Source organism: Tiliqua scincoides, chromosome 2 (genome assembly GCF_035046505.1).
Source record: "Tiliqua scincoides isolate rTilSci1 chromosome 2, rTilSci1.hap2, whole genome shotgun sequence".
NCBI classification, from domain to species: Eukaryota; Metazoa; Chordata; class Lepidosauria; order Squamata; family Scincidae; genus Tiliqua; species Tiliqua scincoides.
The window spans coordinates 42,389,779-42,456,275 of NC_089822.1; the positions used below are offsets into that span (position 1 = coordinate 42,389,779).

The 66,497-nt window shown below is 41.6% G+C and overlaps 1 protein-coding gene across 1 annotated transcript; it reads left to right on the forward strand.

The window, feature by feature from the left end:
- The first annotated feature begins 383 nt into the window (after positions 1-383).
- On the forward strand, positions 384-52,033 carry LNPEP (leucyl and cystinyl aminopeptidase). The gene is made up of 18 exons (XM_066614498.1): positions 384-574; positions 19,101-19,941; positions 20,939-21,077; positions 22,024-22,155; positions 24,207-24,327; positions 25,594-25,748; positions 26,704-26,817; positions 28,544-28,675; positions 34,705-34,836; positions 35,831-35,991; positions 37,812-37,897; positions 44,016-44,199; positions 44,991-45,147; positions 45,885-46,069; positions 47,274-47,435; positions 48,713-48,853; positions 49,694-49,775; positions 51,106-52,033. The coding sequence occupies exons 1-18, from the start codon at positions 553-555 to the stop codon at positions 51,235-51,237; spliced, it is 3,078 nt and encodes a 1,025-aa protein (XP_066470595.1). The 5' UTR covers positions 384-552; the 3' UTR covers positions 51,238-52,033.
- Positions 52,034-66,497: the final 14,464 nt, after the last annotated feature.

Sequence of the window (66,497 nt, forward strand, 5' to 3'; positions counted from 1 at the left end):
ATTAGACTGTGAGGCTGCAATCCTATGCACACTTTCCTGGGAGTAAGCCCCACTGAACCCCCTGGGGTTTACTTCCGCGGAGGCACGCCTAGGCTTGCGCTGCCTGAGCACAGCCAACGCAAGGAAGGAGGCTGCGCGGTGCGCTTTCTCCTGCTGGTTGTGGCGCAGCAGAGGCCGCTCCCCGGGCTCTGGCGTGTGCGCCAAGCTGCTCTTGCGGCCCCAGCTCTGCCCGAAGCGGCCCAGCCCCGGCAGGGGGAGGAGCTGCAGGAGCCCCAGCAGCGGAAAATGGTGGAGCGGGGCTGGTGGTGACGGGAAGAGGGCAGCGGCCACCCCCCCCCGCGCCCGTTGGAGGGACTGTTGTTGCCGGCAGCAGCAGCGCTCGCGCGGAGCTGAGCTACCACAGCCGGACCAGCTGAAGCCTCCTGCCGGGCAACATGCAGCCGCCTCAGAAGGAGGAGGGGAGAGGGAAGGTGTGAGGAGGAGCCTCCGCGGCGGCCAGTTCTGCTTCTCTGGGTGCTTCTCCTGCTCGCTCGCTCGACCCGCAGCAGGAAAATGGAGCCGTTCCCCAGCAGCGGTGAGTGGCGCGGCCGCCTCCTTGCAGCCAGGGCCCTCTTGGCAGCCGCCGCCGCTTAAGGCCGCGCAGCCTGAAGGTCAGGGGTGCCGCCCCTCCAGGCGCCCGCTGGAGAGGGAGGCTGCGTGCGCGGCTGGGGGCGGCTGCGCGGCCCGGGGGCTTCCTTCGCCTCCTTGCCCTCGGGGCGCCCAGCTCGAGGGGACCCACCCCAAAGGGGGAGGCTGCAGCGCGCGGCGGCCCCCTTGAGTCCTGAGAGGCCACCCAGGTCCGAGCTGGCGCCAGTTCCTCGGGCACAAAAGCACGTGCCAGCAGCGCGGAGTGAGGGACCCCCCCTTGCTCCACACTCCACATGGCCTTGTTTATTTCTCACCTCCCCCCCTCCCCCCAGGCTCTGGCTCAAGATCAGGTCGGAACCTGAGAGATGCTGATGCTCCTTCCAGCAGGCCAACCCGCGTCAAGTCTGCTTATGTTGAGGCGTTCCTAGGGGTTGTGTAGAAGTACAGGACTTATCCTGTGCATGTCTACTCAGAAGTAAGTCCCATTGTAGTCAGTGGGGCTTCCTCCCAAGACAATGTGGAGAGGATTGCAGCCTTAGAGCCCAATCTAGGCATGTCTACTCAGAAGTAAGCCCCCTCTTAGTCAGTGCAGCTTACTCCCAGGACAGTGTGGAGAGGATTGCAGCCTTAGAGTCCAATCCTATGCAAGTCTACTCAGAAGTAAGTCCCTTTTTAGTCACTTTTCCTTATTCCCAGGAAAGTGTGGAGAAGATTGTAGCCTTAGTATTTGGGACTAAAAGCTTCTTTACTCCTAACTGGGAGCTTAAACCAAATATTGTTACTGCTCTTTAGGTAACGTCAACAAATTGGCCCTCGTCTGAGCAGCAAGAACTAAGAGTTTTTCCAGAATCAACAGTTTTGATCAGTTTTTTAAAAATACAGGTTAAAGAAAAACTGGAGACTCAAGTGCAATCTTATGTATCTTCGGTCAGAAATAAATTGTAAACAATCTCATTGTATTCAGTGGGGCTTCCTCCCAGAAAAGTGTCTATAGCGCTGTTTCTCAAACTGTGGGTTGGGACCCACTAGGTGGGTCATGAGCCAATTTCAGGTGGGTCCCCATTCATTTCAGTATTTTTAGTATATTAGACTTGATGCCAACATAGTATGTGACTGCATTTGGAGAGATCTGTACTTTGAAGAGGCTACAATGCATATGCTTTTAACAATGATAATCAATGGGGCTTACTCCTGGGTAAGTGTGGATAGGATTGTTAAAATTTTTTCCTGCTTGATGATGTCACTTCCAGGTTAATAACATCACTTCCAGGGGGTCCTGACAGATTATAGCCCAAGACACCCTTTTTAGAATGATAAAGTTTGAGAACCACTGATCTATAGGATTACAACCTCAGTGTGGTAATAGCCAAATTAATAAATTTGTCTTTTCTGACATTTTACTTGAGTACACCAGGAACATTATTTTGTTATTATGTAAAAACTGCATTTCCTACTATAATTTTAACTACGACTACAGTAGAATGCATTAGATCAGTGTTTCTCAGACTGTGGGTTGGGATCCACCAGGTGGGTCATGAGCCAATTTCAGGTGGGTCCCTATTCATTTCAATATTTTATTTTTAATATATTAGACTTGATACTACCATGGTATGTGATCATTTGGGGAAATATTACAGATCTGTACTTATAACAGGCTACTATGTGTATGCTTTAATCAATGATAGTAAATGGGACTTACTCCTGGGTAAGTCAGTAGGATTACAACCTAGGATTGTTAAAAAGTTTTCTGATTGATGATGTCACTTCCAGTCATGACATCACTTCTGGTGGGTCCTAACAGATTCTTATTTCTAAAACGTGGGTTCTGGTGCTAAAAGTCTGAGAACCACTGCACTAGATGTTTTAAAGTGCCTAAATTACTTTAGTTGGTTTATATCCCCAGTGGTTTGGGGATGAAAACCAACTGATAGGTCAGGAAATCTGTTGGGCAGGATGTAAGATTAATACTGAAAATGAAACAGGCATGAAAGTGCTTACGAGTTAGTTTTAATACCCCAACTACCGTTCTCATTAAAAAGAGAAATGGCACTATGTTAAGTTTTGTTTTAGAAGGGAATAGATTGAAAGTTGAAATGGAAAATGTCTGACTGCCTGTGATTTTTTTATTCTTTCATGAGCTTTCTGTAATTATTATTATTATTATTATTATACTTGCACTTTGGGTGGAGAACTCTTGAGAAACAGAACATTCTCTTTACAAATTCATATTTGCAAAGATAATATTTATTTTATTAAAACTTTAGAAGGCATAAAACAAAGATAATATGCAAATATCATCAAATATCCCTCTCCCCTGCACAGTGTCTGTTCTAGGGTCTATTTGCTGGAGTTTCTTATGTATCTTTTTAGATTGTGAGCCTTTTTGGGTTGGGGAACCATTTATTAATTTGCCTTTTCTCTATAAAGTGCTTTATGAACTTTTTTTTGTTGAGAAGCAATATATAAATATTAATAATAATGGATTTGGGGGAATACTTGAGGACCTATGTTTGCTGGCTTCCAATTCTTCCTTGTAAGTGCCCCTGACTTAGTTTTTCCACCAACTGGGTTTACTTCAGGTTTCATAATCCAGCCAGGACAAAAATGATTTTGTATGTTGAGGGAACGCTTTTTAGGGGAGCAATATTAAGATGTATTGTGGGAGAAGAAGTGTTAAGCATCCCTGCCGGCTCATGAATTCCTTCCCGCAAATGACTCCCTCCCCTTTGTATTATTAGTGTTGCACAAACACTGGGGGTTCCTAGTAACTACTTGTGAGTGAATTACAGTTTTGCCTCTAGGATAATCCATATGGAGTTGCCAGTACATGAAATGCTCTCCTAAGGCAACTTGCTGAGACTTGTCACATTCTGTGGAACCTCTTAATGGCAGTCTTTGAACCACATGCAGGGTGCTTTCATCTCTGTGGCTGTGGTCTGTGAACCTAATAAAGAATCTTCAGTAAATTTTATGAAATGTCCATTAAGGAATTTATTTCTTTGTTTCTGTCCTTTATTTCTGTATTAGCCTACCATCTCTTTGATTTGGGGAAGAAAGAAATTTTGAAGGATACTAGTTTAGGCCTGTTCGTGTTAGTTGCCTTGAGACAACTTATTTAAAACCATTTATATTCCCTCTTTCTGTCTCCCAAGGAACCCCCCCCCCATTGCAGCTTGTAAATCTCAAGTTATGCTACAGTTGAACCATATGTTAGACAGCAGTCATTCAGGTGGTTGAGCATACTGTCACACTTCTTGCTTTGAATACAGTTTTAGTGATCTTCAATAATTGCTATCCTGAGAGAGGTACCTGTGATGAGCTCTGTGTTAAGATGAAATGGCACATAGTTAGAGTTAGCATCTGGTGGTCCACTGTGAGATACAGGAAGCTGGACTAGATGGGCCTATGGCCTGATCCAGCAGGGCTGTTCTTCTGTTCTTAGAGAAGGGAGGCATGGAACATTGCAAAGTAGTGTAGCTGGAGCATCTGGCACATGGGGCCGTGACGTCAGATATCACCCCCACCCGAAGTATTTATTTTTTATTTTATTTTATTTTAGGAAGTACCTAACAGGGAAGTAATTGTAGTGACTTGATGACATAACTGCCAATTACTTCTGGGTTTACGGTGCGCTCGGAGCGGTTGCGATCCGCTCTGAGTGGCTGACCACTTTTTTCTTGAAGAAAACCTTTTGGAATTGCTCAGCACCTGTGAGGGGGGTGCAGCAAAATGTAGTGAGATGGCGAGAAGTCCTTACTGCCTCAGTACCTTCTCTTGCACCTTCTGCGCTTTGGGATCTGCAGTCAGGAGTGTGGGCTGGAACCCTCTGAAGATGTGCAAAGTACACCCTGCCTCCTCTTAGCTATGCCACTGGTGCTGCATACTCCTGTGATTAGTTGACTTTGTTAGAACAGTACCCATGTGTTGGGAGTGCTCTCTCTTACTTATACGTACATATATATGAACACCAATTTTCCTTTTAGGACCTATTTAGGACCTGTTTCTTTCCCTTGACCACATTACTATATTTATCATGAATCTCTGGAAGCTGAGAGACTGCTGCCAGAAACTTCCTCACATTTTATTTTAAAAAGTGATATGGTTCAGCTAAACAAATGGCCTTGTAGAAATGCACTATTGAGAACTTACTGCAACTCTGATAAGAATCAAAGTAGCTCTAAACTATGTCTTAAAAACTTGACTACAGAAGTTTGGGAACTTTTGTGTAATTATGAGAGTTTGTATGTGTTAGTCTATACCAGTGATTTTCAATCTTTTTCATCTCGTGGCATACGGACCAAGTACTAAAATTGTCAAGGCACACCATCAGTTTTTGGACAATTGACAAGGCACACCACACTGACAGCAGGGGCTCACATTCCCCAGTGGCCCTACTAACAAATGATCCTCCCCCAAAGTCCGATGGCACACCTGCAGACCAAACGCGGCACACCAGTGTGCCATGGGACAGTGGTTGAAAATGGCTGGTCTATACTCCCTCCCCCAAATTTCGGATGACAGTAGAACCTGTTGATTTAAGATTTAACAAGTACTGTATATGAAATAGAAATGTAAGGTAATCAAGGGCCCAGTCCTATTGTTGGGCAGCACCTGGTAATGGCCGTTGCAAACATTCAGTGCATACAGTGATGGCTGGGAAAGGAAAGGCGTTGGCAGGGAGGCAAGTGTCAGTCGCACTGGGCCTTCATGCTGGTCAGTTCCCCACTGAGTGGTGGGAAGGCATTCTGGAGCACGGGAAGGATAGTGGGGGAAGCAGGGAGGGGGTGTTTCTGGGAGGAAGGGCAGCCTGGGGGTGGTTCAGACTAGGGAAGGGGTGGGATGGCATCCTATCCTCCCTTCCCCAGTCTTAGAGCCCTACACTGGGCTCCACTATTCTGTGCCAGCACTGGTGCAGATCTAAGTAGACCCATAGGGGCTGCTGGTGCTTACACCAAGTAGACTTCTGGCTGCTTTCTTGGCCCCACAGGATACAGTGGCGGCCGTTTCGGTGCTGTTATACCATGGGACAGCAGCCAGCATAGGATTGGGCTGTAAATTAATGATGAAACTAAACTTAGTGGGAAGAATCTGAAATAAATCTTCTAGGACTTTCTCAGTGGTGGCTCCCTGTCTGTAGAATTCCCTCCTCCTGGAATTGAGAACAGCTCCCTCTTTAGAGTCCTTTCGGCAGGGTCTTAGGGCCTTTTTATTCAGATAAACCTTTTTATGCAGATGCTGGGGGGCATGGTGCTTTTTTATGAACGTATTTTAATCCGGATCCAAATTTTATTGTGTTTTATTGTTTTTAAATGTCTATAAATCAATGTTTTTAGTATTGTCTTATTTGTAAGCCACTTTGAGTGCCCTTTGTGGGATAGAAAGGCAGAATATAAATTCTAGAAATAAACAAACAAACAAACCAGTGTTGCTACAGGATTGAGAGAAAGCAAGGTATATTGATGATGTCTGTTTCAGCCATTCTTGACTTCTGTAAACATATACAGTACTGCTGGTATATTTAGGTGAAATGGATTAAGAATGTTGAAGAGCATAATCCAAATCCCATTTGACAAGACTGCGCTCTACTCTACTGACATTTATATGCTATTCTGGTCTGGCTTTTCAGAATATGTGCTAGTATTAGCATCATGTCATTAAGGGCTGGTGGAATGAAGCCCCAAGTTACTCTACTGTCTGTGAACATTACACCATCTGCATTACAGAAACAATTCTGACATAATAGTTAGAGGCTGACAGAAGTGCTTTGGTCATCACTGATAAAACCTGGTTGCATAAAAGAAATTGGGGGGCAGCCACTGTCTTTGGACTGCACAGAGGAATGTTAGCAAGACCTTGATGACTTGCTGATGAAAACTGTAAAAGCTCTTGATCAGTTGTGTATTTAATTACATGCAACTTATAGAACTCACATATGACCAAAATTATTGTTTTGTGTGATGACACAGTGTGATGTGTCTAGTTTTCTGGAACATTGAAGCTGTGATATTTTTAGAATTATTTCAAAATAGGATCCTCTGGAGCAGGGGTGTTCAGACTTTTGGGCAGGAGGCCAAAATCTCTTTGGCACATCATCTCTCTGACACTGTGTCGGGGGGCCGGGAAAAAAGAATTAATTTACATTTTAAATTTGAATAAATTTACATAAATGAATATATTAGGGATGTAACTTATATGAATGAATGAAGGTCTTGCAATATCTCAAGGCCTATAAAAGGCCTGCCTTTCCTTTGCTGCCACTGCTGCATCGTAGACATGAAACAGCAAGCAGTGGAGGGAGCCCTTGTCGCACAGCTCACGCAAAAGGTCGAATAGTTGGTTTCATAGCCTCAGCGGCCTTTGCACACAGCACCAATTTTGCAGACAGCCCCTTACTTTTTGCACCCGGCACTACAGCCCTTTTGCAGTCGGCACTAAAATCCTCATGCTCAGCCCCTCCCAGCTCTGAAGGGCTTGTCTCTAAGGCAGTGTTTTTTCAAACTGTGAGTCCCGACCCACTAGGTGGATCCTGAGCAAATTTCAGGTGGGTCCCCATTCATTTCAATATTTTACTTTTAATATATTAGACTTGATCCTACCATGGTATGTAACTGCATTTGGGGAAATGTTACAGACCTGTACTTTTAACAAGCTACTATGTATGTTCTTTTAACAATGATAGCAAACGAGACTTATTCCTGGGTAAGTGTGGGTAGGATTGCAGCCTAGGAATGTTAAAAATGTTCCTGCTTGATGTTGTCACTTTAGGTCATGACATAACTTCCGATGGGTCCCAACAGATTCTCATCTAAAAAGTGGGACCCGGTGCTAAATGAGAACCACTGCTCTAAGGTCATATACAGTTCACTTTGCTCAGCAACAGTGAGCCTATTGGCTCAGACAAACTGTTGGCTCAGATACAGCACAGGCCACAAACAGCCAAATTATAGCACATACAACTGAGCCCAAGGTTTGCACATAATGGGAAAGAAAGGAAGTGCTGCTAAACATCGTACATAGTTCATGAACTTTATCACTTTAGGATGTGGTGATAGCTTTAAAAAGTCAATAATCTTGTCATTTATGAATTTTTCTATCAGTGGATGCTAATACAGGAAGCTGGACTAGATGGGCCTATGGCCTGATCCAGTGGGGCTGTTCTTATGTGCCTAAAGATTAATCACGAGACCCTGAAACGCTGCAGTGAAAGGGAAAAAAAGGTTAAATGTGTACTGTATTGTATTTCATTATTCAATTATATGGCAAAGATTTCTCTTGGTAGCAAAAGTGAGAGTTTTTTGCAGAACAAGTTATTCTTTGTGAATAACTTCAGCTAAAGGTGCCTGAAGGTTTTTTGCTGCAAATCTTATAAAAGGCATCACTGATTTCAGAAACTACTGCTGTGTAGTTAACATGTGGGCACTTTGTAGCTTTCCAGCTTTTATCCCTTCCAGACATTAATGAAATTTAGAATCGAGAAAAGAGCCAGAACACCCTCGCAGACATCTCTTGGTTGCATGTAACACAGATCAAAATTAAGTACAGCCTAAGAATTATCAGCCCAGGCACCCATTTACAGTATAGTGTTTTTCCCTTCAGCTTTATGCATGTTGCATGTCCACCTCTGCATAACCTCCCTAGGGAGGCGGGACGAACAGATTGAATAGCTCAGCATTATCCTATCCCTCAGGACACTGATTATATGTGTAGTCGCCTTTTTAAACAACTCCAAATAGTCCATCATACACTGTGTGTTAGCCCAGGGCAGGGGAGAGGAGTGAGGGGTGACACAACAATCAGACTATCAGCCGTCATAGACACAGATTGTGGCACAGCAGTCTCAGCAATAAGTGTGTTACCTGAGGGATGAATGTTTCAGGTACAAAACAGTCACTTCAGATGTTTGGAAAGCCTAACATTTTAATGCTACTTTTTTGTTTGTCTGTGTGTGTTTACAGAGAAACCCCCACCAATGGAAACAGTGCAGATTGCATGTGACAAATGTGCATGCAGATTGATAAGAGTGGGGAGGCCTTGGTGTGTTGCTTCTGTTCTTTGGCTTTAATGCCAGCATCTGCTCTCTGCCCTAGAAGTATAGCATGCAAAGTGTTGTGTTGCTAATGAAATTCTGAAAAATTGATATGGAGCAACATGGACCATTACAGATCTGGACACAGCTGCCTTTTTACTTGAGAAATGTCTGGACCTGTTCTTCCCCCCCTACCTTTTTTTTTTTTTTTTTTTTTTTAAATAAGCACCCTCTGAAAGCATGATCCTATACACATTTTCTTAGAATTAAGACCCACTGTGTTCAGGTAAATGTATAGGATTGCAGCCTGAAAGGCTTGAGAAACAAAGAACTGGGGACAGTAAACATACACTATAACTATTTATTCAAAAGCGGGTTTTCTACCTGAGAAATGTGTTGTTAAAATATTACAGGTGTCCCCCATATCTGAGCGGAATATGTTCCAGCTGCCCCAGTGGATACCGGAAACCATGGATAGCAGCAAATACCACAAGAAGCGGTTCAAAACACCACCACCTTGTCGCGCAAATGACTTATTTGGTGTCTAATTACAGCCCTCTTTTTGCTGTGTTTGTTTCTGTGTGAAATGTGTGGTTGCTAACTGGAAGTGCTACAGGGCGCTAAGCGTTGCATTGTTCTCAGCCCTCCAGCCTGCTTCCTGTTACCGTTTGCAGATAACACACAGAAACAACCAGAGACAGCAACAGTAGGTCTGTAATCAGAGACCAGATAAATCATTTGTGTGATGGGGGGGGGGGGTGAACCATGGATACAAAACTTGTAGATATGGGACTCCTGTACACAGCTTTTAAAAGCTGTACATAGCAGTAGCCTCTGAAACCAGCATTTCTTACTTTGTACAACATTTTAAATACTGTGATTCATGCCTAGTATTGGGTCTTGATTTTTGGAGTGTTCAAGTGCAGACAGGCCTCTGTATCCATGGAACCGGTATCTGTGGTTTTAAACTTGACTTAAACACTTTGTTTATTTCAGTAGGAAAGGATTTAAGCATATTCTTGAATCTTCCATTGATCTCAAAGTGCTTTACTTTAGCTGAGATTTTCATTTGTTCTTATTCATTGAGGTTTGTTAAACAGGAAGTTCCCCACATAACTCTCTGAGCACATTGACATAAAACTTAAATTATCAGCATAACATTATGTATTAGTTCCCCCGTCCACTATCGTATCCGTTTGCACCCTCATATGCTTTAATTGTGCTTGAAAGCTAATTTCCACGTGCCACTTCACAGAATACAGTTTTGTGTACTCAACTTCCATGAAGGAAATTAATATCAAGCATACTTTTTCAAATGTGACTTTCCAGTATAAACATAGATAGCGAACTAGACATACATGCATCTGTTGCATGACTAACTGTACACAAGGTTGCTTTTGTCTTCTGCATAAATTTATCTTCAGGCTGGGAGCTTTTAGGTGATTGGGAACTGAAATGGCAGCAGACTGCTGCCAGAAATTATATTTCTGATGGAAGATCTCACAAACTTCCTGCATCTCATTTGGGACTAAATACAATTGTATAAACACTTCCTTTTATCAGGCTAATTGTGCAGCTAAAAAGGAAATACCAATGTGTGCTGTAGCAAAAGTATTGGGGGGAGTTAAGGAATATTTTCAGTCATAAAGACTGTTGACAAAATGAGCATTGGTACACCTTATATCAGGGGTGCTCAAACCCCAACCCTGGGGCCACTTGCAGCCCTTGAAGCTTCTCAATGTGGCCCTCAGGGAGCCCCCAATCTCCAATGAGCCTCTGGCCCTCCAGAGATTTGTTGGAGTCCACACTGGCCCGATGCAACTGCTCTCAGTGTGAGGGCAACTGTTTGACCTCTTATGTGAGCTGTGGGATGAGGGCTCCCTCCACTGCATGTTGTTTCACGTCTGTGATGCAGTAGCAGCAGCAAAGGAAAGGCCAGCCTTGCTTTGTGCAAGGCCTTTTGTAGACCTTAAGCTATTGCAAGACCTTCATTCATTCATATAAGTTCATCTTTAATATATTCATTTGTGTAAACTTATGTAAATTTATTCAAGTTTTAAATGCAAATTAATTCTTACCCCCCCCCTGGCCCCTGACACAGTGTCAGAGAGGCAATGTGACCCTCCTGCCAAAAACTTTGGACACCCCTGCCTTATATGCACTGATCACCAAGTGATGTATATGAACTCATTCTCTTGTAGTTCATTTAAAGTGGAGGCCCACTTCAGTACTGAGTTAGTGTGCATGCTTGCTAACAGGGAAATCACTGTCACCTATAATCTTCCTGGTTTCCCAGTTGCCTTCTAGGAATGAGAGGAATTTAGCCCATTGGCTACCCTGTAGGCATAGAGTATGCTTTGTGTGTTGCACATGTACAATTCTTAGGCTGTTGTCTATAGTAAATCAAATTGTTTCATAAAGAGAAGGGGCAACATCTGAGTGTTGTGAATGCATATACAGTTTTGGTTTGCTGCTTAAATATACAGTAGTTAGGCATTCTTTAGCCCTTGAGCATTGACTGTGGTTCCTGCCTGCTGGATATATGTAGCACAGAATCTCATCCGTTAACTATGGTGAGTGAATGCATGGATGGCTAGTGTTCAAAGCACACATCAACATGGATTTTGGAAAATGATTTGTTACTACATATCTGGAAGGGTTTGTTCTGTAGCAAGTATCCTGGTAAGAGATTTCTTCTTGAGTAACTTCATATCTTGTACTGTGAACTTGGGCCTGGTTCAAATGTCACATTCTCAGTCTAACAAATGTCTGATCAGGGACAGGTTTAAGGGCTCCCCTTTTCTCCTCTTCTCATGTACCCAGCTTTGTGACAGAATTCTGCATCATTTTGCTTAACCACTGTTTGCTTTTGGCATCTAAACTGGGAAACTGGAGTTTCAGCTCTTTCTACAAATCAGGATTGAAAATTGCAATTTGACCCTGGCTTGGAATCCTGATTTATAGGGTGTGAATAAGGCTTGTCATTCATTCTTGATCCAACGCAAACCATGGGCTCTTTTGGACAGGAGATATAACATCTGAATCAGGTTTTGATGTATTGTAGAGGTCCTCCTTGGGCAGATTTGCTAGTTAAATGCTGACGTACAGTGGTCATGAACACTTAATTTGGGATATTATAATATTAACCACATGGTGATGGTTAACGAAAGTTTAGAATGTTTGGCAGGCTAAGTTTTTGCTTTGTTTGTATGTGACTCAATAGAGATACTGCTGTGTTTCATTTCCTGTCTCTCTTGTTTCAGAAATGTGAATCTTTCCAGTTTCTTTGTTTGTACTTTAGCTTGTCCAGATTTCATATTTATGTGATAAATGCTTTTATAATCTTCTGTCTACTTAGAGACTCCTTCACGCATGTCTGGCTCACAGAAGCTTGTTGCAATGTATTTGTTGCCCTTTTAAGGTGCTGCAGGATTCTTTGTTGCCTTTCTCTTGGTGTATTTTAGAAAGAAAGAAAAAAACTCTGCTGGGATTTAATTCATGTAAAACTGCAAAAAAAGCAGATTGGTTTTATGAAAGCCCAATCACATAGTTGTACATACTTTCTAGGAAGCCAGTTTTCTTATGTTACTGGAAGTATCTCTAGAGACTGGAAATTATGATTATACATTAATGAATCAATGAGGATATAGTAGGGTTGGAAAAGATGTAATCAATAGACTGATTCCTGTATATAGCTTCTGTTGCATCCAGCAATGCAGGACAAGCACATTGATTGTGTCCTGCGTGTACATGCCTGTGTAGATCTCTTTTTTAATTTAACTTTCAGGTTAAACATTTGTTGGCGTCTGTGGATGCTGTGCATGTTAGTAAAGCTTTACAAAGCACCGGCAATAATAGCAGTTGAACTGGTAATACATTGAATTTTGTCTTCCAGATGTTCGCATGGTTGTACTAATATCCATATGCATGTGTCCCAAAGTTTACGAGTATATAAAGAGAATGAAACATGGTAGCAGTTATGCACATTAAGCAACTTGAATACACTTAGAAGATTTATACTTCGCTTTTCCAAAAAAAGAGCAAAGCGAGATAGATGCAGAGTTCAGTTGCAGAGTTATATGTCTGCCTTAATTCTTCTGTGAGTTTGAGAATGATCCACACATGTGATGAAGAATCCTTGTATTCATATTATTCTTTGACTTATAGGAGAGGACTATTTTTGTGTCTCACCCTTATTCCAAAGAACTCAGGATTACAGTGCACCCTCTGTGTCCATGGGGCTTTGGTTCTGGGACCCTGTGCCGATGCCCAAATCCATGGAAGCCCAAATCAGTGTATGTCATGCTGAGAAAATTGTTCAAACTTGTGTTGAGTGCCTGAACTTAAGAAAAGAAGAGAGAGCTGTGAAATGGTAGGGTGCAAGGCAAATGTGGAGTGCTGCAGAGAGAGAGAGAGAGAGAGAGCTGTGAAATGACAGGAGACGGGTTCTGTGAACTTTTTTCCTTTGAATACATTTTTAGTCCATGGATGGCTAAATCCATGGGTGTGGAGTCTGTGGATATGGCGGGCCCACAATACGTCCTTGCAGCAGTCTTGCAAGATGGATTTAGTTGTGATAATAATGACTTCTGTAATGATATCCATGAGTGTTGCAGCTGAGCAGAAATTTGAACCCAAGGTTTTTCATAAGTAAAATGTTAAAATATTTATGGACTGCGCCACATTGGCTCACAGTGGGCATGGAAAAGTCCAGTGTTTTGACCATTTGAGCTCTTGTTCATGAGAAATACAATGTGCTTGTGTGTGCATGCATGTGTCTGTAATGAAATACATGTATTTTTCCTTTCAGCAGAGGATTTTCATAATGTATGCCTGCCTCTTCTAAAGTAAAATGGAAATTGGTTTTCTTCATGGAGAAACAGAAGTTTAATTAAATTCTAGTTCCTTAATTGGGATGGTACTGCATTCATTGTATATTGAACCTTCATTTAGGGATGCAAAATAATAGTGGGGGCTTATTTTGGTGTCTTTGTGAAAAGGTTGCATATTAAATACCCTCCTGGTGGTGAATAAATGCACCACCTGTAGGAGGAGGGGTTGATTTTTTTCTTCTCTGAATGTTTCTGAATTTTTTTCTGAGGAAAGTGGAGAAATGAACTTTTTTTTTCTAAACTTTTCCAGAGTGTTAGGGTCACCCCACTTTATGCACAAAGACAGCAAAGATAACTCTTTTAGGGATTTTGTGGCTCTTGAATTGTTTGCAGGTTATTCCCTCCTAATTAATAATGAAACTTTGGCATATTTTGTATGGTAAGAGACTACACTTTGTAATCCACTTTTATTGCAGCACTTCAGTTGCAGGTAGATATCTGTGATCAGCTGGTGATCATAATTCCTCCTGATTTAAGCTGTAGTAGGGTAAGAGTTTGACACAATCATTTGCTCCAGGGGTGCTGGTGAAACAGCATGTGATTCTTTGGTTGTGCCCCAGCATCCTTGGCAACATTGCAGAGGTTCTTGGAATACATCTCTAAGATCTCTCAATGCAAACACTGGCAGAAACAAAATGTCTTGCAGCAGCTGTTGGGGCATGTTTGGATTCTGGAATACTAATGTTATCTGTACTAGGCTCTGTACTAGTACACCTTGGAATAATCACAAGACTGAAGAACTTTAAGACTGAAGGCTTTAAGTAAGAGTTATGAAGCAGCAGCTGAACCCTGACACACTGAATGTAGGCCCTTGCACTTGTCTACTATGCAAATTGTCTCTGCCAACTGACGTACACAATATAGATAATTGTGCATTCTGCTTCCTGCCAGAGTTGGAGCAGGAGATCTGTTAATTTGGTTGTTGTCTGATTCTTGTTCCGTTATGGAATAATTGGATCCCAACAGTGTGTCTGCTGTCTTTTTTTTAAACAAGAATGAATTGTTCCAAGTGTAGCATTAGACTGCATTACTGTACTTGTGTGTGTTTCTGGAAAGAACATATATCAGCTGTGCAGTTTGCTTCTTGGCTAGAGCCTGTAGCAAACTATGTATGCCTCTGTAGCATGCATAGAACTGTGGATATATCCTCAGTAGTTCCATGCTTTGAAGACAGGTGAAGACATGCTTGGAAGACAAGTGACTTTTTCACTTAGATTTAATGAGCCATTGGCCCTTGAAGGCTTGCTGAGAGCTGTGTGCATGGGGCATCAATTAGCTTTTCAATGAGATTTTTAGCACAATTGGAATATGTTTGAAGTAGTTCTCATTGACCTCAAAGTACAATCCTTTGTAGGCACAAGAGTTCTTAATTTCAGTGAAAAGGTTGCATAAAGTGAGTTTTAAAGAATATTACTAGTTAAGAGATGAAGCATTCTATCTATTGCAAGATCATGGGTTTAAGTTTAGTAGTTGTAACATCCACTGAGGCCCTCAAAGCTATTTTTGTAAATGGACACTGGAAAGTCTCAAGGTCCGAAATATATTTTTTTCTTATAGCTTACATTCAGATTTGTCATACCCAGACATGCTTTATTTCCCTCTAGAAAGTCCCCCCCTCACCAGAAAAGTAATTGCATTTATGTTTCACACATGTGATACCTTGGCTGGACATACAGCTGATGTAGTGGATCTTTCAGCTTTTGCTGAAATGATTTGACTAGTCTTTAAAATGCTTCAAGCTTTTTTGTTTTGCTGAAGCAGACTAACACAACCCTTGTAAGTTGGCTCACCTAGAATTCTCTTTCTGTCTCTTCTTACATGTGAACCTACAGGCAGAATAGCAGATTAATTTTATAGTTCAATCATTCTTGAAATTGTAAGGATTGCTAGCCGGGATACCAGTCATACTGGCTACATAGTGCCAAAGTATGGCTCTAAACTGTGGATTGCAACTGGTTCCCAAATTTAGATAGGTCAGGTAGGCTGGCTTGGACTAATGACTGGTTAAGAGCTAAACTCAGCAGAGGGTTTTGACCAAGTGGCCTTTATTTCCTTGGCAATATTAGACAGGGTGCTTTTTTCTCACAATACATCCTAAGTAAAACTTCCCTTTGGCGTGTGCAGCAGAATATGGTCTGGTCAGAATAGCAATTACAGGCTGACTGAGCTAAGCCAACTTCATAGTATAGTCAAATTGCATCATACATGTATTTTACTTCCGCAAATTCAAGTATACATGAATTTGGTTAAAAACAATTTACTTAGTGCTGGTAGTTTAACCCACCATTCCAATTAATGAATGTATGCCCTGTAGTAAACCTGAGCCTAGAGGTAAATCTGTTCTGTTCTCAGTTGGTCTCACTTCCTGTGAACTTTTGTACTTTCTAAGGTACTTTTCAGATTTAAGGGATTTTCAAGGTAATTTTGAACATACGTGATTTTTGATTTATGAGTTGACTGCAGAACCTAACCTAACCTAATCAGGTAAGTGTGACCTGATACAAAGTTTGGGGCTTTTCGTTTAGGTGAAAGATGCCTGTTTGTTAGAGGATGTCTATGAAAATTTTCCACTTCAAAATATTACAGAAAATCCTGTTAATGGAACACTGTCACTTACTGATCTAGAACTCTGAGCACGTCTGAGTTGCTCTGGGTACTTCAGTAAGCAACAGTTCTGAAGGTGCCCATTTTAAAATGAATAGGATGCTGCCACCCTTATGACCAGGAAATCTCTGCAGGCACTTCAGACTCTTGGATCCATAAGAATTCACAAGATTCAGTGCTAGGCTCTATTGTGATAGTGGGGTTGGTTATCAAAAGCAGTGGAACTTTCCCATGGTGTTCATTTTTTATGCAGTGATAATACTTGTCTTACTGCAGGTTTACAGAAACTTTGTAGTTCAGAAATGCAAGGGAGGATGTAGATGTGGATTCTCACTTCCTGTTCTGCCAGAACTTTCAAGTACATTTTGTTAACTCATCTGCCTGTGAAGTCATAATATATAGTTAATGGTCTGGCTTTCTCTCTGAAATGCAACTTTGATTTATGGTTAATTTTGTGTTAGAATATCTTTAACTGTTTTCTTAAAAGAAATGTTTTGAAGTCAGATTATCTATTAAGAATAACAAAACCGTCTCTTCTGTATTGGAGGGAGTTCCTTTTTTTACTTCTCTGTAAGAACACTTGGGCTCAATTACAAGAATAAAATTGTTTCTTGTCTGAAATTACATTGTCTGCCTCTGCCCCATAGTTATGGCACCTGAATGATATTAAATGAACTAGCTAACGTTAAGCAAATCTTATCCTATTGATTTCAGCTGGAGAGCTCAGCTCCATCTCCAATTGAAAATGGAGGGATGTTCAGCAGTAGTGCTTAGTGCTGAAAGAATTGTAGCCATGATTCTGATGAACTAGAGTTCACTGTTGGAAACAGGGTGGAGGAGGTAAAGAGATAACAAGGCAAACTTTTTAAAATGGCTTTTTATACCTCTGGAATTTGATGCCTCTACTCGCTGCGGCTGTACTTAAATCATATCAGAAATAACTTTTATCCTGCCTTTCCATTCTTATGGCAGTTTACAATAATAAAAATACATTTTAAAAATACAAATAAAAGTAATTTTTAAAAATTATACATAGTAAGCATTAACTAGCAGCTGTCAAAACAAAGTTTAAAAGGGAAAAAAATAATCAGAAGCTAGGTTGTACAAAAACTGTCTTAAGTACCTTAGGGGAGGCCAGCAGGAGTCTAAGCTTCAGGAGGAGAAAGTTCCAAAGGCCAGGTACCACTGCAGGTACCAAAGCCCTGTTGTGGGCCACCACAAACGGAATATTAAAGATAATGGTGCCTTTAGCAAAGCCATCTGAGAATACTTCACAAAATGGGCATGCTATCCTAAGGGGAGTCAATCTGTCATGTAGCCAAGTCCCAAACTTTTTAGGGCGTTATAGATTTATGTTTATTGTGGTGTTTTGTATAGTGTTTAATAATTGTGTAAGCCACTTTGTGAATGGAAAATGGGATATATATTTAGCATCTTATCATGGAAGCTCCTTTAAAACATTCTGTTTGGTAAGGACTTGCATTTTTAATATGCTTTGATTTTTTTTCTGAATAACTTGGAATGCCCATGACAGACTGCTTGGTAAAGGTACATGTCTTGAAAAGCATAATGCGAGCAGACACCTTTACAGTTGCCTGCAGTGAAGTTGTCTGCTGCTGTTCTTGCTGTGGGGAAAACTCTGTATGTTTTTCTTAATTGGAATAGAAAAATTCACATTAAAAATGCATACTTGCAGAAGAGGAGCAGCAAGTGAACATAGGTACCCAATCATCCCAGTGTAATCCAGGTATCCAGTACACTCTTGGCAAAACTGAAATTATAGTCATAACTGGGAAAGCAAAGGGCTTCTGATGAGTATATTGCATACAATAATGCTCTCCATATTCAGTAGCTAGTAACAGAGCTCCAGAAATATATTGTGTGACACAAGTAGGACAAGTCTATCCTCCTATACTGCATGTTGGCTATAACTACAAACTTAGCAGGTTGGATACACGCAGGTTTGTACTGGTTATGTTGGCTTGGTGGTAGTCAAAGGACTTATCACATAGTGCCCAGGTGTCATACTGACTTCAACTCCCACTACTATTTTGTAATGTAGCCGCTATGTCACTCCTGGAAGTGGTGGATGTTGCTAGTGCAGCTGCATTGACATAGGTGTCTGTGTCAGTGCAGTATCCAAGATCTGCTCACCTTTTTCTTAAATTATACTTTTATTCACAACTTTTCAGAGTTTACGTCATTATAAAATCAATAACAGAAGTTTTTATGTGGCTAAATATGACAGAAGTCATATGCCTAAACTAGTGAATTTCATGGAGGTCAGTTTGTTGTGACCCTGACCTCCTCAGCTTTTCCTATGGGGGTAGTACAATGTTATAAGGGCCTGCAAAGGGAATGTTTAGGCCAAATGACGTCTACTCACCACTCTGGTTTCTGCCACCAAGTTGGTTTGTTTAGGTCCTCCTCTGATTCCAGAATATTTTCTGTGCTTTGCTGCTTGTACTTAAAAACAATGTATATGGGTCAGTTTCCATGTGGAAGGCTGCCAGAAGTGGTTGCTTCATGTAGCTGCCATACTGTGCAAGAGGCTCTCACCAAGTGTATGGCCTTGATCTCCACACTACCACTGAAATTCTCCAGTCCAGATATTCTGGGTCATCCACATAGTAAGCAGTTCTTGCCTACTGCAACCAGCATGCAGAGCTTAGCCACATACAAGCAATTCATATTTTGTAAACGCTCTGGGTGGCATTACACTTACATTCACAGTAGTGAACATCAGGTCTCTTGAAGAACAGAGGGAATGTTCCACTCATGCAGAAGTCTCTGAAAGGCTCATATTTAACAACATGCTTCTTCTGATCATGGAGTTTGTGTTCATGGAGGATACTTCTGTGAATAGAAGCATTACTCTGGATGTCACTCAAGTGGTGTATGTTTAAAAAAAATTATTTGATCCCCTGATAACTTTCCTTCATGTTTTTTAGATCGAATTCAATTACCTAGGAATATGATTGAAAACAGCATGTTTGAAGAAGAGCCTGATGTAGTTGACTTGGCTAAAGAGCCTAGTTTGCACCCCTTGGAACCTGATGAAGTGGAATATGAACCAAGGAGTTCTCGACTTCTGGTACGTGGTCTTGGGGAGCATGAAATGGACGAGGACGAAGAGGACTATGAGTCATCAGCCAAACTTCTGGGCATGTCTTTTATGAATAGAAGCACTGGCCTGCGCAATAACACTTCTGGCTATAGGCAGAGTTCAAATGGATCTTGTTCTGCACCATCTGTAAGGACCACAGTGATTTGTGCTGTTGTTCTTGTGATTGCTATCTCTGTGATAATGGCAATCTATCTTCTTCCTAAATGTACCTTTACCAAAGAAGGCTGTCATATGAAGAACCACACCATGAAACTAATATATCCTTTGGCAACAAATGGAAAGGTCTTTCCATGGGCAAATACTAGTCTTCCAAATGATGTTATACCTGTACATTATGATATTGTATTGCATCCAGACCTAACCACTATGAAGTTTTCAGGTTCTGTTCAGATAACTGTGAAAATCCTCCAGGGTACTTCGCATATCATACTTCACAGCTCCAAGCTTAATATTACCAAGGGAACCCTTGCTTCATCGAGTTCAAGCCAGCCAAAACCGATTGAACTTCTGGAATATCCATTGAATGACCAGATTGCAATTTTGGCCCCAGAAGCTCTCCTTGTGGGACAAGTCTATAATATCACAATGGAGTTTTCGTCTAATCTATCCAGCACATATTCTGGTTTTTACAAAATTGCCTACAAGGATCACAACTCAACAAAAAGGTAAACTTGTGAAATGATTTATTTTTGAATATATTCTTGTGTATATGTAATACATTAATTTAATGTTTGTGTTTTGAGTGAGGCAGTTACCATGGTTGAATGTTTTTCATTACTCAGTTAGCATCTAACCCCTAAAGGTACGTACCAAAATAGCTATTGTCCTAAGAAGAGATGGCACAACTCAATTGCAAATTACTGGTTTTGCATAGGTTAGTTTAATATTAAACAAATCTATACTATTGACTATTGGGGAATTCTAGTGTGAGAATAAAGTATTTTTGTTTGATAAATGCTTATTAAAACAAAAAAATCTTCTATGTGGTACAGTGTTTGGAACCTAGACCAAAATGGCCTGGATTCAAATGCCTGCTCAGCAGTGAACTTAACTGGGTGATCTTGAACCAGATCTTGTTATGATTGCCGCCAGTCATCTCCTCATCCATTATTATAACCTTTCTTTTTTTAACCTCTTTGTGACAAATTTTTGCCATTCTATTTATGTATTTAGAATTAGAGAAAATACCCTGTTCTGGTTTTTGTTTTCAGGCCTTGAGCAAAAAGCTGAATACCAGAAGCAGTCTAGTGTTTCTGTTTCCAAGAGTGCTCTCCTGTCTGAGGCAAAACTGAACTTTGCTTAATACTTCAGGGAAATAAGATGGGTGGCAAGGCACATAAAGGCAGGACACAATTGATTTTCATAGTAGACATAAGGGTAGCCCTGGAAAGCAATTTTAAGCATTATGGGATCCTGAAATAATATGAAGGGTGCTAACTATCTGGAACACTATTCCAGGGAGACTACTAAGGTTATTTCTGTGTGCCTATTTTCATAGTGATAAATCTAGTTAGCCTGGGACTGTGTAGCAGTATTCTTTTCTTGAACAAATAAACCAGTAGACCTAAGATTGCAGTTTTTTTCCCACCTATCTGCTTTGCACTTATTTATACTTTCATTTCTCAGTGCCCCAGTATGATGAATACTTCTGTTTTTTGCCAGGTGGCTTGCAGCAACGCAGTTTGAGCCCCTGTCAGCAAGGTCAGCTTTTCCCTGCTTTGATGAACCAGCATTCAAAGCCACTTTTCAAGTCACAGTCAAGAGAAAAAAGCAACTTTGTGCTCTATCAAATATGCCAAGGGTATGTCCTCATCTATGGGGTTGGGGTGGATGTATCCATGTGATGCTCTGATGTTTCTATAATCTTGGGTCCAACTTCAGTGAAAAGCAGAATTTTCCAATGATGCAGAAGTTGCTATCATGAGATTTTTTTTTCTGTTGCATTTTGAATGCAGAAAAAAGATTGAGAACATGTGCCCCTTGCCTGTTGAAATCTGCGTGGCCCTGCTGGACCACACTGAAGATCTGTCTAGTCTAGCATGCTGTTTGCCACAATGGCCAAGTGTCTGTTTCTAGGAAACCTGCAACCAGTGCACAAAGTCAGTAGCCTTCTTCTGTTGTTTTTCCCAGCAACTAGTTTAGCATTTTGTAACCAGCTCTGTGTTTTCCAGTGGCGCACCCAGTTAGGCATGGTGAATCTTGGGGCTCTGGTAGTGGGACCCCGGGCTCCTCTGTCCTTCTGTGGTCATTGAAGAAGGGCTTGTCATCAAGTATGTGGTGAGGCTTCTGTGTGTTGATCAGCTCCTTAGCTGCTATTTGCAGATCTTGCTGCTGTGCAATGAGGTGGATGAAATAAAAATTCTGCACAGAGAGAATGGAGTGTGGGGACAAGTTGTAGGTAGCCTGGCAGTCTGAGGAAGAGTTGCACAATGAAGAATAAGGCACTAGATGTTTTGGAACAAGTGATATATCTTGAAGCCTTTATATATCCTAAAGAACAGTGTGAGGGTTTTTTACTTAGCAATGAGTAGGGTGTGCTTTCTATTTTGCCTATCTGCATAATGCTGCTGGCAAGCTGGCGAATGTTCTAGGCCTAGGACACATCAATCTCCTAAATCTTACAGTTTTCATATTAATGACAACTTTAGTCTGGATATCTGTCTCAAGCTGTTTGGTTATCCTGAGTCCTCTAGGCTTTGGCATTTTTATTCTGTAAGTAGCTGAATTCTAATGTTTTGTGTTTTCAGCACAGAACCAAACCTCTGGATGATGAAACGGTTCAAGATGAGTTTCTTGTGAGTTTGAAAATGAGCACTTACCTGGTAGCTGTCGTTGTTGGGGACTTGAAAAATATCAGTAAGGAAACAAACGGGATTCTGGTATGTTTGACTTTCATCTTGTGCTCATAAATTGTCTCTTTGCTTTTTAATTTTTGCTAGGATAATGTTATAATGTACCAGTGGCATCACTAGGGTTTATGTCACTCAGTGCGGGAGGCCAGTGCATCTCTCCCACGTTGGACCTCATCCCGTGCAATGGGTGGAGCAGTAACCTGGGTGGTGGGCATGGTGATGCACCATTGCCCCTGCTGGTTTTTTGCCTATACCAGATATTTCAATGCAGTTTAAAAAAAAATTGCATTCTGCTGTAAATTACGCATTGAATGGTATATAACAGTGTTTCTCAAACAGTGGGTCAGGACCCACAAGGTGGGTCACGAGCTGATTTCAGGTGGGTCCCCATTCATTTCAATATTTTATTTTTGCTATATTAGACATGATTCTACCCTGGTAAGTGACTACATTTGGGAAAATGTTACAGGTTTGTACTTTGAACAGGCTACTCAGTATATGCTTTTAACAATGATAGTAAATGGGACTTACTCCTGGGTAAGTGTAGGTAGGATTGCAGCCTAGGATTGTTAAAAAAAAATCCAGTTCAGTGATGTCACATCTGGTCATGACATCACTTCCGGTGGGTCCTGATAGATTTTTATTCTAAAAAATGGGTCCCTAGTGTTAAAAGTTTGAGAACCACTGACTTAAGCTTTAAGAATGTATATTTTACAATCATCTCAGAAGGAGACGGGTATGAGAGGTATTATAATGGATCTTGTATAAGGATAGATGGATTCTTCCTTACCTCGTTTATGTTGGCATGGGCAGAAACTCAGTGCTGATCCAGACACTAAAGTGTTTGTGATGGCAGCAAACTTTGTTCAAGTTCTGATTTCTCGTGTGACCACCAAGTCATGCTTTCCTATGATGCTCCCCTTAGTTAGCTTTATTTAGAGTTTTTTTCAGCAAAATGTTCATGAAGTGGCATACACAGTGGAGAAAGAGGGGAAAAAATACTTTGAACCTCTTTGGGTCAGTGAGCCATCTTGTGGGGGAGGGGAGATGGCTGCGATGCTGGAATGAATAGGAGCAGTTGCTCTTGTTTTAGACAGTATAAGAGATGCACTATTTTTTAAAAGATGTCTCTTATCTGGGTAACAGAAGTAAACAGAATTAATAGAGTTTGACCCCATGTACTCTCAGCTTTGAGGGGCAAGGACCCATCAGCAGAAAGTCCTGCGCCTATCCAGCCTTGCTTAAATTGTGAAAAATGTGTGTTAAGAAAGTAGAACTGTTTCTTTGTCAGCCAGACATACGGCCAGATCCTGTGCTGACTTCCGCCAGCGGGACAGGCGCATGCACTGTCACAAACTTGCCATAAGGCACGTTACAGCAGTGCAGAGGGCACTGGTGGAAAGGTCTGCGCTGGCCTGCCAAAGCCACATGGAGACCAGCCAGAGCAGATAGGTGCTTTGCTGATAGGCGGGCGGGGGGGGGATTACAAGAAGGAGGCCGATCAGGCCCTGGAGGGGATGGGAATGGCGGAGGAGGCTTCTGCCGTATCCTCTTCCTCCTCCTACGCCTTTTCCTTTGACATGGGGCAGAATGGCGGAGGAGGCTTCTGCCATATCCTATTCCCCCTCCTAAGCCTTTTCCTTGGGGCATGCTCGGATCTGCACCACCAGTATTGCTGGCACAGATTTGAATAGCCCCATAGAGGCTTCCTGGGCTTTACTCAGGGTACGGGGATCCCAAGAAGACCACCAGCAGCCTCTAGTCCCACACTAGATGCAGTGGAGGCTGCACTGGCACTACTGCATTGCAGTGTGGAACTTTTGTTAGGATTGGGCTTTAATATTCTAAAATATTGTTTTGCACTTCGTAACATTCTCATCATTTTACCATGTAGTAAATGAATAAAGGATATCAAAAGCAGTCTTCTTAGTTGAAAAAAGGAGAAATTCTGTTTTGTAAGCAGTTTTACAAATGTTTTGTAGTCCAGATACAATTTTTTTTTGCAGTCTAAATAAACTTTCCAGATTCTCATAAGATTTTATGTCTTAATCCTTCTTCCCCTCCCCCCATTCTGACAGGTGTCCGTCTACACTATACCACAGAAGTCAGGACAGGCTAAATATGCCCTAGATACTGCAGTGAAGCTTCTGAAGTTCTATCAGGAGTATTTTGGCATACCATATCCCCTAGAAAAATTAGGTGAGAGATTTTTGCACACTCTTCTTATGTGATCGTCTTAACCCAAAAAGTCTATTACAATGGTCTTTGAAAATGCTACAGGAGGTGCAGTGGTTCTTTTCCTTTATCACCTTGGTGGTCAGATATAATTACATTCAGAATCTGATGTTGCCCAGAGAGCCTTGCCCTAAACTTTTTATTTAAGATATACTGTTTTATTTATTTAAAAGATTTATATACTACTTTCTGTTACTCGAAGCTTTTCTGTTACTTGAAGTTTACAACTTTTATCTTTTGTATGTTATTTCTAACATCTGAATAAAAATTAAATACAACAATTAATACAGTTAAATGGTAGAGCAGATTAAAGTATAAAACAACTGTAGCATAACAAAAACAGCAACAGGAATTGAAAGGGATACCTAAGAAGTTCCTCCCTCCTTCAGATGTTTTGTGCCTGTCATGACAAGTGCTTCTACAAAGTATTGTTGTACCTGTATTGCTTAAGCCCTGGACAATCATTGTGCAGTGTAACAGCTAAAGCAGGCTATTAAAGCAGCTATCAAAAGATGGGTATTACAGTGGAGATGAGGTAGTATTTTGCAGTATTTCCTAATGATCAGCATTAAATGCTGGGCAGACAAATTATCATCTCTGCAGTTTGCAAGACAATTTGGTACATGCAGGAAACACTTCCATAAGGGTAGCTGTGCTATGGTTGGCACAGCTGTACTCAAGTACAAAATGAATGCATGATCTCCACTCCACTCTCTTAAGGCTCTCCTACTAATGTGCATCCAGTGTATGAATGCATGTACACCCAGTCTTATGCTTGTATATATGGCGCACAGTACAAATAGGCATACGATATAAAGTATTCACATGGCTATAGGTAATGGGAATGTGCTGGGCAAAATAGCTGAGGCATGTGCAAAATTGTGTTGAGAAAATGTGTGGTCCAATTTTCTGCAAGAGAGAACCATCCACTGAAACATGGAAAGATTGCAGTACTAAAATTGTGGTGTGTGTTTCTTAGTATTTTGAGTTTGGAGCAGTTCATGCTTCCTGCGCTCCTTGCATTTAGATACTTTGTTTTTGCATTTGGAAAGGGGGGATGTTTTGATGAATCTTTAGAAAGTAGTGCCATGTGATCGGCAATAGCATACACTTAAAAGCTGAGTGTGTGAGTGTGCTTACACTTGGAGTGTTTGCTGTGTTTAGTAAATACTAGGCTTTAGCATTTCATGCTGCTGGATTATCTTTAAAGGATGGTTCCTCATTGTGCAGATTTGGTCGCCATTCCTGATTTTCAGGCTGGGGCTATGGAAAATTGGGGTTTGATCACTTTTCGAGAAACATCGCTCCTTTATGATGATGCAACCTCTTCAGCAATGGATAAAAAGAGAGTAACAACAGTGATTGCTCATGAGCTGGCACATCAGGTATGAAGTGTTTCCAAATTTCTCTGTATTGCAGGATTTTCTTTTCAGATTACTACTGTTACTGATTAATGCATACTGCTTGTTAGAGAACTCGCCTTTTGTCATTTTCTTATTCCTGTGTTCTCATAAAATTTTACAGCATCTAGTTTAATTTGGCAGATCTTTTGATGTACAAGACAAAGGTGATCTCCCTTTTTGCCTCCCTTCTTGAGTGAGAGTAGTGCACTTGTGTACTCAATGCAGTAATCAGAGCCAAGCTAGTATGAGAACCTTGAAGGGCAGTTATGCCTCATGCTGCAAATTTGTATGAACAATGAAATATGAGAACTGCAAGCTAGAAAAGGTGTGACTGTCTAGAGATGCTACCTTTTATGTAGAAGGTGCAATGGAATAAGATTGATGAGGCAAAGCTAGGACACTATACAATCGCCCTCTCTGAAATGTTGCAGTGATCTAAGCTGTCGAGATAATATGAGATGTCCAATCATATGCGTGTTGTTGCAGTTTAAATGTGTAACAACTAGCTGGAGCTCCTCTGCAACTGGCATTTATAGCATTTAAAGATAAATAGGTCTGTATACCAGTTTGTGATTGCGTGCTGTACAGGCGAGGTGCTTGATTTTTGTCAACTTAAAATGCACAGTAACCTTTCATAAGAGACACATTCTAGATACAAACATCTATGCATCTAGTAATTCTTGTTAGGTAAGGGGGTGAGGTGAAATGGGTCATACAGTCTTGGAAGTCAAAGCAGTTGGCTTCCTCCAGGGCAGCAGAAAACAGTGCACTCTGTTGCTTTCCTGTTGTTGAACTTTAATGTCTCTCTCCTATGTGGGTCTTTGAAACCAAGACATAAAGTAGCACTTTTGGAAAAGTTTTATTGTGTGTACCCTACGGCTTCAGCTTTTAACATGGTATCTAAAAATGGGAATGTGTGTTTCTTTTGCATTCTTAGTGGTTTGGTAATCTAGTTACAATGGAATGGTGGAATGACCTGTGGCTGAATGAAGGTTTTGCGACTTTTATGGAACATTTTGCCGTAAAGAAAATTTTTCCAGAATTATTTACAGTAAGTGTCTTTTGATGGGATGGGAGATGGAGAGTTGCTCTTGATTTGACTTGTATTCCACCTTGACTCTTGGGGTTTAAAGGAAACTATATATATCAAACATTTTAATATAAATGATTCATCATGGTAGACAAGTTCAGCATTCAGCTCTTTAAAGATCCTGTGAGAGTAGATTCTCCTTTACCTATTCAATGTGTCTTGGCCCCCAAAGAGAATCCACAACATTCTTCCTTGATCACCAGAAGGAGTGTGTGACGGACCTACTTCTATACCCACAAGACTATCCCCTGCCTAGCTCACCTTGTCTGCTGCTGGGAAAACCTGTTTCACATTGAAGACATTGTATTTCTTTCCCTCTCCCCAAGCATCAGAAATGGCTGTCATGCCTTAGGGTGATTGGTGTCCCTGATAAGTTATTGAGGAGGGGAAGGGTAGAGCTGGTGCTGCCTACTGCATCATAGGTGAGACCAAGCTAATGTTCTCTTCTTCTAGGTACATGTGACATACTAGTTAGGACAAATAAGTTAGAAAGTAAATATTCACTTTAAATTTTGAGTTCTTAAATCCCAGGTACATGTGTACTTTCCTGGTGCAGCTTGTTTTTGTCCAAGTGAAGAATAAAAGCTACAGTTTTCGATAGTATCTTGAGCAGTCAAAGTAAAGAAGTGGGGTGAACCTTCATTCTCTCTTGGGGGGGAAAAATGAGAGTGAGGACTGAGCTACATGAGCTCACAGCTGCTGTAATACTTCTGAGCAGCAGGACATTTCTGAGAAAAAATGATGATCTATTGGCCCTTCCTACACTTCAACAAATTGAGTAAATGCACATGACTTGTCTATTACGCACATGACTTGTCTATTAAAAGCTGCTTTTGTGAGTGTGTGTAAAAAATCAGAACAGGATGTTGGCCTTTATGTTTATCAAGTCAGAACTACACAAATAAAAATTTTAAACTGCACACGTGTTTCTGACCTGAAGAAATAAAACTTCACCACTTGGTGGTGCCAGATTTCTTTGTGAAAGTCCTTCAGCACCAGTGTTGCAGCTATCACAGTGGCAGAGTTGTAAGAATCAGCAGCCTTTGTTCTTTCTTGCCTGGCCTTCTTGCTGGGTGGGCAAGGAGGAAAGGAGGCCCCCATGCCGCCTTCCTCTTGCCTTCATCTCCAGTGCTGCCACCTCCTATTTGCTCTACCCAATCCTGTTTATCTCAAAAGGAGAGGTGGGGCACAAGATCACCTTGCTATGCCTCACCACCCTCTTTGGTCACCTGGCTAAGGAAGGTTTTGTGTTTGTTTTTCCCCTTTTTTTAAAGTGGGGTGCAGGGGTGGTGGGTCCTCTCCAAACACTCCTGGTTATGGTGTTAGGCCTATTTTTCCTGAATTGTACTTATTAAATTTGTCTATACATTTAGAAGAAGAAATGTTGACTTTTACTGTAATGAAGCCTTGTTTTTAAGATGCCAATCAAAGTTCTAGTTTGTCCAACTTCAGAAATGCTATGAGTCTTTTGATTAATGTTGTATTATAGCCTTATTACATATGACTGGAAAGTTGAAGGCATAAAGTCTTCAAAAGGCCACCGGACAGCTTTCTTTCACACATTCCCCCTTTTAGTTTTCTCTAGATTTAATTGTGATCCAGTATTTACTGATCAGTCACATTCCAAACATTAGTAATTGTGAAGATGAATGTACATTTAGATGAATTAACTTTCCCCTCTGTTCAGGATGAGGAGTTTCTTAATGAGCGATTTAGGACCATGATGAAGGATTCCATGAATTCATCTCACCCTATTTCCCTTGCTGTCCAGTCTTCAGAAGAGATTGAAGAAATGTTTGATGCAGTCTCCTATGGCAAGGTAAGCTCAAAAGTCTGGAAAATGTACTTTTAATAAAATTAAATGAACTTGCAAGGTTCAGAAAATATGTTTCAAATCACATTCTTCAGTGTGCACAGCAACAGGTCAGGAGCTAAACTTGGGGGGATGGGAGTGTTGGGTAGATTGGGGTGGTGGTGAAAGGATAATCTGATAGGAAAAAAAATACACATACCTATGTGAGCAATTCTTAACCTGAAATTATAACCAAACAAAAACTGGATGTTGGGAAAAAAATGATTTCATAAAAAAAAAAAACTGGGATAAACTCCTTGCTGCTATATTTTTACTAAAATAGCCACTTAAGCCCATTGCTTATTGTAATATTCAATGTATGTATTATATATATATATATAATATGTAATATTTCCCAAATTGTCTGTGTCAAGAAATGTGGAACATTCCATGGGTTCTCATGTGTCATACTGTTGACACATGTGCTCAGGGACATGTGCCTGATTGCATATACATATACCCAAACAGGTATTCTGTGAGTTTGGGGGTCATTGGCTTTTGGCACACTCTAGAGAAAATTGCGCTATCTGGCATGTCCTTCGTGAATGTCAAACACTGTAATATTTATTGGGAAAAGACAAATATGCAATAAGAGGGATGGAAACTGTGATAAATTGAGTAGTGATTTTCAAAATGCTTTTTATCTAAGACTGCAATCCCTTTGACGATATTGCGATTGAATTCTGAGTAGGATTGGGCGCATGCCCCAACCCCCAGAGCTGAGTCTCAGAGGCATCAGTTACTAGAGAAAATAAGCTAGTAAAGGGAAAAACCTAACATCATTGGTTTTTTTCCAACTTCTCGGTTCGAACACTTAAAACATAGGTTTAGTAACTCTGATTTCAGATGCTTTGAACTGAGATACATTTCATGAAGAGTAATATCCTCTATTGGCAGTACAATTCCATAATATGAATGCAACTATTTAATGGTAAGAGAACAATTTATTTTTAAAGTTTTATTAACAAAACACACCTGGAAAAAAGAAAGTGAAACAAGTGAAAGTGAATGCTTGGCATCGTGATTATTGAACCCCTCATTTAAACTGGTTTACACTTTTGCATTTGAGGGACTTGGTTCAGATTCAAGGAAACAGAGATTTTAGGGTCTGATTTCATGGAAATAGTCTCTGAACCATATTTTAGATTAGACTTCAAGTTCAATTGACTGTCTAGTATTAAGCTGGTTGAAGATACATTTCCAGATCCCCCACAGGTAGCAAAATCTGTCGTTTTTGGCCCACCTGGGCTCTCAGCACAACTGGAACCTTGCTCTGGTTGTACCTGGAGCCGTTCCGAGCCTTGGAGAGGCTGTGTGCGGCCTCTCTAAGACTTAGAATGCTGCCTGGAGCCTTTTAAACATGACTTCTGGTTTTTGGCAAAACTGGAAGTTGCATTAAAAAGTCTCCAGGTGGCATTCTGAACTTCAGAGAAGCTGCATGTGATGGTGTGTGGCCTCTCTGAGGCTCAGAACCTCCCACACATGCCTGGAATAAAGTTCCGGTTGTATCTAGGAGGCTTGCAGGAGGGAAAATCTAGAGGTTCAGCATCTGTGGTAAGGCAAATTTGTGGATGCTGAACCCACAGATAAAGAGGCCCACCAGTGTAATGGATCACCCTGATCCGTAGTGGAAATGGAGGGTGACTGGTTAAAAGATGGTGGAATGTTATATTTATACTGGAATGTAGAGAAAAGACTCTGGTCACCTGTTTGCTCTGATTTTTCCTTTTAAATGTTTAACATTTCTGATTCAAAGAAGAAATTCCTATTTTTAGTATAGTGTTTAAGTGAATACTTTAAAGTTCAGCCTGAATACAGGCACTATAGAAAATACAATGCACCACACATACCTGCCTATAAGTCGACCTCACGAGTAAGTCGAGGGCATGATTTGAGCCAAAAATCATGGAATTTTCTATGACCCACGGATAAGTCTGGGCCCTTGTTTTGAGTGATTTTACCTGAGGCCGGATCCTGAAAAATAACCTCCCAGTAATTGTTATCTAAGAACTATACAGTTTCGAATTTATTGAAAACATAGTAAGTATTAAAAACACAGTATACATACATAGTATATACAGTATGTATACTTAGCATAGCAAAAACCGTTTTTGTACAGTCTCTAATTCAGGAGTGCTCAATATGTCGATCACGATCTACCAGTCGATCGCGAGGCAAAATGAGTTGATCGCAGGCTTCTCTCCCGTCCACGCATCCCTGGGAGTGAGCCCCTGGCAGGCTTGTGAGCCCAGGGAGTGAGCCCAGGGAGCCTAGGGAGTGAGACCCTGGCAGGCTCCTCCCTGGGAGAGGAGCTGCTGGCAGGCTTCTCTCCACGCATCCCTGGGAGTGAGCCCCATTGACTCTTCTGGGGCTGACTCGTGAGTAGACCTGGAGAGGAGCCGCTGGCAGGCTCCTCCCTGGGAGAGGAGCCGCTGGCAGGCTTCTCTCCTGTCCACGCATCCCTGGGAGTGAGCCCCGTTGACTCTACTGGGGCTGACTCATGAGTAGACCTGGAGAGGAGCTGCTGGCAGGCTTCTCTCCCATCCACGCAACCCTGGGAGTGAGCCCCGTTGACTCTACTGGGACTGACTTACCTTTCCCCTGCTTTTGCACTGGTATGTATGGAGATCTGCCCCCCCCCAACTTCCATCTGTTGGTTCTGTGTGCAAGGGGTTTTGCACTGGTCTTGCTGTGATGTCTATACAGAGATCTTCCCTCCACCACACCTTTCCCCTGCTTTTGCACTGGTATGTATGGAGATCTGCCCCCCCCCCAACTTCCATCTGTTGGTTATGTGTGCAAGGGGTTTTGCACTGGTCTTGCTGTGATGTCTATACAGAGATCTTCCCTCCCCCACACCTTTCCCCTGTTTTTGCACTGGTCTGTATAGAGATCTGCTCCTCCCCCACTTGTATTGGAATCGAGGAAGATCTGGTGAGGAGGTAGATGTGGTGTCAGCAGTGGCCCCTTTAAGGGTAAGGCCTGGGCATCCAGCAGAGTGTGCTGCACAGCTGCAGTCACTTGAAGGCAGTAGGGTCCTCAGGGATATAAGAGCACCTGAGGCAGGAAGGGCTCCACTTATTTATGTGAGTCAGTCTTTTCCTACATGAAGATCATTAAGTCCAAGTACTGTTCCACCATGACAGTTCTTCCCAGACAGCTACTGTCCGGACTATGCATCCTTGGCTGATTCACTTCAGTGCAAGTCATCAAAGTAAACTCAAGTAATTACAAAAAATGTTTATATTTAATTATGTTGTGTTGTGCAATATTGGCTCATGAGGTTATGCAAGGTACACCAACATACATTGTACACATAAATGTTATGTGTTATGATGGCGTGAACATTGTAAAAAAAACTCTGGTAGATCTCCGGGCCTTGCTGGGTTTCAAAGTAGCTCTCGAGCCGAAAAAGTGTGAGCACCCCTGCTCTAATTTATTAAAAACTATGATCTATCTCATAGATTAGGTGTCTCCAAACTTTTTGGCAGAAGGGCCACATCATTACAGATTTTCTTCTTTGATAAAAACACATGGGAGTAAAAGAACTGGAAAGAACACCTCTTGCCCAGAGAAGAACACTGCACAGTGGGGAGATTTAGCTGCACATGGGATTTCATTTCATCAAGCAGGGAGTCAAATCTAGAAGGGGGGGGAGAAGAGGAATGAAAGAAACTGGAAAGAACACCTCTTGCCCAGGGAAGACACTGCACAGGGGGGAGATGTAGATGCACATGGGGTTTAAGAACATAAGAACAGCCCCACTGGTGCAACATTAAGGGGAATAATAAGGGTTTCATTTCATCAAGCAGGGAGTCAGATGGGGGGGTGGAAGGGGAGTGAAAGAAACTGGAAAGCAGCAGCGGATTTACTCAGATGTAGACCCTCTCCAGGAGGAGGTGCAGCAGCACCTCCTGGGGTGTGGGGTTTTGGGATTCCTGGCAGCCTCGCCTCCCGCCCAGTTGGTTCCCCCATTGCACAAGGAGCCCTGGAGGAGTCAGGGTGGTGGCAGGACAGCCTGCTGGCCCAGCGCTCCCCGCGCCTACTCAGAACTGCTGCAGACACTCACTTCTGCTGCCCGCAGAGGCAGGGAGCAGAGCGGGGGTGTCTTGGCTACTGCCGCCATCACCAGACTGAAGGAGGGCAGGGAGCAACCTGTGCTGCCTACTCCCAAGCGCACGGCTGTGTCTATGGTGGGCACGGAGGGAGGCACGCTGCCCCCGGCCAGGGAGCATCTGGTGGGGAGCAGGCAGCGCAGGACGCTCCTTGCACGCTCCCTGCCTTCCATCAGTCTGGTGACGACGGTGGCAGCCAGCATGCCCCTGCTCCGCTCCCTGCCTCCGCAGGCGGCAGGACTTAAGCAAGTTTGTGCAGCAGCTGCGCTGGGGAGCGCCGGGCCAGCAGGCTGTTCCCTCACCGCCCTGCCTCCTCCATGGCTCCTCCAGGTCCTTGCGCAATGGGGGGACTTGATGGGAGGCAAGGCTGCCAGGAATCCCACAACCCCACACAAGACCTCAAGAGGCACCGCTGCCCCTTCTTCTGCAGAGTCCCTCCCTGACCGAGGCAGGGTGCAGATGGCCCCCTCGCCCCCTCAGTCTGCCTGCGTGACTGCACAGATAAGACGAGGGGGGCGATTCACAAATTTATCGCCTTATAGGCTAGCATCTACGGTACTTAAAAATGCAAGGTGATAGTGACTTTGCACCCACCCTTGAATATTTGTAAACCTAGGAAGAAGGGAATTGGTATCTGAATAGATTTTGACTTTAGCACATATACATAATGGTTTAAATTCACATATAAATGTGTAGAAAACAGATGTATGTGAACTGATATTTTCTCCTTTGCTATTTCCAATCAGTCCCAATCATGTCTGGCCAAACCACATCTTGCTCAGATTAGAGGAATAGCTGAAAGCAGCTTTTACCCTTGCATCTGTTAGCATGGCCAGAGGTGAAATTTCCAGTGTATCCAGAGCTGTTGATATAGAGGAGAGGGGGCTTGTAATATGGGGACATATTATCCTTCTTAGGCTTTAGCTGTGTTATCTTCAGCCATCCCCAGCTGCTCACAATCTTTGGGGCCCTATCCAATTTACAAACATCTGGATGCACCAATAAATGCATAAGAAATGTATGAGGGAAACTGCTTTAAGTTGCTCCCTGTCTGCATGGTAAACCATGTCTGTGCCATGGCTAATCACATGGGATTTTTCTCCACACCATAGCCACCACACCACCAGCAGTGGTTTTCAAACTGGGGCGTTGCGATGCCCCAGCCTGAAGGCCCTGGCCTCTACCCCTTTAATGGGGCAGGGGCAGCAAGGAGGCAGGGACGTGATCCCCAGGATCAGATCGCTAACGGGGCTGCAGGGACTGGGCTGCACTCGCCAGTCCCTGCAGTAGCCATCCCGGGGTGCGGGGAGCCCTGTGAGAGCGTCTGCAGGGGCTCCCCAGCTCATCAAAAGTGAAAGCGGAATGATCGTGCTCCACTTTTGCAAAACCAGAAGTGGAGTATGATTGCTCCACTTTCACTTCTCACGAGCTGGGGAGCCCTGCAGATGCGTGCGCAGGGCTCCCCGCATTCCAGGATGGCTGCTGCAGGGACTGGTGAATGCATCCCATTCCCTGCAGCCCCCCTTAGTGACGCAATCCTGGGGATCACGTTGCTGCCTTCCCTCCTGCCCCCACCAAGCCTTACTACAGTTCAAAATCTTCCTGACAATTTGAAAACCACTGTTGGTGTCTTGACATAGTGAGTAGAAAGTATCCCAGTTTTGCATGTGAGCATCTTGCCATATGGAAGGAGCTGGTTCTGCCCCCCCCCCCAAATGAATTAAACTTCTGAAGCAAGTTAGCATTTTTCAAAGCAATCTAATACACTCTTCTGGTCCACACCTCTCCTCCCCAAAAGTATCTTCCTTAGACAAGAGAGTCTTTGCAAGAATCTGTTTGAATGCATTATATGTATCTCTATACAATTTTTTCAATATTTAGGGTGCTTCTCTCTTGTTCATGTTGAAAAACTTCCTCCATGAGGGTACCTTTCAAGAAGGCATTCAAATCTATTTGCGTGATCACAGCTATAAGTCTACCCGCAGTGACGATTTATGGGATAGCTTGAACAAGGTAAGTGTCTTGGGAAAGATTTGGGGAATGAGGAGATTACTTAAATCCTTGGTGACCAACTTTTCTAGCAAGTGTGCCATTGTTGAAATCCACCATCATTTTCAATGATGCTGTAATACCAGGCATGATACCATAGTAATATGGCAAATACTAACCAATAAGAATGTACTTTGGTTCTCAAACTTTTTAATAGACCCATAAGTTAAGTAAAATTTCAACCGTTTCCTTATTGCTGATTCCTTTTAATTGTCACTAGTATGTAGCATGCAAGATTCCAGCTAAACATGTATAATTTATTTGAAGGGAGCATATGTTTCTTGCTTTTATGTGTGAGGGTGTATAAAGAGAAATGGATTATGTATCTTATTCATGATACCTTGCCAATATTTTGTTTTGTATGAAGGAGTACTTGTTCTGTATTTCCAGTACTGGTCACCTTTTGTTGTTTTATCATCATTAGAAGGATACCACCTGTCTTTCCTTACATTCAAATCTATTGAAAACATTTAGAGGTATTTGAAAATGGCTTTATTTTACTCAAAAATAAGCCCATTGTGTTCAGTAGGACTCAGGCTGTAATCCTGTCTTACTCGCTGGAAACAAACACCTCTAATAATTATTTCTGTGGCCTCATGGGTATATATTCATTTCCAACAAGCTATAGTTTTAAAAAAAAACAACAATCGAAGCTGTGGTTACTTGGTGGGATTCTCTGTGCACATGTGCATACGCACAGAATTAGAGACCACGTGCATGCAGTATATGGGAATATCAGGCAAGTTAAGTTCTGTTCTCAGTTGGATTTCCTTTGTCTAAAAAGTAAGACTTGTGTTCTCAAATTACTGTTGACAAATTTGGCAGTTCAATATAGAATTCTGTTTAAAGACTTAACCCCTGGTCCCTCTTTGTGTAGTGAACCAAGAAAATATTGATAGTGTTGCTTAACATATTTCTTCCAAGAGTGTATTTTGTGTATGTGTGTTTTTTCTCCTAGGTGAAAAATGAAACTGTAGATGTAAAAAAACTTATGAGAACCTGGACTCTCCAAAAAGGCTTTCCCTTAGTGACCGTCAGAAAAAAGGGAAAACGGGTCAATCTGCAGCAGGAGAAATTTGTGCATAATACAGAATTGGAAAATCAGACTTTGCGTTCAAGGTTTATTTCTTTTCCTCTCATTTTTCATTTGGGTAGTTTTAACTCTGTCTGCAGACTACACTTTGGCTTCAGGAAGAGTTTAAATTCAAACTTGCTGTAAAAGCAAAGAATAATGTATAAATATCGAGATCTGTTTATTGTGTGTTGAAAAACATAGTTGGCCACATGTTGTTGCGGGTATTCCAAGATAGATCCCACTAGAAGGAGGCTGCACACTGGAACTCCTAGTGTCCCTGGCACAAGTGGTTTTAGAAACATTGCTTGTTATATATAGAATAAGAACAAAAATTATGTGCTAATTAAAGAACACTCATGGAGAAAATGAATCATTTTCTTCCAAACAGGTCTTTAATTGACTAGGGAAAGACCTGAACAGAATAGAAGTTCTGACAGAATGGATCTTCCACATAGGCAGCAGGGTTGGGAAAACCCAGTGTCGCTTGAGTTGCCAAGCCGCCACCACCCTCAGCTTGACTCAAAAATGGGTCATAACAGGGGCACTTTCTGTGTTGCTGAGTCACCCTTTAGTGACTCTAAAGGACTCAAGTTGAAGCGCCCCCCCCTCCCACTTTACAAAAACCAACTGTGGAAAAAACGGGACTGCTGCTGAGGGGGTTGTGTGTGTCAGAGTTATTTTTGAACACTCCCCTGATGTCCCTGCCTGTCTGTAAACAGGACGGGAGGGGGTGGGAGGGAGTGTGAGAGAGCGGGGAGAAAAGCAGCAAGAGGGATGAGGGTCGCGTGCAGCAGTTGTGAGGCTTACCAGGATGACCTGATCCTTTGCAGCCCTACTCAGAAGTAGTCCCACTTCAGGCAGTCATTCAATGAGAATTCCTTCTCCCTTTTCATGCAGTGCAAAGCTGATCACTATGAACTCTCCCCTCCCCTCCCTCGGTTTCTCAAGCTAATCATAAGGCAAGAACTCCCCCCCCCCTTTGGCTTCTTCTCCTGCTTTCCCTCAGCCAATGAAAATATCAGAATGCCCATCCTTTGTCCATTGATCATCTGTTCCTTCTTCTTATCAGAGACTTCTTCTTATCTTATCTTCTGGGAAAGGGAGCCCAGTCTCGCCTCCCCCCCCCTTCATTGCAGCATTAACCCTTTCCTGCCCCGCAAAGTTTTTCATGCCACAAAAACAGTGAGCAAGTGCACTCAGACGCAAGCAGATTTGAATCAGCATGCATGGGAACTAATGTCAAGTCGGGGGGGGGGGCTGACTCGAGTCTTTTTCCGTTTTCCATGTGTGTGAGTCAACCCTGGTATGTAGTGATCCTAGCTGAATTGTGGTGACAGTACATTTACATTGAGAATAAGGAGATAATGGCTATGGAAGAGAAATAAAAAGAAATGAACTGTTTGAGTGGTGAAGCATTGGAGTGAAGAGGAACAATCCTTTTCCTTGCCAAAAATGCAAAGTCATTGAAATTATTGTGTTGATCTTGGCAGCTGAGGTGGTGGTTGTTTCTGTTTAGGTTACTTTAAATGCTATACAAACAATTTTCTCTTCCAGTTTTGTGTGTTTGCATTCACTTGTAGTTGAAATTGGCTTGTGCATATGTACCATTTTGTAGTTATGTCGGTTACTGGAGTGATACAGTGTACCTTTATGTAAAACAGACTTGCGTCTACAAAACTTTCCCCCTCGCCATCTCATGAGTAAAGGCAAACTGCATGGTCAGCCAGTGAACCTGACCATGTGGCTGGAACTGACATTCCCATTCATTGCACCATTGACATAAGAAGTATTTAGCTGCTGCTGAATGTGTTGTGCTACAGTAGTACACAATCTTGACAGTAAACAAAACTCCTTCTCCTCTTAGGTATGTGTGGCAAATACCTCTTTCCTACACTATCAGCAATGGCAGCTTGCTCTCCACTTCTGAATACTTGCTGGACAAAAAGTCAGGTATGTTTTGTTTTTGATGACCTCTTCATTTTGCCATCAATTTGACAGCAAGTGCATATAGAAAGGTGTTCCTTATGACTTTCCCTTAATTGTGGAATAGTTTTTTCCTGGAAACTCTCTCAAACCCATCTGAGCATTTTTTGTAAGCATCAGTGCAGGCCTGTAGTTGCTGAGGTTATGGTAGAACCAAGGTGGAACTTCATTGCAAGTTAGGATTTAATTTCATCAGTTAGGATTTAATTGCACCTGCTCTGAGCCAAATCCAAGTTGACAAAGATCAGGTAAATTGTTAAACTTCACATTTAACTCTGCTACTTCCGAAAGAGATGTGCGTCATATACATAATACAGGCCAACACACATCTTAAAAGTTAGACCTGTTCCTGTGTATGTTTGGGAACTGATTCCAAAAATGGCATAAGTTTTGCCCTGTTGTGTCTAGTTTCAGAGATACTGCATAGCCTCGTTTCTTCGTAAGGAAACCTACACCTAAAAAATTAGGTTAAATGACAATAGTAAGTACTTACATTGGATAACATGGAGATAGTGGAGTGTGTTTAAAAATTATGTTGCTTGTACAGTTTTAATAAAATTTGCAGGAATTTTGTAAAGAATTCACACAACTGCATTTTTGTTAAGAGTGTACTCCTTAATGGGAAGGGCTGCTGCTAACGGTTTTTGTCTGATTCTAAGATATGTATAGTCAAAGACATCCTGAAGGAGACAGCTGCAAAATACAAAATATGTATTACACTATCAGAAAAAGCAGTTAAAAGAAGAAGAAAAATCCATCTGGGATCATAATGGTATCTGCAGCTGTATTGATGAAGACAAAGTAGCTGCAGTAACTGTTGTTCTTACTGCCCTTCATAGACCTTTTAGGATTATTTTAACATGAGTTTTCTTAGATTTAAATCCTTGATTTATTGTGTCCTTGTTTAAGACTGATTGTTGGTCTGCAGAATCTTTTGCGCCCAATAAAGGAAGGGAAACCCTTTAGAAGCTTGGAGAACTTGCATGTACAGTTTGCTGTGAAAGTTGCTATAAACCAGGATGTTTCACATTTATTGCAAGTACCACTGCTGCCTGCAGAATGGCCACTCTGCACAGGAGTGGGTAACTTGCTGAAGTCATACCTACAGTGAGGAAGAAACTTCTTGTTCCTGCCACCCAACTTCTCCTTCACTCTTCTTCTCTCCTTGTCCAATCTGCACTTCTCTTGAAGGTCAGGGCACTCCAGAGCCACACTTCTGCACATCAGCCCTCTCCATTTCTTGCTGGGTCAGGCTAGTCAGAGCAGTGCCATGCCAGTTACCGTGACAATAGGATTGAGTCCCATCTACTGTGTGCAGAATTGTCACCAACAACACTCATACCACTGGTTGAAAAGCACTGGTACAATCTCTGCAATAGTCTTGAACAATATTTGTTCAAGTTTGGCTCACTTGCAAAGTTCTCCAAGCCTCAGTTTGGCTGTACTTGTCGTAAGAGGCGACTAAACAGCCACCGGTTAGTTGGGGCTTGTTAGTCTGGGAAGGCAGCTCATCGGGGAGAAGGAAAACTCTGATCCCAAACCTCCACTGCCTCCACTGCCTTGTGGCTACATCCAGTTATGGAAAAGGCTTCAGAATTCAACCTTGAGGCAAAATCCGGAGTCGGAGTCCTTGAGGCAGTTCATGGCTGAACACAGTCATGTTCTGGCAACTCCTGCGACGCCGCTGGAACCAACCGTATTGGTTTCTGCCTTTCCATTGGAGCTTTTCAGTGACGTGGAGAGGGGGGATTTGCTGCATGGGTAACAGTCTATCCTCCATATCTACCTTACCCAGGCTTCGCACAGTGGAGAGGACACTGTTCCGGAACCACTATTCAGAGCGCGATACCATAGTCTTCTGAGACTGAAGGATGCCAAGGAATGCAACACAATTGAGAGTGTCAAAATATTTGAACATTCACAATGCAGTAGGCTTGCTGGACCAGTCTAAAGGTCCAGGATTTAGTTTCAACCATGGTCACCTACTCTTTCTGAGTGCCACAAGCAGGGTAGGGAAGTGAAGGCCTTTACCCGTTGTCATTGGCCCCTGTTACTCGAGGGAGTACTACCATAGGATTCTGTGCCTGGAGTACTCAATCTTTAGGGCTTCTAGTTGCAGTAAATGTTTGTAGGTTTAAAGAAAGGCTGAAATGCAGTGTATGGCTGTTTGGGGGCCATTGGCTGGATAGCGGAGGAAACAACCTAACCTAATTAGATTGCCTCGAATTAATAACCACAAGACCTTTTTTCCCCCAAAAGAATACTGATCTTATTAATTGATACAGGAAAGTAGAAAAAGGTATGATGTGCAATGCAAGACCAATTGCGCTGAAGTTTAAGTATTGTGGATGAAAGAATACTTGTAATGGCTCTGTTTGGACAGGCATGAATGAAATGAAGGGGAGAGAGAGACATAGGCTGCCAGTTGGGCTACGTTTCCTCCTCTGTAAGGAATAGGAATGTTTAGGGGGAGGCTAATAAAGGCACTAGTTGTAGGGGGGATGCTGTTTATTTACAGCAGTGGTGCCCAAAGTCTTTAGCATTGGCACCCACCTTCAAAAAGAAAAAAAAGCTTTACCAACCACTCAAACCTCAGTGGCTATAAAGAATATTTGGCCATAATGCTCCCCCAAAGTGGCATATTTTTTAACCTTGATGCATATAGTCTAACTGTCTAGTCATATTCTAGTCTAATTGTCAGTTTTGTGACCCACCAAAAATTGGACCGGGACCCACTGGTGGGCCATGGATCCACAATTCAGGAACAGCATTTTTACCCTGCCTTTTTCCTCACAGGGACCCAAGGTGGCTTACAAAAGTGTAGGGCTATTTACAAGGGTAAGAAAGAAAAAATATAAGTGACCTACACATAGTCTGCTGGAATACCAGGTCCTTTAGGAATACCTTGTCCTTCTGTTAACTGAGGTCAGGCTGCATAGCTTCAGATCTTTTGGGGGGGGGGGAACTCAACCGAACAGGTGTCTGTTGGAGTTCAGAGAAAGTAGCTATTCTGGAGGTAAGGGCAGCTACCAAGGCAAGAGGATCTCCCAGAGAGGAAAGAAAAGATCACAAAAGATGGGCAAAATAGAAGCCTCTGTTGGAGGGAGAGACTATCAAAATGGACAGCGTGACTGCCCTCAGTGGGGTAGCTAAAATTCTGCTCATAGAGCAGGGGTAATTATAGGACTTTGGATAAAGAATACAAAGACATTACTGGATGAATAATGCTTTCTGGAACATCTGGGTGTGCAGCAAGGTGTGTCCTTCCAGAAGGGCACAAAGGTTTAATTGCACCCCAGTTGGAGAGGTTCCTGAAGGGACAAAAGGTATGGCAGGGAGTGGGCTGGCATGAATTCGTATGTTGTCAGTTGGAGAGGCATCCTGGAGAAGGCACCTGAAGGTCTAGCAACTGGGTAGTTAAGCTTGATTTATTTTTCAGGAAATTTTGTGCAAATTAGATGATACCAAGGTGGAGACCCCAAATTTGTAAGACCTTGGAGGAAGATGACACATAGATGACTAGCAGTGCTACAGCTTTTCGTTCCAATCAACAGCTGTTTATCAGCATGACCTTGATTGGAGAGAGCCATCTTTTGTCTTCTCCAGGGCAAAATCATGGCTGACTCAGGACTATCAGCTAGGATCCAAGATGGAGTTAGCAGAGATTGTGCACAATTGGAAAAGTGAGGAATGTGCAGCATTGGTTCTCATGATGTCTCTTATGAATGTCCACACCCTTGAAAATTACAACTCTCAGCAGTCTTGTGTCTTGTATAAGCATTCTAGGGCTTAAACAGTTATAGGAGTGATTCTCCTTAATGCTGTTTGGGAGAGGTGGGGGGAAAGAAGTGGGGAAAGAAGGGAGAATTTGAGGGGCTAGGGCTCTGGAATCGCCAAGCATCCTCCATGTTTTCTATTAAAGTTCATGAGAAGGTTTGGAAACTGGAGACCTCATTAAGTTCCCCAATGACATTGAAAATAAAATGATGACCTGAATCTTGGAATGAGCCTAAGCTTTGAATGAACAAAACTGGATCTGCTCTGAATTGAACACAGGGAAACTTGCCCAGTTTTAGCTTACAAGTTATGTCATGCTAGTTTTAGCTAGTTTAGCTAGTTGTAAGCTAAAACTATCTAAGAGTTATGCCATGTAACTGTTCACTTAAATAGACTCATGGCTGCTTTTATTTTTAACTCTAAAAATCAAAAAGGGCCTGCTGTGACTTTCTTTTTCTAAGCTTAGTTAGTGAGCTGTTCACATTGTGTTTTCTCCCTCCCTCCTGTGTGTGTGTTTTAGATGAGCAGTTCCATGATTTTGTTTGATGTGCAGTCTAAATGTACCTTCTGTTTGCCTGAAGGTATATCCTTAAATACACCAACTCTGTTTCATAGTAGAAATGGGAATTAAGTTTGTAATGGATAGCTTTCTGTAACCTAGCCCCTCTAAAATATAAAAGGATGGGGCAATAGTGCCAACCACAGAGACGCAAGTAATTCACTTCTGGACAGATACATTTTTATAATTGAAAACTGGTTTCCAAAGAAGATGAAAGCAGTGTGTGTTAAAAATATACATATACTATTGCCAAAGTCTACGCTGCTGCATAGCTGAAATGTTAAATATGCTAATGAAAAGCAGTAAACCTATTTTAAGGACATAAATGCCACCCCCAACAGTTTCCTGGATAAATGCAGAAAGAGTGGGGTTTGATAGTTCTATCAAATGTTCTTCTCATAGGTAAGCTGACCATGAAATACGTCTTCGTAGTGGGATTAACTTTGGAAAGCCTTACACAGGGAGGGGATGTTTTTCATTTCATGTACTGTAAAGTGAAATGCAAGATTGGTTTCAGCACATTAATATGCCCATCAAATGGGATAAGCTTTCCAACATTGGCTTCTTTCTGGTCCACAAATCGGTTCACCAAATAAAGCTGAGCAAGTCTTTTTCCTTCTGTCTTTAGGTTGACAGAGACTCTGCTATAATTTAGAATTTATTTTAGCACTATCAACATGCTTGGTGCTTTCCAACAGAAAAGAAGATGGGTCCCTATCCCAGTATTACTGCTATAGCTATATCAGCACAGTACCAACTTTAGGAATTGGCTGCTTTCTTTGAAACATACAACTTTTCACAGTTCACACAGTTTATCTACCCTTTTCACATGGCTGGTGGGGATTACATATGGCAGGGCTAACTTGATAATTTGTGCAGTTGGTTTACCACTTTTGGAGTGAAAATGCCATGCAGAACAGACTCTTGTTTGGAGGAGGTCTGGTCTAGAGGGTAGAGCCTCCATTTGCCTGAAGATTAACATCCACAAGGTCGCCAGTTCGAGGCCACCGGCACCGTGCGACCTTGAAGCAGCTGGCAAGCTGCAGCTGAGCTGTTCCATCTGCTCGGAGCGTGGGAGGATGGAGGCCAGAATGTTAAACCAGATCGGAGTGTAACATCTTGAATGTGGTGGTTCTTGAAAGAGAGAACCTTCTTTCAATTTGTAAAAATCCCTGCGTGGATTTAATAAGCCTGCCTGTGTAAACCGCCTTGAATAAAGTCTTGAATAAAGACCAAGAAAGGCGGTATATAAATACTGTATATTATTATTGTTTATCAAAAGGATGCTTTCCATTCACTTTGGGTTGCATGCTTAAGTATCTTGTTAAAGCATGGACTCATGCTTAGTGGTGATGTCCTGTGATGCTGAAATGTGTAATCAAGCATGCTTGACATTCATTCTAACTAGGTTTGGGCAAGTTACATTAATTGTGTGTCTATCGGTGTGGTTCTTGACTGTGAACCAGTAGAAAAACACTTCTGTGTTTTTTTGGGGTCATTCACAACTTCGTTGTAAGTGTTTGCATGAGTTTTTGATGGAATTCTGGGCAACTTCAGTTGATTGTCTGCAAGCCACTGGTATCCAAGTGATACCCTGTTTTAAACATTGCTTGCAAATATTCCCAATCTTGTGAGGAAAAAGTGAGGGAGACAGATGGCTTCTTGAGTAGTGCTCATAAAGCAAAGATCATGAAGATTTGAAGTTAATTGATGCTTTATTTTGTCCCTCTCCTTTTTCTTCTTGCCTAGATGACATTGACCTTCCAGGTGAAGTGGCGTGGATGAAGTTCAATGTTGGCTCAAATGGTTACTATATTGTGCAATATGATGATGAGAACTGGAGCGCTTTAATTAAACTACTGAAGGAAGATCCCTTTACTCTGAGTTCCAGAGACCGGGCCTGTCTGATCCATAATATTTTCAATCTGGCTGGGTAATTCTTCAGAATTAAAAACTCAACTCTTCTCCCCTCCCCCAAACAAAATTACTTATGGGGCATTAGGGAGAACATGGCACAAATTCTATTTCAATATGTTAATAACTGTTGGTCTTTATTACTGCAACTTTTCACTTAGAGGCTTGTTCAGCATGACGGGCATGGAATAGCAAGTTTTAGGTTATAATTTCTTTTGTTCACAAAGGCAAAGGATGGAATCTGTGGCAAGAGTTGGGGATACAGGAATTTAGCGCAGAATAGATCCATAGATCTTAACATTGAACTGGGGGGGAGGGGGGGTTTCAGTGTAGTATTTTAGTCATTTCAGCTAACATACTATGGAGGTTTTGCTTCCAAATATCAAATATGATAGTATGGTTAAAGAAAGCAAAAACTATTACCTATACTCAGGTTGACCAGACTAGCATAAAAATATTCCCAAAAGTACTAAAAAATATAGCCCAAAATGTGTAACAATATAAGTAATCTTTATGGTGAAAGGTTTTAAGAATGGGCTAATCATTTTTCATTTGCATAGTCTCTATAACTTGCTTCCCAAAACATCATCTGCAAGCAATTCTCACCTTTATCCTTTGTAAGTATAGCAGCAGCGTATGTCTGCCACAGAAAGATATCAGTTAGAACAAGAAAAATATTTTTTATTTTGAGAATTGTCTATTAATAGAAATTTGCATACTCTGTCACAAGACAGCAGCACTCTAAGCCTATTAGGTGTGTTTAGGATTGGAATATAAATGTATGTGACTTATTTTCTGATGTCCATTTAGACTAGAACCAGTGTCAATGGTCAAGGCCTTTGATCTAATTGACTACCTAGTGAAAGAAAACAGCACTGTACCAATCACAGAAGCTTTGTACCAAATGAGCCGCATCTTCAACTTAGTCGAAAAAAGGGGAATGCAGGAACTTGCAGCCAAAGTACTGGTAAGTTCTTGGAAAGGAGGTGACTACAAACTCTGAAAGCTGGAGAGTACTTACTGTTTGGTAGAACAATTCTGAATTGGAGACTATATTTGTGGCCCCCATACCACTGGAATTTTTAATTAAATGTGTGTATAGTGATATTGAACTTAATAAACTTATCTTGTCACTTAGAAGAAGAAGAGGGGGTCCCCATACGTGGTTTCAGTTGACCACAGATCAGATGCGTGGAGCCCTTGCCTCTGGAGGGTCTTCTGAGGCCTGCAGAGGCCACATGCATCCTCAGAATGACTGTTGAAGACCTCAGAATGACTGTTAGATTGGGAGAAATTGCACCCCCTGCAGGGCTCCCTGATGCTTGGAATGTTGTGAAATAAGCGAGCGCAAAACATTTCCTTTTTGCATCGCAACGAGGAAGTGCTTTGCGCTCACTTATTTTGCAACGTTTCAAGCATCAGGGAGCCCTGTGAAGGGCTGTGCAGGGCTCCCTGCACCTCTTGAGCCTCCAGCAGCCCTATCTAAGTAATAAGTGAAAGCACTCTTCGTCACCACCCCATTAGCAGTGCAATCCTGGGGATTGCGCTGCTGCCTCTCCCCTTTTCCCTACCTCTTAAATGGGATGGGGGACCCTTTACACAAATTGGTGAGCTGCGACCCACCAGTTTGAGAACCACTGCTAAAGCAAGGGTATTATGGTTTCTGTTATTCACTGGTGGTTTTCCTTTGGTTTTTTTTTCTAGCATAAGATAGATAAACTATTTGGAGACAAGATTAAGCAGCAAACATGGACAAATGATGGAACCCTCTCAGAGCAAGAATTGAAGTCAAGTCTACTAACTTTTGCCTGTTCCCATAATTTGGGAAATTGCAGACAAAATGCATCTGAGCTGTTTGAGAAATGGAAAAACAGCAATGGCACAATAAGGTAAAACATAAAAATATGTCCTTGGTTTAAGTTACAGTGCATCAAAAGAGCAGGCATAAATAATGTACACCAAAGATCTTCTTTCACCAATGGTTTGGTAAAAAATGCAGTAAGAAATACTGAGCAATCCTAACAAATGTGTGCCTGTACCCAGCTTGTGGTGGATGAATGACTGCAATCTGTATTTTATGCACCAAGAGAGATCAAGAAAAGTGAATATATTCAGAGAAGGAAATCTTACTCTTTTACCCCATTCCTTTAAACTACAAAGGGAAATGAGGGGATTGGGGGCTAGGTACTGGAGAAGACAGTGAAGAAGCATAACGATAGTTACCATTCCTGGAGAAGACCTGCCAAGCCTGATGTGCTGGGATTCATGCAGCAATTTGAAGATCCAAAAATGATACAAAGTCACAGGTGGTATTTGCACTATCTTTGAATCATACTTGACTGGCTAAAGTGCCACAATTTATTGGAATTTGAGGTGCTACTTATGTATAGTGCTACAAGTGTTAAGCCTCTTACTCAAATCCTAATTAGGGGGTTCCCTCTTTTGTATTTTAATATGAGACTTGGTATGTGACTAGGATTAAAACAAGCACTGATATTGGTTTTCCTGACACACAGGGAGTACAGCCGAGATACACATTAGGCAGAAGTCGGATATCAACAGGAGATGGAAATTTTCACAATACAATGAAATAGGAATTTGCAGCCTCATTCCTTTCCTCTCAGTGTATGTGATCTGCATGACCTTGTAGTAAACAGAGGTTAACCCATTGGTGTACACATTTTATCACTGTTGCATATATGCAGCATTGGGCAGAAATGGCTTTTAAGATGGGGTTTTGAGAGTTTGACTAAGTTATAAAAGATGGTATCCATCATGGACACAGTGTCCATATTATGGTCCATTGATGTACAGGACTTAAGGAAAATACTCCAAAAATACAGTGCTGTTAACAGTTGATGTTGACAGGCAGAATTGACTTTGAGCTACACTGCCTGGCATGAGTTATGGGCATTTGAACACAAGATATGGGCAAAGAATAATATAAAACATCACTTGTAACAGTTGCTCTGCATGTTCTATCGAGTCTTCTATCAAGTTAAGGATTCTGGAATTGTTGTTCATAACATTTTAGCTAATGCTTTGATGTAACTGTTTTTAAAGTTTTGCATTCTTTTTTCTCTCTCTCTGTAGCCTGCCAACAGATATCATGAATATCATATTTACAGTTGGAGCAAAAACAGCAGATGATTGGGACTTCCTTTTAGGCGTGTATTCTTCTTTGGATTCTGAACCAGAAAAACTCAAAATCCTTGAAGCACTAGCCAGCACAGATGATGTTAGGAGGTTGATATGGTATGAAGTCCTACCACTCACTCATTCACCCCTCCCCCCCAAAAATCCCACGAACTGTCTTTGCCAGCTAACTACGCTTTTCTAATTATGATCATCTTTTTATGTTAATATGTTGTTAATTTTTGCAGATTTCTATGTATCATTGTGAAAGCTGATCAAAAATTATATAAAATGCTTAATAGGCTTTTCCATTCTTCTTTCTACTCAAAAGCAAGAAGCTAATTTATTGACTATTGGATTTGATGCAGATTTTGGTTTGTCTGCATCCATTTGGGGAGAATACTTTCTTTCCCCTTACTTATCGATGTGCTTTAATTGGCATAGGTTGCTTCAAGCTGAGGCTATAATAGGTTTCCTTATAACTGGAATAGCTAAGAATATGTTGTTGGTTGCAGTGTTACTAAGCAATTTTGGCTAAATATGTATATATTAGAAGAAATCTCTGCTCTGCTAAAATATGGGGGTACTGAATTCCTTAGAATTATTCCTAATCTTAACAAATGTGCAGGTGCTCTTTTCATGATCAAATGTACACATTTTGGGGTGAGGAGGAGGAAGATTGGATTTGCTGGTTTTGCTGCCTTACCGCATCCAGTCTTCGTGAGTTTGGGGCAAGGGAGGGTGTCTCAGTGTGCATACAACCCTAGTGCACATAGATTCCATATGTACAGTCTGTACCTTGGGGGGGAAAAAAGAGAATACAGAGCCTATCAACACAGACCCCTGTGCAGGCTTTCGTACATGGAGTTTGGATGAAGGGACAGAGCTAGCAGGTGTGATTCCAACACCTTCCTGCCTGTGAATACAGAAAGACCATCTGCATAGGACTAAAATGACCCTCTAAAATTGTCTGTCTTCCTATGCTTTTACTTTCCTTGGACATATTTTTTTCATATGTAAAAAGAAAATTGAACATGAAAACTCTAAATTTGGGGGAAATACAGTTTTGCAAAAGCATTTTAATTTGGTCGTTTTAGAACATGAAAAGTTTTGTGTTAATGTGCTTGTGTTTCATGCACCTTGTATGTAAAAACAGGCTTTTTATAAGAAATTGACTGTAGGTGATTAGTGCTACAAACTAGAACATAGCAGTGGAGGATGGTTCAGGGCTTCATGTACAATTTTTATCTAGTCCTCTGAATTCTGAGTTGTAAGTTCTCCATCCAGTAGAACGTTCCACTTTAAAGCTTGAAGTGTTATGCATTGCCCAACTCAGGTGACACATAATGCAAATCTGTCTGTCTGTCTAAGTTGGCTCCGTTTGCTTTCTCTCATAGGCTAATGCAAACGAGTCTGGAAGGAAACATCATCAGATCACAGGATCTTTTACATGTTATAAAAACAGTCAGTCAATATTTGCCTGGACACTTAGTGGCCTGGGACTTTGTCAAAGAGAATTGGAGTCAGCTTCTACAGAAGTAAGCCATTTTCTTGTTCGCATCATAAATGCTGAGTTTTATGTCATGTATATGTGCAAACTTGCTGTCCATGGGCTCCATAATGCAACTCAAATATTTTGATAAGTTGGGTCTAGTAAGCATTCGATTTAAGTATTGCACTTATTCTTGAATCTCCCAGCATTACGATCCTGTCTAGAATTAACATCTATTCCATGAAAGACATGAATTGCAGGGAGACTTGGTTGCTAAAGCTGTTGTTGGTGTAAAATATAGTGACTCGCACAGAGCACATTACAGTGGCACCCAAAAGTCTTTACTAAAGTTTTTTTCACAAATAATTCAAAACTTACAAATATGTTCTACAAAGCAGGTAAAAAATGGTTCTTATGGGGTACCCTCCAGTTTTGATACTCTTGGCCTTCTGGAGTCCTGGAAAGTACTGAATATGTTTGAGGCAGTCTCTCTCAAACAGTTTGTACTTTTGCAGTCAAGGATCAAACGAGTTGATTTGAACATTGCAAGCCAGGTTGGTGTAGTGGTTTGGGAATTGGACCTGAAAAATCCAGGTTCAAATTCAGCTCAGCTATGAAGCTTTTTGGGTGACCTTAAGTTAGTCATTGTCTGTCACCTCACCTACCACACAGGTTGTTGTGAGGACAAAAAGAGGGGAGTACACCATCCTGAGCTCCTTGGAGGCAGAGCAGTATTACAATGTGAAAAATAATATTGGACCTCTAGTTAAGAAACGTGATAAATGTTTTAATACATAACTAGCCTTCAAAACAAGTCAAGCTTGAATTGAAATAAATATGGTCTGAATAAACATTAATTGGCCTTGCTTCCCCCTCTTAATTTCAGATTTCACCGTGGATCATACACCATCCAAAGTATTGTGATTTCAACAACTTGTCAGTTCTCAACACAGGAACATCTGCTTGAGGTTTGTCTGATAAAGTATTCTAAAAACGATTACACTTGAAAAAGGGGCATTTTTTAAATGGTCTATGATTGTGATCTCACAGGAGTAAAGAGGAGGAGAATGGATACAAGGCATTCCCTTTATTACTTTGTTTCATATGGGTTGCATCCTAACTTTAGTTACGACTAACGGTCCAGTCCAAAGAGGGCCTGCACTGGCAGAATACACAAAAGTGCTGTAAATTACTTTGTGTCATGGGCCAGGTGCACCAGCAGAAAGGCCAGATCTTTCCCTCTGATGTCAATGGATTAATAGAGCTCCTGCCAGAACAGGTACATCCCACGCGGGGGCGGGATTGAACAAGGTGGGGTAAGGAATGGAGTAGCGATAAGGGGTGAGTAGATTGGGCTCAAGAAGGGGCAGGATCGGTGGCACTGCATGTGTTGTATCCAAAATCGCATCCCATGCCTGATCTGCCTTCATGGAGTATTGTGGTCTTGTGCCAGTGATATCACTGAGGCAGATCCATGTTGACCTGTTGTAGCTGCTGGGACTTACCCAGGGGCAAGGTGACAAATGTCCCCTTACCCTGAAGAAACCTCCAGCAACCAAAAATCACCCACAGGATGCAGTATAGCCTTTGTAAGTACATTGCAATGCTGGGGTTTAGGAGGATTGGGCTGATGGTTTCTTAGTCATCATAGCATAAACTTGGGATACCACCCTGTGTCTTTAAGAAAACAAATCGTTGTAAAACAGTACCTTCAGTGGTGTATCTCCCCTGGGGCAAAACAGGGCACACACTTACTCTACAACTGCTTCCTGACTAAGAAAGCAGTTGGAGTGCACACACCCTCTCATCAGTTGAGAGGCCAGACAGCTGCTGAGAGCACTCAAGAGAACCCCAAAAATGATCCTATGACACTGAGTGGCGTCATGACCTCACGGCGTTATTGTCATAGGCGCCAAAAGCCCTGGGTATGCCTCTGAATACCTTATAGGAAAGAAGATAATGCTACAGTTTCTATTCACTTGAATAGATGCACATTACTGTGTGGTTTGCCCCAGCAATTGCAAGACATTTCAATTGCAAGAATTGAAATGTGAAAGATACTGCTGATGAAGTCACATTATGTAATAGGCAGTTATTTCAGTTCTTATCCATTCTTGTCCTTAATTTATGTGTTTGTAAGCTGTGCATTAGTGTAATTTGCACATGTATAGTTTCATGCTAATTGTCAAAGCTTAACTGAAGGTATGTGTCCCCCCTTAAAACAGAACATCTGATTAGACCCAGAAAAAAAACCATTACTTTGCTCTGTCATGACTGACACATGTTTTACTTCTGTAGGTTAAGACATTCTTTGAGTCCAAATCAGAGGAGGTTGCTCAACTACGGTATGTCCAAGAGGCCATTGAGACAGTTCAGTTGAACATCCGGTGGATGGAGATGAACTTGGTGAACCTGGAGAAGCTGCTATAGTGATCCCAGTGCCAGAAGAGTTTGTATTCCCACATGGAATGCTGCAACTCTTGTTCTTTTGCTTTTGCAAACCCCAGGGTTGAAAATGGGCAATGCAACTTTCTTTGCACCATGAAAGAGTTCTGGTTAGCTCAGGGAATGTCTCTTCCTAAGCTGGTTCTCGTCAGCATGTTTATGAACTGGGCATAGTTGCTATTAAGGGAGTGATTCATTCATTGACCAAGCTTCCACAAAAAACATGGACAATAATTTTTAAAACTGAAGTGCAGTTCCTTTTCATTATTGGAAAAATCATGTTCCATTTTCTAAATATTAAAAAAAATTGGAGAACAAGAAGACAAGAACTCCCCTGCGAGCTGTTTTTCTTTGCAAAGTGCTCTTTTTCACCCTCTCATTGTCAGTAGCTTTCTGAGTTGTAAATATTGTACCTGTTGCGAAGCATGCTGGATTTTTTAAAATTGCCATTCTGCTAAACAGTTGCTAAGACGCACATAATGGAGGTGAGATGCTGAAGTTTAAAAAAATCAGGGAGGGAAGGTGCAAGAAATGATTTAGCAAAGTATTTTGTGGCAATTATACAAATATGAAAACATATTAACTGGTAGAAGTTTTATTTTTGTCTGTAACACAGCTGGGTGTTACTGATATCATTTACTGAACAAGTCAAATAGTCCTTGTTAAAACCAAAAGTTACCAGGACAGAGTTGGCCAAACTAATAACCTTAAGACAGAGAATTGGGTGCTTATGAAAACTCGGCTTCTTCAATTTTAATCTTGTTGGTTTTGCCAACACTTTCAAACAGTGTATAGACAGTTGTTCCAGCAAACATTACACTTTCACTACTGTTGATTTTCTGACTTAATTCACTTATTTCTTAAGATCATTCTCATTATGCCTGCTGTGGAATTTTGTTCATGTTCACTTTCCTATGCCACTGTACTCCAGTTCCTTAGAACCTCCAAAGAGAACTGACTTTGTTGTTGTTTTGTGACTGAAGAACAACATGAGAACAAAGCTGAAACTTAATTCTTGGTACATATGATCCAAAATAGGGAAGATTTCCCAAGGATGGTGAAAATATTTCTGTTTAGCTTTTCCCTGAGCTTCTTTTCCTGGCCATTTGTTTTATCTGTTACTGGTTTTCTGCTGTGTTTTACTGGTTGATTATGCTTGTATTTCTCAAATTTGATTGGATAGTTTTGTTGTGAATTTTAATCTGTAAACCACCTTGAATTCCTTAAATGAGACTGAGTAGCAGCATGGTAATCTTTCAGATGAGAAACACTTTTAGAACAATTTGGGTTGCTATGAAGAAAGAAGATGAAGAATAAACAGAGCAGAACTAAAATGTGGTTGCGTAACCATTAATTTATCTCCTTCTAAAATGCAACTGCTAAACCCCCTCACCTGTATTTTATCATGCTGATGATGCATATCTCCTTGTGTAATGATTCACAAACAAAAGTGACTTAATGTTGATAAAATTCTTAAAAATATTTTATATACTGCTGTTCAGCAACAAAGTTCACAAAACATCTTATATAGCAAAATAAAAGGTAAATAAACAACTTGGGGCCCAGTCCTAAAGTTGCCCAGCACTGGTGCTGGGTGTTGTAAAGCACATTTACAGCACCCAGTGAGTAAGGCGCTCAGGTGCTGGGTCCACACCAGTCAGGCACCAAGCCCATTGCTGGCAGGAATAGGACACACCACTGTCAGGGGTGTGACCGTCAGGCGGTGGTGTGACCTCTGGGTTGGGAGGGGAGGGAGGAACCAGGGTGGAAGGGAGGAACCAGGGCAGAAGGGGAATGGGACTGGTGGAGCTCTCCTCTGCCTGATCCTGAACCTGGTGTCCGGCTGGAAGGCCTGACAAAATAACTGGTGCAGACTTGAGAAGCCCCATTGCAGGGCTTGAGGCTTTCCCAGGGGAAGGGGATGAAAGTCTCCTTCCTCCAAGGAGACCTCCCAGTTGCTTCCCAGTGCCCGCTGGATAAAGTGGTAGCTGCTTTGGTGCCACTGTCAGTGGGTGCCGGCAATTTCAGGATTGGGCTGTTAGTCTCCAGGATACATGCTGGTTCTGTTCCAGAAGTTTGCTTGGAAGTCAGAAGGTTAAGCACAGCAACAGATGAACTGCACCTGCACAAAAACATTGACGCAGGTGTCCACAACTCAGGGACCCAGTATGGTACCTGATCAACCGTGTTGAAAATGGGGGGGGGGTGAGTGGGTTAAACATACACAAATGATTCAAAATCTGCAGTTCTGATTCAGATTGAAAACAAATTCTTCACAATCCCTAACCAGCTTTCTAAAACTAATTTGAATACTTCTTGATATAATCAAAAGGGAAAAGTGTCCCTTCTCCCTCTTTTGAATGACAGGTGAGCCCCTTCAGTTTCAAGATCAGTTTGTTAGGAGTATTATCAGAGCCACTGTTTGCTGGGGATTGTAGATTGCTTTAGTCTCTCTCTCTTGCTCTCTGTTTTCATAATCTGCACTACACTACTACAGCTTGTTCGCTGCACTGATCCTCTTTCCTCTGTTGTGTTTTTGTACCAGTACTGATGGGTAGCAATCTGCAAAATAGCAGCCCTCTTAATTCCCTTTTTAGGGTCACTTGACACTGTCCTATGATATAGATAGATGCGCTTTCTACTGGAAACGTGAACTGTACTTGAAAATATAGTGCACTTGTATTTTAGAATTAAGAATATAGTAGTTAAAGCACTGTTGCTTTAAGAATATTTTTTCATTATTTATCTTTTTTTTAGTATGGGTTTTGGATTCTGCAATGTTTGCTATTTAAGCAGTCTTTACGCATATTCAGGATTGTATACCCCTGTCTGGACCTGGGATCCAACCCCCAGTGTAGTCAAAGTGATCTCATTTACTTTCTTAAAATGCAAATGAGATGGAGCTTGAATTCTAACAAGCGCTGAGTACCTTATTCAGTTAACTAGGATTGGGAGAGATTGAAGTCCTTGGTTAGATTTTGGGGTTTGTTTGTGTTCTTGTGTCTTTTTTTTTCCATTGAAGCCATAAGTGACAGCTCACAGGTAGTGTGTCTTGTCTTAACCCATCTGTCCTGTAGTGTTCCTTTCAGGAGAAAAAAAAAATGCACTGTAGTTTGTATATGATGTCTTTTCTCGAATAATGGGGGTGACTTTTGGTGGGATAAATTTTTTTTCTATACTATTTAAGACAAATCTAGGACTAGTGTGGATTATTCAGTTATTTTCTCCTAATGGGGAAATTTCAGTTCTGATTAAAGTTTCTCAGGCTGCAGTCCTCTTCACGCTGCCTGGGAGTAAGCCCAACCGAACACCGAGGGACTTACGTCAGAGTAAGGATGCATAGGATTGCGCTTAGGAGAGAGACTGCCATTTTTAGCTAATGTACAAAGCTTTTGTGCTGCTGCTATATCTTACTCTGCAGTGTGTGTGTGTACATATGTTTTGCTGTGGTTGCATTGCTAAATTTTACATGTTAAATGTTTTGTCTAAGAGATAAAGTTGATCTATTAAATTGGTTTTTGGTTTTTTAATAATAACTCCCTTGTGCAGAAAAGTACTATAGAAGTTCACAAGCTTATTTTTTTTCTTAATCAGATTCTGAATTTGGTTTTAAACCTTTTTATGTTTTGTATGGAAGGAATATGAATGGGTTCAGTTGGTGGCTTTTTTAAGTCAGAAAGTTGCAATGATTCATGTGCCTTACAGAGTATATTATATAGAGATTGCAAAAGGAATATATTAATAGACAAAGGAAGTCTATATTTTTTAAGAGGCCTCCTTTCACATCAGTCTTCATACTTTTGGGGGCTACAGAGAGGTGTGTGGTTATATGCTTTCTCAGCAAATGGAAACTTAAACCAATCTACAAATCTGATTATCTGAATGTCTTGAAATAAGAGTAGGTTTTTGTCCTTTCAGACTATGATCCAAAGCTCTGTGATCTAATATGCACTCATAGACCTCTATACAAGCAAGGGCTTTGCTGTTTTTATCTCTGTGTCAGGAAATGTTTCATCATTAATGTGTATGTAGAATATTCATGTACATTAAAAATGAAGAAGCATTTGTTCTATAATGGTGTTGGATCCAGAGTATGTATGTATCCAAGCCCTGCTTCTGGGAAACTTTACCTAAATAAACTTCAGTCTGAATTGTCTGGTTTAGCCCATTTGTAGGTAGCAGTTTAAGTTTTTGGTCTCCACACAACTTTAACATTAAGCACAACTGTAGTATTCCAGTGTTAGGGTTTGAATGTTGTTTTTATCTAGAGTGTTAGCTGTCTGCATCTTGCATATGTGTAGCTACATAGCACACACACACACGCTGTGTTAACAATACACACATGCATGTTCTGTCCCATTTATTAAAAACAAAAGTTTGGCACACAGTGGTCCAGTTGCATTCAATATTTAATTTGCTTCTTTCATTCACATTAGAGGCAACTTCTTGAAAGCAGGTTCTTGTCTTTGAAGTGAGTGCATGATTCTGCCGGCAGGGAAGACAGTTGGTATAGAGCAGGGGTGCCCAAATCCCGGCCCTGGGGCCACTTGCAGCCTCTGAGGCTCCCAATCCGGCCCCTGGGGAGCCCCCAGTCTCCAGTGAGCCTCTGGAGACTTGCTGGAGCCCACGCTGGCCTGATGCAGCTGCTGTCAGCCAACTGTTCAACTTCTTGTGTGAGCTGTGGGACAAGGGTTCCCTCCACTGCTTGCTGTTTCATATCTGTGATGCAGCTGCAGCAGTGAAGGAAAGGCAGGCCTTGCTTTGTGCAAGGCCTTTTATAAGCCTTCAGCTGCTGCAAGACCTTCATTCATTCATATAAGTTCCATCTCTGATAAATTCATTTATGTACATTTTATTTAAATTTTTAATGTAAATTAATTTTTCCCCCCTGGCCCCCAACACAGTGTCATAGAGATGATGTGGTTCTCCTGCCAAAATGTTTGGACACCCCTGGTATAGAGTATGGATAGTACAGAACTCTTAAACGAAAGCTGGAGTTTGAAAGTCTCAAGCTGCACAGCACATCGGCTTTCCTTCTGGCACAGAATTGTACCCACAAAAATTGAATGGGACTGTCCCAAGGTACTTCTAAGTAACTTGAATGTAGTCTCTCTTTCATATTTCCAGCATCTGAGTGCCCTTCAGGGAATTTTAAAATTCTCTGCACCTTGAACTAGTTTCCTTTCTCCAGTCTTGTGAGTACTCTCCACCATTGGCAAAAGATAGGAGCTAACTTGCTGTGCAACAAAATTCCTTCAACAACACAGTAACCTGAAACATGTTTTGAGATGCAATACTTTAGCACCTTGAGACACTTCTTTGTTGGTGTAGAAGTGGAGTCTTTTCTGACTTGGTATTTTGATCTAGTTCCTTTTATTTTATATAATTTTACTTGAGCACATCAAGGTCTTGAGCACATAATGCAAGCAGACTACTAGAAATCACCTGTAGCTGATTGCATATCCCTCAGTGCACAGACACTTCTATCAGCCCCTGCTTTTAAAAGTTGCCTACTCCATTAGGTCTTGCCGTACACAAAATCAGGTATGCATTAAAAAGATAATACCCTAGAGAATGCGGTTGTGACCTTAATTATTTTTCTTAGCAGCGGCATGCTACAGGATGCTGGACCCTTGAGCTGAGTTGTATTATATGACTATGTATCTTTCACCTGTTCTCTATTAGATAGAACATTCTTCCTTCCAATAGATTGGCTTTCTTAAATCTCTTCTGGAAGATCTTATCTTTCATTGCACTCTGAACTTTTAATGTTGCCTCATTTAACCCATTTCTGTCCAGCTAACAGTGTACACATTTGATCCCTGTTGCGTATATGCAACACTGGGCAGAAATGGCTTAAGTGTACACTGTTGTAGTATTTCACAACACAGTGAGGCCTCTTATAACTGCTTAGAGCTATGTTCCTTAATTTTGTATTTCCGCTAATATTACTGAGATGCATAATAAATGTTGCTCCAACACATGCACCAAAAAAACCATGAGTAAGCTCTTTGCATTGTGTATGATTTACTGAAGACTCTTCATGACGTTATTAAATGTTACGATGTTTTATCATATATTTGATGAGATGCTTCATGTATTTTGTCACTAAGCTCTCAGGTTCTTGGCGTTCAAGAATTTGAACTTCCTTGATTTGCTGTGTTACTTAAACTTGCCATTGCAGTAGAAATACAGACCTTTACACATGACATCACTTTGATCAAAGCAATGGTCTGGCATCTTTTTTAAGTTAGTCATGGCACCATGTAGCAAATTACTGTAAAAATCTAAAATAGTTACCTTTTTAAAATGTGGAATGGTATGATGAGGTTGGAGAATGGATGATTGAAAGCCACTGAAGGCTTTTAATTTACAAAGGCTTTAGGAAAGGGTGGATTTGAGAGTAAATGTGCACCAGATATGTGGAGAGGTCTGTAGTTCTATTGATAATGAGAAATTGGCTTAAATAACATCAAAGTGATTCCAGAATATCAAATACTACAGGAATTTTGAAAAAAGATTACTTTTGTGTGATCTTCTAGAGATACCATGCAAAGTACAATCATATATAAAGCACCAGTGCTCCCAAATTGTACAATATTTGACTTGATGAGAATTGTATGTGCACACACATACAGAGGTTATATGCAAATCTTGGTTTTTCCTTAATTTGTGAAGGGGAATTAAAGCCTGTTCTTTATACTCCAAGTAAATGGTGTGCATATAACCAGCACTGATTTAAAGGGCATGTGTACTGCAAAACACGCAGTTTTGTGTCTTTCTGTTTGTTTTGTGAAATGAAAATAAAATGTTTAAATACAACTAGTGTGACTTTTTGTTAATTCCAGTTTCTCTGCCTTCTGCTGATGTTCACTTGTCAAATTGTTTTAATATTTATCTATTTGAAGGAGTTCCACCTGGTCTTCCCCGTTAATGGGACACCCAAGGTGGCTTACAATCTTCATTAAAATGGAAAGATAAAAAGACAAGAAGAAAATAAAAAGATCAAAAACAGAAGCCAGCATATATGTACATACTGTATATCAAAGGGAAAAAAACATAAATTATTGTGTTGCCCAAAGTGTTGTCATTACTATAGCTAGTGCGAGAGGCATTTTCAGGCACCCCAGATGGACCACCCTGTTCAGATTTCGAAATGATCTTTGCTATACGCTACCACCTTTGTTTTTGTCCTACTCCAGATCTGCGATTTTCAACTTTTCCTCTCACAGCACACTGACAAGGGACTAAAATTTTCAGGGCACACCATAAGTTTTTTGACATCAAGGCACATCACACTGCTGGTGGGGGTGGCTCACATCCCCCAATGGCCCTAATAATAAATGACCCTCCCCCAAACTCCCATGGCATAGTTGCAGACCATTTGTGGCACACCAATGTGCTATGATACACTGATTTAAAATTTCTGCTCTAGATATCAACATGGCATACTCTGTACCAATGTATTGAATGCCTCATCAAAGATAGGATCTCAAAACACATAGATGAACAGGCCTTGCTGAAGGAGAGTCAGCATGGCTTCTGTAAGGGTAAGTCTTGCCTCACGAACCTTATAGAATTCTTTGAAAAGGTCAACAGGCATGTGGATGTGGGAGAACCCATGGCCATATATCTGGACTTTCAGAAGGCGTTTGACACGGTCCCACACCAAAGGCTACTGAAAAAACTCCACAGTCAGGGAATTAGAGGACAGGTCCTCTCATGGATTGAGAACTGGTTGGAGGCCAGGAAGCAGAGAGTGGGTGTCAATGGGCAATTTTCACAATGGAGAGAGGTGAAAAGCGGTGTGCCCCAAGGATCTGTCCTGGGACCGGTGCTTTTCAACCTCTTCATAAATGACCTGGAGACAGGGTTGAGCAGTGAAGTGGCTAAGTTTACGGACGACACCAGTGGTGAAGACCAGAAGTGATTGTGAGGAGCTCCAGAAGGATCTCTCCAGACTGGCAGAATGGGTAGCAAAATGGCAGATGCGCTTCAATGTCAGTAAGTGTAAAGTCATGCACATTGGGGCAAAAAATCAAAACTTTAGATATAGGCTGATGGGTTCTGAGCTGTCTGTGACAGATCAGGAGAGAGATCTTGGGGTGGTGGTGGACAGGTCGATGAAAGTGTCGACCCAATGTGCGGTGGCAGTGAAGAAGGCCAATTCTATGCTTGGGATCATTAGGAAGGGTATTGAGAACAAAACGGCTAGTATAATGCCGTTGTACAAATCTATGGGAAGGCCACACCTGGAGTATTGTGTCCAGTTCTGGTCGCCACATCTCAAAAAGACATAGTGGAAATGGAAAAGGTGCAAAAGAGAGCGACTAAGATGATTACGGGGCTGGGGCACCTTCCTTATGAGGAAAGGCTATGGCATTTGGGCCTCTTCAGCCTAGAAAAGAGACACCTGAGGGGGGACATGATTGAGACATACAAAATTATGCAGGGAATGGACAGAGTGGATAGGGAGATGCTCTTTACACTCTCACATAACATGAGAACCAGGGGACATCCACTAAAATTGTGTGTTGGGAGAGTTAGGACAGACAAAAGAAAATATTTCTTTACTCAGCGTGTGGTTGGTCTGTGGAACTCTTTGCCACAGGATGTGGTGATGGCGACTGGCCTGGACGCCTTTAAAAGGGGATTGGACAAGTTTCTGGAGGAAAAATCCATTATGGGTTACAAGCCATGATGTGTATGCGCAACCTCCTGATTTTAGGAATGGGCTATGTCAGAATGCCAGATGCAAGGGAGGGCACCAGGATGAGGTCTCTTGTTATCTGGTGTGCTCCCTGGGGCATTTGGTGGGCCGCTGTGAGATACAGGAAGCTGGACTAGATGGGCCTATGGCCTGATCCAGTGGGGCTGTTCTTATGTATTGGATGGGAAGAAATATTCAATGCTTACAGGCGAGATGGATAGCCACATAGGGTAGTATTTATTTTCTTCCATCTTCTGGTTGTGTTTGTGTTCACAGCAGTGTGCAATGAGCCTTATTCAACAAACCCAGGCAGGAAGAGGGAGCGGCACGTAGTATTACAAGTAGCTTAGCAAGATAAGTCTGCCTGTTTAACCATGTAGATGTTCAAACTCCAGTTTGAATCTATTGGACTTTAAGTTTAAAACATCAGCCCGTTGGGGATAAATTGAAATGTTTCTGCCTTTTTGATCTTCTGAGCTCTTGGAAAGGGAGGGAATCGTTTTTCTATGCTCTTCCTTGCTGTAGTGTGACTACAAAGAAGTAGGGCTGGAGAAGGCATGCAATCCCATGTGAGCCACACAAGAAGAAAAACCACATTTTATAGCCTGTCCACCTACCAAGATCTGATGACTGGCTGTTTTAATTCTCAATATAAAATTCAAACTGAGAAGTCTGTCTTTTTTTTTTTACCTAAAAGTTCAAAAAAAACCCCACAGCACCCCCCCCCCCTCTCCAAGTGTTTCCACCTGGGGGTGATATTACTAGCCAAGCTGTCTTCTATTTTTTTGGAATGCTAATACACTAAGTAGAAGAGAGCTTGGCTAGCAATATCACCCCCAGGTGGGAACAGTTGGGGAGGGAATCTGTCTTTTGCATGTTAGCATCAGGAATAGATAATGTGTTCAAAACTGGATGACTGATTGGAAAACTTAAAACATGAAATGCTAACGCAGCTATCCTAGTAAATCAGAGATGTAAACAGATCTGTTTTCTGCAGCAGAGAGAGCCTCTTTCAGCTGTCTTAAATCTCCCAACTTATTATTCTCTTTCCTGTGTGTATGTGGTTTTCAAATACTACTCAAATGTCTGATTAGTTTGTACTGCAGTTAAGCTACTTGGCTTTCTCAAATTTACGCTGTCCCCTCCCCCCCAAGTTTTTGTAGTTTGCACAAGTATTAACATAGCATAATGCAAGGGGAAAGCAAGGGTAGAAAGTACAATTTTTTTAATCCACAGTGTTATTGAATGTGACTGAGAGATCAACTACAAATTGTTAACATCTGAATTTCAGCACTCTAAGCTTGAAATACTTTTTTTCAGTAGCGACATCAAAGTCTAACATCTTTCTTTCTCAGAGCTGGCTCTGCACTCTACCAACATGGGTTGACAGAGTTTGGTGACGCAATAAACGACAATTCTGAATCCCATGTCTTTCCATTTGAGAACTTGTATTACTATCTAACTTAGTGGGTTGCTTTGCTTGCCCTGCCAGTGGCAATACTCTTCCAGGCTGGTTTAGATGTTTCCTTGTGGTGAGTCATTGCTGTGTGATTGCTCATGGAGCAGGTGAGGCTCATTTGTGAAACTGAAAGTGATCTTGGTGCATAGAAAATTGCCCATGATCCATGGCAATCTGCCACCCAAAAATGGGGGACCATGGGTTGGATCCAAGGATGTCCTTTCAAGAATGTTTGAAGCTGTTGTGGGGTTGGAATAGGGGTTTCTCTCTCAAAAGGAAGAAGTCGAAGATTCCCCTGGGCCTGCCCAATCACATGTTTGGATGCAGGCTCATGGAACAACAGCTGCCCCATCAAGTGGCAATTCTTCATTAAAATCCTTCCATTTGAGAACTGTTATTTTTTTTCAAGCTTATATCTTATTCTTCCCCCTCCTCCCGGTCAGGGCTGGCCTCCTAATGAGGCAAGCTAAGGCGGTCACCTCAAGTGGACAGATGGTGACTGCCTCATCTCAACAGTAGGGCAAGGAACCACTTGGATGCCTATTTTTCCTAGGTGTACTGTATATGAAAAGTGGAACTGAAGATGTGTGAATTAGGCTAGAGTGCCTTCCTTACCAGGACTTGCTTTAAATCACCACTCTGCTCTCATTCTCTCAAGCCTCTTCCTTCACTTCATTCTTCTGTCTCCCCCCCCCCCCCCAGTATACTGTCTTAGGAGGAAGTGTAACAGCAACGCTTCATGCTGCTGTCTAGTGATGGGGTAGATGAGGCAGCATTGGGGCCTAACCCCAGATGCCCAAAAATCTTGGGCTACTTCCAGCATTCAGCCCTTAACACTGTATCCACTATACCAGTACTTCTGAATGTAGCTGTGGTAGTGGCCTTGTTGATTTCCCCCTCAATGTACTGAGGAGCAGCACCATAGATACACAAATTCACACAGTGTGTATCCAAAAATGTACACACAGTAATGAGCTCTAACTCATACATTCTTCATTGTAGAAAACCTACAACACTCAAAACACCTGAGGGAAGCAATTGAAGAGATGTGTGGAACTGTCCCAACACCCATGTTGGTGGATGTCTGCAGATCCCTTAGTCAACAGTGTCAGTTCTGTATAGATGCCAATGGTGAACCTTTTGAGCATTTGGTCTAATGCATTAATTAATTATAACTGGGTCAAGCAAATGTAATTATTCTCTGTATGCCATATACAGTATATGTGTACATTATAGCATAAAATATTATAAAGTGTGTACATTTTCTTGAGATGCACTGTATATATAAATTATGGGGGGGGGGCACATAACCTCACTTTGTTTCTCTCACTTCCCTCTTTCCCATTGTCTCGTAGCCTCTTGTGAGGCTTGGTGAGCATCCATGTCCCACAGCAGACCTCAGGAGACTTCACAGCTCCAATCTCTCCAGACACTCTAGAGGAAGCCAGACCCCATGGACAAAGAGAGCTATATTGAAACAGTACTCAAGGAAGCAGCATCAGTGTGGATATTGTTGTACTGAAAAGCATAAAAAAGTGATGTAATTCAATCCTACACGTTGACAACAAAAGATTCACTTGGTCTAAAATTCTGGAGAGGGGCGGGTCAGAGGCTTGTTTTGAAATATGCAAGGAGCAGTAGCATATCTTGAGCTGTTATCTGGCTTTTGCTAATCAAAATACCCTGCAAATATGTTGGCGTGTAACTAGAAGAAATGTAAGGGCAGCCATCCTAGCTTGTGATAAACTGTGGAAGTGACATAGTTCTGAACAACGTATGTAATAAAGCTGGTTAGTTCAAAACTGGAGTGAAGAGTGAATTGTGTGGTAGCCTTTTCACTGCTGCATGAATATGGTGATAACCTGAATTGCTATATATATGTCCTCCAGGAACTTTGAAGGTTGGCATTCTGCTCTATATGATTAGGCATCTTTTTGCTGGCTCTCATAAAACGAATTTTTTTCCTCTTTAGGTAGATTGGGGTAGATTGGGGTGGTTTTTATTGTCTTACTGATATTATCTTTCATTGCATTCTGACATATAAAGCAATGCTGCTCCATTTAACCATATACTCTTGTATGCATTTATGTCGCCGGATGTATATGTAAACGCCTTGGAGTTTCTTGATCATGTTTCACGTAGTCATTTTAATTCCACCACATGGTAAATGTTCCTGGTCCATGTTTGACAGTTGCACTATTATTATCTTAAAATAAAAATTGGATACATTTTTCAAACTACTATAGCATTATTCTAGTTTTGCACAGTCAAAAAAGTTGCTATATTTGGAAAAGAATGTTTGCCTGTATCTTAGGATTGCAATATGATGATCGCCAACTATATTTCATTTCAGATGAATTATCACCTTTTACAATATTAATGAAACTCTTGTAGGAGAAATGAAATAACTCATGTTTAATTTATTGTGTGTTAGAAAAGTTCTGTGTATGCTGATACTGCCAAAAAGTTTTTGTTTTAGTGCTAATGCTTACCAAGGTTGGGGAAGGAGGGCTTTAAAAGTACTTTTCCTTTGCATTTATCTAATAAAGAGATTTGAGTTTCTATGAAGGCTGCTGGAGTCTGATCTTAAGTTTAGTCTTGATTGTGGTTGTCTGTTAATAGTTGCTACTACTGTATTGGTCAACGTGGGCAGGCATTTCACAACAAATGGAAAGATGGAATATAATTTAGCACAGATTTCTAAATGTATAAGTGGGAGAAGGGAAGAACATGTACATTTTGCCCAGAAATATTAGTTTGCTTTTGGCTTTGGCTGGGTGGGAGCACTTTTTGATCAGATGGTTTCAACACCTGGATTGATTTCACAGGAGTGCAGCACCTGCCCTTTTGTTCATAATACCTTTTTGATGTGGAGCAGATGTCCACCAAATGCCAGTCCCCCACCCCAGGCTAGTCTGTACATGAAAAGTAAAGAACAAAACCAAACGTGTGCATTGGTTTGTCAAGCTTACAATCTAGAACAGTGACTTTCAACTTTTTTTCATCTCGTGGCACTCTTGAGAAAGTGCTAAAATTTTCAGGGCGCACCCTCAGTCTCTCAACAATTGACAAGGTACACTGCACTGCTGGCCAGGGATTCACATCTCTCAGTGGCCCCTCTAATACATGACCTTCCCCAAAACTCCTGTGGTGCGCTTGCAGAGCATCTGTGTTACGTGCAAATCCCCTTTTCCCTTCCAAGTTGTGATTTTTATATCTAGTTATGTATTTTGGACTAAAATGCAGGCCTAAAACTTCTCTTTCAGGCCACAAAAGGAGTCAAATCTTAAGCTCACTCATTTCTCATGTTGTTTGTCAGTCTGGGAAGACTCATTTCCTCTAGAGACACTAGAAATGTCTTTATTGTTTAAGTCAATCACTGAATATGCAAACACCTCAAAGGAGGAGGACTTTGGCAGCAAAGTCTACCACCTATTGTTAACTAAATCACAGCCATTAAGCCACCTCCAGACTCCAAAATCCAGTAGCAACAGGAAGTAAGCTACTCCCCCTCCCCCAGAGTCAGGCGTTGCTGATAGCTGATCTCTGGACCCTTCCACCTTTTTTTTACATACTCCATGTTACTGAGCATGTGCACAGCTCTGGGATACTTCCGGTCAGTTTAGGTCAACTTCCAGGTCAAAGACAACTCTTATAAGAGAGAACTCAGAGCACATGCTCTCTCTCTCTGATTGCTCTCCTGCGTGAGTGGTCCTACATGGGACTCTTCCTCCAACTGCCCCCCCGGACAGGTAAATATATCTGGCATCTACACTCCCTCCCTTCTTCCCTATCCCTCCCTTCTCCCCCATCTTTAGTCAGCAACTGGGTTTAGCAGATTAAGGAACCCCTAAATACTTCCCTACACCCTATCCATTTCTGATTCCTTTTCGGATGCACCCAAATACATAGCACATGCAGCCACCACTAGCTAGGTACACTATACATAAGTACTAGAAATCTATACTTATCAATTATCCATGTGTATTATGTTTACCTTTGTGTGTTTTTGCAATAAAAATATAATCCTTTGATTGAAAGTTACCTTCCTCCCAGTCTCCTCATTAAGCTAGGCAAGGGATCTCTTTGCTTAACGCTATCTTGGTATCCAGCCTATGGTCCCAAAAGTTTCCAAAAGGCTAATATACTAATTCCCCTAAACAAAGCAGCCTTTTTGGTAACATCTGCAGCATACCAATGTGCCACGGCACACTGGTTGAAAATTGTTGATTTAGAATAAACATTCCAATATGTTGTTGAACAATCAATGTACACATTAACCCATTTCTACTCAGCCCACAAGTGTACACATTTAATCCTTGTTGCATATATGCAACTTTGGACAGAAAGGGCTTAAATAAATACAGAATCCAAGAACCAGGGTGCAAGCCAGGAGTTGAAGGCCAGCTGAAGGTGAGCCTGAAGGAGTGATAACTACATGGGGCTGTTTCTGTGGAGGTAGGAGGGAAGGAGAGGGCTTTATAATTGGTTTCATACATCTTCATGTCATAATTGGGGCATTGTGATACTGGAAGAGATGGCAAGGATGCAACAGAAATTAAAGACTTGAGTCCCTGGTAAATGGGGTGTGGGTGGGATCAAGGGAAAGAAGAGGATTTTGAAGAGAGATAATAATGTAACATGGGTAAGACTTCTTAAAATTTATATACATCCAAATGTATATGCGTACATAAAATATCATGTAGGATGATATGAAGATTGGCCAAACCAGGAAGGTGCACTTCATTTTACATAAGCTGGTGGGGGTGGATTCCAATACTATAAATGGCAAGCATTTGCACTTCAAGCATGAAAACAGATCCATTGATTGAAACTCTCCCTGAGACACCCCTCTAGCATTCTCAGATTTTATCTTCTCCCACTGCCAGTTATGGCTGTATGGCGTGAATCGGAGAGAAAATCACGTATGCTGGAAAACCAGATTAAACATCATCTCCTTCTACTATGCCAAAATTATGGGCTCCTACTCCTGTTTGTGACAAGAGGCTGGCAAAATGGCATTCTTCCCTTCTGCCTCCTGGTGCTGAATATACGCATACACAAAAGATCTAACTT

Coding starts and splice junctions, on each gene's coding strand:
- LNPEP (XM_066614498.1), top strand. CDS start 553: ATGGAGCCGTTCCCCAGCAGCG. Junction 21,078..22,023: donor CTCTATCAAATATGCCAAGG/GTATGTCCTCAT, acceptor TTGTGTTTTCAG/CACAGAACCAAACCTCTGGA. Junction 48,854..49,693: donor TGGAGTCAGCTTCTACAGAA/GTAAGCCATTTT, acceptor TCTTAATTTCAG/ATTTCACCGTGGATCATACA.